This window comes from Silene latifolia, chromosome Y (assembly GCF_048544455.1).
Source record: "Silene latifolia isolate original U9 population chromosome Y, ASM4854445v1, whole genome shotgun sequence".
In the NCBI taxonomy this organism is placed as follows: Eukaryota; Viridiplantae; Streptophyta; class Magnoliopsida; order Caryophyllales; family Caryophyllaceae; genus Silene; species Silene latifolia.
In genome coordinates, this window is record NC_133538.1 from 23,832,920 (window position 1) to 23,905,008 (window position 72,089).

General features: G+C 36.7%; 3 long non-coding RNA genes across 5 annotated transcripts; all 3 read right to left on the reverse strand.

Moving 5' to 3' along the window:
- Positions 1-20,284: 20,284 nt before the first annotated feature.
- Positions 20,285-38,978, reverse strand: LOC141634156 (uncharacterized). The gene is made up of 4 exons (XR_012538905.1): positions 38,623-38,978; positions 20,981-21,060; positions 20,833-20,891; positions 20,285-20,545 (listed from the first exon to the last, which is right to left on the reverse strand). It is a non-coding gene; the product is annotated as an uncharacterized LOC141634156 (long non-coding RNA).
- A 13-nt stretch (positions 38,979-38,991) lies between these two features.
- LOC141634155 (uncharacterized) lies at positions 38,992-40,812 on the reverse strand. Of its 3 annotated transcripts, none has more exons than XR_012538903.1 (5): positions 40,624-40,812; positions 40,414-40,511; positions 40,156-40,195; positions 39,163-39,373; positions 38,992-39,050 (listed from the first exon to the last, which is right to left on the reverse strand). It is a non-coding gene; the product is annotated as an uncharacterized LOC141634155 (long non-coding RNA). The 3 variants fall into 3 exon arrangements; XR_012538902.1 differs by having other exon boundaries at positions 39,163-39,267; positions 40,624-40,806; XR_012538904.1 differs by lacking the exon at positions 40,156-40,195 and having other exon boundaries at positions 39,163-39,267; positions 40,624-40,805.
- A 22,773-nt stretch (positions 40,813-63,585) lies between these two features.
- Positions 63,586-65,890, reverse strand: LOC141633883 (uncharacterized). Its single transcript, XR_012538636.1, has 3 exons — positions 64,724-65,890; positions 64,544-64,606; positions 63,586-64,329 (listed from the first exon to the last, which is right to left on the reverse strand). It is a non-coding gene; the product is annotated as an uncharacterized LOC141633883 (long non-coding RNA).
- Positions 65,891-72,089: the final 6,199 nt, after the last annotated feature.

The window sequence follows — 72,089 nt, forward strand, 5'->3', positions numbered from 1 at the left end:
TTCTAAACAAACATGATTACAAAATCGTCCTATTGGATGCTTAAATGGACTCATTATATTTTATCAAGTATAAACTCTCCTATAATGTCTCATAAAAACCCTAATTAGGCAAACCAAAAACATATCAAAACCCTAATTAAGCAATCGAATTCGGTACATGAGTAAAAGATGAACTTAAAACCTGGAAAATGAAGTTCACAGCCGAAAATATGGGGTAAACACATAGACCAAATTGACAATCACCAAAAGGACATTCTAAAGGCAAACCCCACAACCATCAAAAATTATAAAATAGTGTGAATTAACAACACTTCATGAAAGTTTATCAGCAATAAGAGGTAGAAATAGTGTTACCTTTGAGTTTCGCCATAAGACAAACGTTAGCCAGCATGCCTGACTGTTCCGAAAGAAAACTCTAACAATTAGCAGTGCACAATCCAAAACCAAAATCAAATTAGACAACGAAGATTCAGAATCGCTTATAAGATAAGATCAGAAGGGAAAAAAACACATTAAAAAAGTAAAATAAAAGAATGAATGTGTAAATCAACAAACCTAGCGATTGATGAAGATGGTAGTTGAGAAATCATTTTGAGTGAGAGAGATGAGATGATAAACAACAAGTGATGGGAATTGAAGAAGATGAAGCTGCGATTGATGCGCGGCGAAGTGAGAAGAGGGTTTTTGAGCAAAAAGATGGAAAACAGAATGAAATGAAAGGATGAAATTGAAAGGTAGGGAAGGAAAGCAAGTTAGGTTAGAATGGATGGAGAGGATTGCAAGAGGAGAGATCAATGGCTCACATTCACTCAGCACTATTCATAGCTACAGTAAATCCCTTACAAACTTTTATATGTGTGTGTAAGGATATACTGTGCAACTCATACATGGACTTACTAAACTTTCATTGTAATTTTTTTTTATAAGGTAAGAAAACTAGATTGATCCTATAGGGTAGGACCAACCTATCTCATCCTTTCGAATGAGTGAGGTAAGTTGAAGCCACCGGCTTTCAAACCACCTCGGAAGAGTTGGACATTCATGTCCAATAGAAGCCATGAAGTCAGCAACTTTGTTGGCTTCACGAAAGCAATGTTTATTATCACTTCATCGAACAAATGAAGGTCTAATTTCACATCCTTGATAATAATAGAGATTTCCCAAGGAATTTGCCAAATACTACGGAGTGAGTTAATAACACATAAATTATCACCCTCCACAATTAACTTGGAGATTCCTAAGTCTTTAGCGGCTAAGACACCTTCTTTTACAGCGAGAGTTTCCGCAACAAGAATACAATTAGATCCACACTTTTTTGCTCCTAACCAAACGACTTTTCCATTATTATCTCTTATACAATATCCTAAGAAGCTTTATTGCCTTCTATTCTCGAACCATCAAAATTTAGCTTTAGAAAATCGTTTCTAAGTTTCTCCCACCAGATTTCTTCCTTACTAGAATCGATTCTAGTTGACTTGTCTTTTTCAGGGTTGTTGAGATCCTTATGTCTAGTCTCATTCCACATCTTAATGCTATTATTACATAAAATAATAATTTTGATGATATTGAAATGAACATTGTTAAAAATAATGTCATTTATAAAAAAACTATACAAATAAAGATAATTTTAATGAAGTCATCTTTTGGAATTAAGTCTTTGAGATAATTGAGTTTCATAAAAAAACTTTGACTTGTAATATTATCATAATTCGACAAGAAAAAGTTAAAGCTACTAATATTCATGTCTTGAATAACAGAACCAATCAAAGGACATTCGTAAAAGAAATGATCTTTGTTTTCAATATGATGGTTGCACAAAACACAATTAGGTGGGACATTAATATGACTTTTAAGAAGCCTGTCTTTCGTTGGAAGGCCATCAATACAGGCTTTCCAAAAAAAAAATTTAACTTTGGAGGAATATTCAATTTCCAAATCCAGTGAAATTCACATTTTTCAAGACTTTGATCGAACAAACCTTGTGCTAACCATGTTGTTGTTTTTGTAGAAAATTTTCCATCTACGGATAACCCCCAAAGGAGCGTATCCGGAATATCATTATGTAGCAGTGGAATGTTAGTAATCTGATTGACAATATCGTTGCTTACTAAATTGGATAATTTACAAACATCCCATTGTTTATCAGAGGTTATGAAATCTTTAACCAAAAGATTAAGTGTTAGAAAACTATGTCTCATTATTTCGACATATTCATAAATGTTTCAATTAATTTAGTCATAAAATTAATTTAGATCTTATGCATGCAAACATAAATAAGATAAGAGAAGAAATCATTGTTCTTACTATATGATTTCGGTTTTATGGGCACCAACAAGATCTCCTTCTTGTTAGTTCTTGAGCTTTCTAATAATGGATGAACATCCATGACTTCAAAATAGAAGCCCTCCAATAAGTAGCACCCAAGACTATCCCAAAATCCCACAAACTAACATGTACTAGATATTTGTAATGTGGTTTATATTAAAATCGATTACTAATACTCATATACTACTACTAGTATTATTAGTGTTTGATTTGTAGAAATTTGATTCATAAAAGTTGATTTTATAAAGAACAAGAGAGAGAAGGTTGTTGGGTTTTCATAAAAACATGAGAGAATGAATTATGGAGAAAAAAGCTCTCTATATTTCTCTCCAAAAACCGGTGGGATTAAGTGGTTATTGACCATTTTTCTTTTTCCTTTTTGTCTTCACAAGACAAATTGTATAAGCCTTTGTCCATAGTCATGTCACTATCAAGTGTCATAGACAAATGAATAAGACAAATAAATAAGACAAAACTTCTAAAATTTGCCCACCAATTTCGGTTTTGATGTGTAAAATGGAGTCCATTTTATTTTTGTCAATTGTACAATTGTATGTCATGTGACATGTGACATGTCTTATGTCATGTTTTAATTTAAAATGCATATTTAACAAATTAAATATCATTTACAAATTAAATAAATCACATTTAACAAATTGACTAGTAATTCAAAATTACTTTCTCCTAAAATGGTCATTTAAATATTAGTTAGTATAATTCACATCATCTTATAATTATAACTAACTTATCATTCTCATCTCGCGTGTTTCGCAAACACTGATTAATTTTAGTAATATAACTTCTTAAATTACTAAATAAAATCTTATTTAATCATATTATAATAAGATGTCATTTTCTCTCTTATGATAATAATTTGTTCAATTTTAAGGAATTAATTAATCTGTATCGACATACAATTGATTAACCTTTTTCAATTAAGGGAATCGTCCTTTAGGTGTGACCTCAAGGGATCAACTGATCACCACCGTCGCACGACAGTAATGTCAAACTCTAGCCAGCCAATCATTACCGATATGTGTGGACCAGTTGACTATATATTTTATGTATCATCCCTTTCGTATTCTTGATATGAGATTTAAATATGTGATCAATATGATCGACAATTGTGATCGCATTATTAGCGGGGACACTTACTCCAACAATATCCCACTTGTCCTCGACAGGTGTGCGTCACCAATTCTCTTGTCCTATTACTATCCCCCACTCAATGCAAGGTGTCTTTCGGGTCGTACTTGCAAGTGATCATATCGAGAGTGGTTTCCTCGATCTGGAGAATAACTAATTGACTGGAATTTTCTACCATAGAAACCTTCCGAGCGTGGCCACGCATTTCCACTTCATTACTCCTCGAGTGGCCCTGAGATATTATTTTAACCCTGACAAGGGGGTGGACAATTCCTATCGCACTATTCCCTTCGACTAGCCACAAGCATCATAACCCAAAATATGCCCATTTAACCCCATTTACGAAGGTTGTAGTAACATAAATCAAAGCTAATCTGAAACTGTGCCATCTTAGGCGAACAGTCTTTAGTCAAAAGAATCGACTCATTAGAATACTATAGTAACTCTCGCCACGATCAGGCTATATAAATTTGCCAGAACTCTATAAGTGGTCACTGCCCGACAAAGTGTTCCTAACAGTCTGCCTATGTGATCGACTAGTCATCTCACATGACTGTATGGCACTGAACTTGCAATCAATCACATCACACTCTAGTCACTTCGAGACGTCACCTCATACAAGTGACTATGGGCGAATACTATGTTAATCCGGGTTCACTTTAACGGGGTTCAATATCGTCATACAACCCGTTTGGATGTAACAAAGTATAATAAAAGAGTTTTAAAATAGAACTCGATCGACAAATGCGATTTTCACATATGAATAGTCAATGCCTGATTATTATTCCATATTCTATAATCTAATTTGATCTTGTATATAGTTGTTCATCTCAATTCAATTGAAATGTCATGACTCATCATGTTAAGCCTATGAGAAGGCTTTGGTTAGTAGGTTTTATCAACTTCTTGTACCTTGCTCAACCTTAATACATACTTGTTTTCCTTTGTAATGTATACATTTGCATTACAAAACTTTTTGAGTACGTGTCGAGATCCAATCAAGACATAGGCCCTCTAGCCTTAGAATAGCTCGCACTGCTTTCACAGTGTGCGGGACTCATCCTTCTTGCACATCTCATGATTGCAAGTGTACTCAATTTCCGTTGTAAATATTTCTCATTGTTTTTTATTGCCTAGAACGATTCTATAAAATCTATTTCTTAGATAACATAGCCACAATGGTATCTTAACCATCCTAATGTGTTTTGATTATGGTTTTGTCAGAAACCATGCGCAATCTCAATTGTCAATTGTCATTTGTGTAACACCCTTACACAAAATTGCTTCAAAAACACTTTGCATTACATCCTTAATGCTTCTTCAAGCACTTAAGGGTAATATTTATGGCTTACTTGGTAACTATTACTTAAATTCGATTTAAAACAATTCATCATACTCAAAGTATATGAAGTGTTATACATCATTTCCTATTTAATTGATTCGGCAGCGGAAGGAAATGGAATCAATCAAATATGTTCAATTCGATTGAACTAGTCATGAATATTATCAACATAAGACTCCTTATTTGATAACTAACAGTTCACTTGGAATTAATTTCGGATTTTCATGGCTCTAAGCCTTGTATTGAGTTGTGACTTAAACACTCTCATGTAAGTCATATGTTCATTACTTTCCAGAAGTAACTTGAATCAAACAATTTCTTTGTAAGTTGTAAGCTTTTTACTTTCTTAAAAGTAACATGGATTCATCATCTTCAACAAGTGATGAATTTAACCTCCTAGGTTTTGAAGAAACAACGTTTTACACAAAACGTCTCATGTAGCCAGGAAAGACCAGTTTCTTGCGACATAACATTCTTTGTGGCTCTTGAATAATTTCTCCCACTCTATCTTCTAGAAATAAACTTGTATTTTAGAAAGATAGCTTCACGAGCCACAATCCCGTTGTACTCGTGATTATAGTAAGGAAAAATGAGCATTTGTATCTTTTGAAAACCTACAAACATGGTACCCTACCATTTCATATCTCATATGATTCGTTTTAGATTTAGTGGAAAAATAATTTAAACAAAATGATAAAACCCCAAAGAGGATCAAGTAACTCAAAGTAACTTGATTGAAGTCTAAACCATATTGAATAGCGTTTGATTTCTTTATCCAACCACACATTATTCCATAATGCGTGCTAAGAGAGATTAATTTGTGATACTATATCACATTTCCTTTGGCTTATATCAAAGTCTTCACTTTGATAATCACATCACGACTAAATCGCGATTCTTTGAAGTCATTGAATTTCTTCAAGGATTTCTCTATTTACCTTATTAAGTAAACACATTAGCGTCAACTTAAATCGTTGGTAAAAGAAAATGATCAACCTATTTTGGATCAATGATTTATAACCTCGATCTCCTTTTCAACCAAAAAAAGGGCACGAGACATCTTGTTTTGAATACAAGATATGCATATACCATAAGATCTAATGGTTTCAAGAGTACTCGATAACTCTTTGCGTTCATCATTCCAGAATCTAAGGTTTAATCTTGGGTTACCAATTTGAGTCTTGCATCATCTTCATGATGTATCATTCTAGTTTGGTTTACAATATAATCACCTTGATAATGGGCTAGCCATACGTCAAATCATGGTGTATAGGTCACAAAAGTGAAACCTCTTTTGTATCTTAACAAGTTCATATTCTTATTTAGAGTTTATGTACTTAATAGTCATAATTAAGTATTTGATGCTAGTCGTCATATTCTAATCATCCTATGTATCGCATACAATGATGAAAACCACCATCGGTTTGTAATATTGACGAAATAGTACTAGCAAAACTTATGTTAATTGAATAAACATTTAAAGAAGAAGGTCCCATTAGATGTCCCACAACTAACTTGTTGATTCTTCAATAATTTGGGGTAGTTTCTTTTCTAGTGTCCAACATTTAAGACAATCGAAACTTTATCTGTCGGGATTGATAGGTTTAGTATTGTTATTCTCAATAACCTTACTTTTAACATTGCCTTGTATCAATTCCATTCTAATTTTACTTCTTAGAACCTTATCCTTTTCTTAACGGTTTAAGAGAATGCTTCCACTCATTTCAATGAGTCTTTGCTTAGAGAAGCAAAATTTGAATTTCAGGAAGACTACTCTTCATTCGTTCGTTTAGTCTTAAAACTTTCATTGAAGTGGTTGCAGTATTTTGGTCAATTTTGATTTCCAACAAATCTAGTTACCAAAATGATATAGCATTTCAAAGTTCTTAACTCAATTAAGCATATGAGAAACAATTCATTGTAACTAGATATGTTAGTCAAGAAACAAAAACCCTTTTGATCACGAATAACTTTTATCTATACTCTTCACAAGAGATCCTTACAATGGATAATACGAGGTTTTTAGAAGAAAATTCAAATTTGTCTTTAGTTACAATGTTTTAATGGAGATTTGAATCAAAAATCGAAATGATATCGTATATGAATTGCGGTAAAGAAATAGAACAATATCATAACGGAATAGTGGAAAACTGAACATTTATCGTTTTATTAATACTTGTAAATAACAAGTAAAGCATTTACATAGTGACCTCTACCCAACTATGATAAATGATTCCAAGATCCAAATTCATATTAACTTGGGCACGGTGTGGCCGATGAATCCCTTATCAATATAACTCGGTGGATTAACTCTTTAATCGATTCTACTTTTAGAACTCTTGGTCGATAAAATTACATTAATATTTATCTTTAGCCCGGAACACATGAGACTACGGTCACGAATACTTCCGTTGACCTCAATCCAAATTTCGAATAAATGTGTCCATGATCCAAACCCACATTAACTTGGGCACGGTGTGGCCGATGAAACCCTCATCAACATGAATTTGGTGGATAGACATTTATCACCCACTTCCCCTACGTAACAAGGTTTATACCCCGGTGTGGCCGAGTGCACACCCTCACGAAATAGGTTTTCATGGTTTCTACTTTTTGGTAAGGCTATGTCTCAATTGTTTGTTTTAGCGAGAGGTCATGTCAATTTATTATCTATCACGTTTTAAGTGAATTAAAGCGGTGAACTACGATAATTGTTATTGACACGGTCGATAAACTCGATAAAAATGATAATGCATGTTTTAGTTATGGCGATTTAGCGATGCATGCAACATATAAATAAAATGCAAAGCATAATAAAAATCCTAGTATGGCCTTCCTAAAATAGTAAATATAATTTAACTATTACAAATTTGGAAACCAACTCCTTTGGTCCCTTGAACTTCGGTCTTGGCACGCATATCAAGGCAACACCGTGTTTAATGGATCGCCTTCTCGAGTGGCACCGTCTTCAAGAATCTCCGGAATAAATAAATTACATAACAAATTACATAATTTCCTATTATACATTTATAATTAAAATAAAATAAATCTATTAAATTACAAAACGGTGATACGAGATCACAATAAATTACAACTGAATCGATATTCCCATACATTTCGGATAATATCAACTAAAAACTAAGGCCATACTAAGTGAAATTACATAAAATAAAATTATGACAATCATAAATAAAATGCAGCATTATAATATGTATGAACATGCCCAATTTTATGCTAAATCACCTTTAAAGAGCCAATATCGTATATTAATCGGTTTTTACGGATTGCGTGATTTAACCTTTTAAAAATCACAATAATTACATAAAATCATATTTATGTACTAGTTAATTACCCTAACTATCTTAGGACTCAAAATTAGTCTCCACTAACATATTGATAATAATTAACTTATATTTCTTAATATTGTTCATAAAAGGACTTAAAATTACAATATAATGCCATAAACTTCAAATAAATCATAAAAATTTCAAATAAATTTTAAATTTTAAATTTTAAACTCATGAACATTCTGAAAAAATAACATGAAACTCATAATGTTCAAAAACTTAGGTCAAAAATTTCGAAATTTATCGAGAAAAACAATGTTGCGGTTTATCGGATTTATAAATTATTACCATAAAAATATGAGAAAAATTATTTTTATCAACTTTTCAATTTTATATCTGAAATAGGTGATAAAATGCAACATGTGACGTTTTTCCTTAGTCATGAAGTATGTTTTATCAATTTTTACTAATTAAAGTCACTATTTATGTGATTTTTCATCAAAAATTCATAAATCATGCATAAAGACTTAATTATAGCCAAAAATTTTACACACATCTTGTAAAATTGCATGTGACAACATACTAAATTTATATAACCATATTTGAAATATAATTCATATTAACCTATTTTCTCATTTAAATACGATTTTATCTTGAAAAATCCATATTTCGAGCATAACAACTCATGTTATTATGAAAATTTACAGGCCATCATTAGATAATATATGTGGAAACATATCCAAAAACCACTATAAAATTCGAAGTTTAGCTAATTTTCGTACAAAAAGGACATTTTTATCATAAAAATCACATTTTAATGCCAATAATATATAAAATGAACAATAAAAATCCATAAATAAACCAAAATATCATAAATACATTTTAGGACCAGAAACTTTAAACATGAAAATTTATTTTAAATTTTATCTTCATAAAACCAAATTAATTAGTTTTGTATGTTAATCATATAACTCGGAAAAACTATGAACCGATTTGTATGCAAACAACCTAAGGCTCTTAATACCGCTTGTTAGAAATCTATGTCTCATTACTTTAACATATTCATATATGTTTCAATTAATTTAGTCATAAAATTAATTTAGATCTTATGCATGCAAACATAAATAAGATAAGAGAAGAAATCATTGTTCTTACTATATGATTTCAGTTTTATGGGCACCAACAAGATCTTCTTCTTGTTAGTTCTTGAGCTTTTCAATAATGGATAAACATCCATGACTTCAACATAGAAGCCCTCCAATAAGTAGCACCCAAGACTATCCCAAAATCCCACAAACTAACATGTACTAGATATTTGTAATGTGGTTTACCTTAAAATCGATTACTAATAATCATATACTACTACTACTAGTATTATTAGTGTTTGATTTGTACAAATTTGATTCATAAAACTTGATTTTATAAAGAACAAGAGAGAGAAGGTTGTTGGGTTTTCATAAAAACATGAGAGAATGAATTATGGAGAAAAAAACTCTCTATATTTCTCTCCAAAAACCGGTGGGATTAAGTGGTTATGGACCATTTTTCTTTTTCCTTTTTGTCTTCACAAGACAAATTGTGTAAGCCTTTGTCCATAGTCATGTCATTATCAAGTGTCATAGACAAATGAATAAGACAAGTGAATAAGACAAAACTTCTAAAATTTGCCCACCAATTTCGGTTTTGATGTGTAATATGGAGTCCATTTTATTTTTGTCAATTGTACAATTGTATGTCATGTGACATGTGACATGTCTTATGTCATGTTTTAATTTAAAATGCATATTTAACAAATTAAATATCATTTACAAATTAAATAAATCACATTTAACAAATTCACTAGTAATTCAAAATTACTTTCTCATAAAATGGTCATTTAAATACTAGTTAGTATAATTCACAACATCTTGTAATTATAACTAACTTATCATTCTCATCTCGCGTGTTTCGCAAACACCGATTAATTTTAATAATATAACTTCTTAAATTACTAAATAAAATCTTATTTAATCACATTATAATAAGATGTCATTTTCTCTCTTATGATAATAATTTGTTCAATTTTAAGGAATTAATTAATCTGTATCGACATACAATTGATTAACCTTTTTCAATTAAGGGAATCGTCCTTTAGGTGTGACCTCAAGGGATCAACTGATCACCACCGTCGCACGACAGTAATGTCAAACTCTAGCCAGCCAATCATTACCGATATGTGTGGACCAGTTGACTATATATGTTATGTATCATCCCTTTCGTATTCTTGATATGAGATTTAAATATGTGATCAATATGATCGACAATTGTGATCGCATTATTGTCGGGGACACTTACTCCAACATTAAGATCACGAGTACTCTCATCAACAATATTGCTGGTAATTGGGTGTGAAAAAACCCAGTTATCAGTCCAAAATTTAATATTGCTACCATTCCCTGCCTGCCATCTCAACCCTTTTCTAAATAGAGCCCGAAGACTCATAAGTTTATGCCATTGCCACGAAGAGACTGAATTAGGCTTATGATCAAAGAGTGAACAATTTCTCATTTATTTTTTAGTAATTACTTTTACCCATATGTTTTTCTTATCCATAAGAATTTTCCATATATAAAAGTTTCATTTGAAGAGCTTTATTAGCTGCTTCCATAGTTTTTACCCCCAGTGCACCAACCGATTTCGGTAAACAAACTTTATGCCAACCAATCAAATTAGGGAGCCCTGAGAAGGATTCTTATTCCAAAGAAAGTCTCGATTAATCTTATCTAATCTATTATGGATTGATGAAGGAAGGAGGAAGCTTTGCATTTGAAAAGTTCCCTTAGCAGCTAAATTAGCATTTACCAGAACTAGTCTACCTGTTTGCGATAAAGAATTCGCTTTCCATTTCGATAATTGAGTGCAGGAAGATTGAATAATATTTTCAAAAGTATTCTTAGTCACTCTGCTGTCAATTATTGGACATCCTAAATACTTACCTAAATGAGCTTCCTCGTTCATACGAAGAATACCCCTAAAAGATTCACGAAGAGAGCGATCAATATTTCTATTGCATTGAAAAGTAAATTTGTCAAAGTTAATAAACTGTCCAGATATCGTGCAAAATTTGTCTATAGACTTAATAGTTCTACAACTCTGATTAGAGGCTTTAGCGAAATGATAGTGTTATCCGCAAAAGTAAGAAATGGAATTTTCTCCACCCCAGCTCCAATTCTAATACCAATATCACTAGAACTAAGTTCACTATTTTTTTGTAGTGATCTTGCTAAAACTTCGGCGCACATAATAAATATGTACGGCGAAAGCGGGTCTCCCTGTCAAATACCTCGAGTGGATCTAAAGACATCTCCTGGTATTCCATTGACTAACACTGAGAAAGAAGCCGTTTTAATATATTCCATAATCCAAGAAATCCACTTAGAATTAAAACCCACACTTTCATTGTAATTAAAATAACACGTGAACAAATGTGCACGTTCGGTGAGTTTAGTGGGAAATCCACATTTGTTCAATAGAAGCTTATGAATTTTAGTTGCAAATGTTAAAACTTTTCTTCATGGAAAATTTTCAATTAGGATGCCCAAGGTTTGGCTAAAGTCCAATTTGGGTGCCTCAGGTTTGAATAATTTTAGTTTAGGTGCCTAAGGTTTAAGCACATTTTCAATTTCGGTAACCCAGGTTTTGTTATTTTTATTTAGGGTGCCTAAACTCTATGCATAGTCTCATTTTGGGTACCTTAAATCAACAATTAATTTTCTTTTATATTAAACACAAAGAAAATTATTTATATATAATTAAACTATTAGGGATAAGAAGTAAATTATCTATTCAATATATAAAACTAAGAAACTAAAAGCATCATGTCATAATTTACTTGGCTTGCTATTTATTCAATATAAAAAAACTCACTAAAAACAAAACAAATTAATTAACTTAATTAGATACCTTTTTAGTAAAACTATGTAATCTAAAGGAGTCGTTTGTTTGACCAAGGAACTTCAACTTCCTAGGAACTTGCAATTCATAGGAATTAAGTTCCATCATCTAATTCGGGTGAATTTGACAAAGTTGTTTGGTTGCCCATGTAGGAATTTCCAATGACCAAGGGGGGAGTAGGTAAGCCACTTCCTACATCATGTAGGCATTGGAAGTTCATGGGAAGTTCTAATTCCTACATTCTGCCCAAAAAATGGCAACCAAACAACCTTATTTTTTTTAAATCATGTGATTTTCTAATGCTTTTGTTTTTCAAATGGTAACCAAATGACCCCTAAAATTAGTAACAAAATAAATAAATTTTATATAACTCATCAGTTTTTATGTTAGTTGCTTGTGTTACAAAAATTGGTATATAAACCTTGCTTTTCAAAAATAAAAAAATGTAAATTTAGGTTTTTGTATTTTACTAGATAGTATTAAAGTAAAATCTAAACTATAAATAATTTTGCATAAAATTCGAACATAATTTTTTATAATAAAATTTAGATCACATTTCACTTAATATGTTCAAAAGAAAATTATTTTTTTAAACCCTCTTAACTTTTTACGAAGTTTAGGAAAGGAAAATGAGATGTGGCGACCGATGGTACCCGAATTTGGCAATACCACCCGGTTAAATTGTAAATACTTCTTATTTTCATTTGGTTAAATTAATTTTTATTGTTAAGTCTTTGCCATATTTCCTCCCACAACTTATAATAAAAAAGAATGCGGGGCCGTTTGGTTCAAAAGGTCGGAATGGATTGGAATGGAATGAGATATCATGAGGGGATGGATTTAGAACCCCATACCTGTTATTTATTGTTTGGTTCAATCTAAAATTATATGAAGGGGAAATGGAGTTAGAAACCTGAATGAAAAGGTGGGTATGGGATTCCAAGGGGTTGGGCTGGAATTAGAATCCATCACGATTCTAACTCCATTCCAAAATACTCCAACCAAACACTAGAATCACTCAACCATTTTTTTCGAATTTTAGTTGTTAAACTATAACAAATTAGTTGTTGAACTCTAAAAAATGTTGACAATGCCGAAACTTCTACATGATGGTTAGACATTATATGTTCTGTTAATTGGTTTTGGCATTGTCAACATTTTTTAGGACTTGTTTGGTTGGCATAAGGGAACTAAAGTTCCCGGGAACTTCAAATTCACATGAATTTCCAATTCATGTGAATTCCCAAAAAGTGTTTGGTTTGCATGTGGGAAGTTAATTCATGTGGGAAGTTCCAATGACCAAGGGGGGCCTTGGTGAGTGACTTCCCACATAATGGAGGAAGTAGATTCATGTGGGAAGTTCTACTTCCCATGATTTTGGCAACCAAACAACATCATGGTTTTACACTTCCTAGGAAGTTTAAAATCCCATGATTTTAATGGGCAACCAAACAAGCCCTTAGAGTTCAGCAACTAATTTGTTATAGTCCAACAACTAAAATTCGAAAAAAATGGTTGATGTCAAACCCAATTAACAGATTATATAATGTGTAACCATCCAACTTTAACTTCAATAACTTTACTAGTTTTAATCCGGTGCAAAAATTGTACGGGGTTACTTGTTAAACAATTATTATTATTAAATTATGATGGAGAAAATGTAGAAATATTGAAATTCAAATATACAAAATTATAAGTAAGAATATCAATTGACAATATTGAATATAGTAAAGACAATAACATTAATACAGTCATTATTGCATGAGACGATTTACGTGGTGAGACTGTTTCATTGTATATAAAACCAACTTACTTATTAGTATTAGATAAATAGTTTATTTGTACAAATGAACCGTCTCATGGGTGATCCGTCTTACTCGTGTCAATCTAAATAGGCTCAATAACAAACTGTTGGCTCAAAATCTAAATATGATTAAAATAAGCTTAAACAACCTCAAACTAACCCATTAAAATCCCAGTACATATCGCCAAAGACCCCATCTTCACCTAATTCTAATGCTAACCTAACATACTTCCAAAAACATACTTTACACGCCTCTTTCTCCCCTCTCTCTCTCTCTCTCTCTCTCTCTCTCTCTCTCTCTCTCTCTCTCTCTCTCTCTCTCATCAAACACACCCTCACCAGTCGCCGTCATTATATCACTCTCTGAAACTCACTCTCTCACTTCCGTCTCAACTTTTATCTCTCGTAAATCTCGTGGATTCATAGTCCCTATAATTTCTCTCTATAATCCTCATTCTTTAAACAATATATCATCTCCTTACTCGATAATGTTTACCCAATTGTCAATCTCTCTCACTATCAGCTATGTTTGTTTCATTTTTTGTTCATGTTTTTGTGATTTTTTTCTATTCAATTTCTCATATATCTGATGGTTATTTTTATTAAAGTTGATTTTTTATTTTTTATAAAATTATTAATGAATATCATAGATCTAATGAATATTGTTTTTTTAAATAAAATTACTCAATATAAGTAAATAAGTGTTTTTAAATAATATTCTTTTTACTATATTTCGTTGCCTCTATTACGTTTGAATTATTTTTTTCTTTTATTTAAAACTTAATTTCGTTAATTTTAAAAAAATTCCATATTTTGAATGTAATCTTCCTTTTTTTATGACAAAACAATAGAATATTTCTAAGAACAAAAATCAAATCTATTAAATTTAAATGACTTGGGATATTTTTTTGAAGAATATTTATCAATTAAATTCCTAAATCTTATATTTATATAAGTTTTTTATGGTTTAATGGCATGTATTTTTATATTGTGTTAAAGGATTTTTAAAGAGAATTTTTTGAAATAAATTGTTAAATTTAGCTTTCGGATTTTTTGGAAGATTTAAAACAATTTTCTTTTTAAAAAGTAATTTTTAGATGTTAAATATTTGTAATCACTTCCTTGAGATCATTTAAAAGAATTAGATTATATTAATTCAAATTAGATTAGCTTAGATTATACGGAGTATTAATACATTGATTTTATTATAAAAAAAACGTGCAAAATAAACTCAAAATCGTTTTCTTCGGAGTAATTTTTCAGATTTGAATTGGGTGGAGGAGATGAGAGGAGAGAGGGTAATTAAATGGTATATAGAACATGGTGAGTCCCATACGTTGCCAAATTTCTAAAAAATTTTAGCCAATGGGAAGCCTTGAAAAAACCTAGCTTTTATACTAGGTAGATACCTAGACACTCATATGATTGTTGTATTTTAGTTTCCAGGCTTTCTCGTTAATGTCATGCACTCTAATTTTTCACAAAATTTACTGTTACGATTTATGAAAAGAAGAATATACTAAAATAATTTAAGTGGTATAAAGTTATTAATGAAGTTTAAGAATAAATTTACATGAAACTAGATTTTATTAAGATTAAGAAAATATATTAAGGGGCTGTTTGGTTCAAAGTATGAGAATGGAATGGATTGGGATGAGAATCCAGGGTGGAATGGAGTTAGAACCCCATACCTTTTAACACTTGTTTGGTTTGATTTTGCAATGGATTGTATATGGCATTCATGGTGTTTGGTTCATATTTGGAATGGATTCAATATCCAATTTTTTTTTCTAATCATAATAGGTAGGTTTATTAAATTATAAAAAAAAGTTGTACATTTTTTTTTTCCATGAACTATAACTTACTAACGAAAAATTATAGCCAAAGAACAATCCAAATTATTCATACCAATATTAAGCGTCCAAAATGAAAATGTTGTTAAACAAAAAAACGTATGAAAAATGTTTCATGAAAAATCTGACGAGTCTAAACATCAAACAAAACAAATTAAACGTTCCCATTTCGAGGCAAGTACGGATGAATGAGGTTCATAACAAACTCTCTCTTCCATGCTTCATCAGGACTCTGGTAAAAAAGAGAGAGATCACTGGGATTAGATGCCAATTTTTGAGCAGCTAATAATGCTTCAAATCTAGTTAACCCTTGTATGCCAAGTAGCTCATTTATTAAATTTTTCTTTTGGTCTTCAAACTCTTGTTCACGAACCACGATGGCTTGTTCTTGTCGCTGAGTGGTTGATAATGCATTTGCAATGGTAGACATGTGAACATTCATTCCATTCATAAATCCGGAAAGGTTTGAAGACATATCTTTGAAAGACGTAGTCAAATCCACTACCCCTGACATCTTTCTCTTCTTTGTTTTTTGTTTCTTATAATCCGTTGAAATTTTCCCAATTTTTGTTTTCTTTGAAGACGGCTCAGTTGGACTAGATTGAGTAGGAATATAAAGTGGCTCATCATCATCAATATTGTCATCTTCGTCACTTTCATCCCTACTTAAGTCAACAGCCTCATTTTGTTGGTTATCCACCGCTTGGACGAAAGTCTCGGAATTAGTTCCAGTAGCTCGATCAGGACCATATATAATTGCCAATTTATCAAAGTGTGGAAACGGAACGTTCCATAATCCTTGAGCACTTTTGTTTTGCTACAGCAATAATGTAGAGATCAATTTAACTTGTTAAACCAAAAAAATATAAGGATTAAAGCAGGAGAGGCAGAGAAAGCGCATTACCTTGCAAAAATCTTCATATGATTGTCTTTCACACTTTATCATATATTTCTCCTCATCCCAGGAAAAACCAGAAGTGTGAAACATCTCTGTCAGCGCATTGTATTTGTCCTTGAACCATTTAATTTTTGATTCAATATGAGGAACCGCTTTTAAGCCACATCCTGGAAATTTTTTATTTAACATATCCTCTAACTTATTCTTAAACCATTATTAAAACTACCATCTGCTTTCCATTCTGGATCACTATTCAGTTCTAGTAGTTCATCAACTAGATGTTCTTCTTCCAGTTTAGTCCAAATGCGCTTATTTTTTCCCCTTCCGCTTTGAGATGCCTGCCCAAATTCCATGCTATATACAAAACAATGTCAATAAAGAAAATAAATATTAAATAAAGTTAAGCAAATGGTCATGTAGTTTCAAAACAGTAAGAAGACAACGATGAAAATTTCTACTCACACTTTCACCCTTCGGAAAAAATGGTTTCCAATTGTCCTATTTTTGAAATCATGTGCCAATGTATACAAAAACATGGCAACAATTTCCTCTAATGACATATTCCGAGTTCCACATAAATCTCCAATATCTTTAACCATCTCGCAAAGTACATAAAAAGTTCTTCGATTCACACGAAGTTCACTCTTGCAAATTATATCACTAGGCTTAGTAAGTGTATGCAAGTGTCTTTGCCTAAGATATCTTTTCTCGTCTTTACTATATCGTGGGCGCTCAATTTTATGAATAGCCACGCCAAGCATACACAATATTACATATAGCATAGTAACTATATTAATAACAACCATAATTGTCAACAGCAATTCAACATGCTTCTTCTTCCTCCTCCTTATTAAAGTTAGTTGAGAAGAAAACATTTCTCTAAAAAACCAAATAAGGCCACACTTTATACTCAATTTAAAAGTAACTTAAACAATCACATTGAACTTCTCTTAGCCATCCTAAATAATATTCACATCAGTCCGTCTCATTTGTGAGAGAGACACTATCCGTTTTTAGCTATAGACGGATAATGTCTGTCTATAATGAGAATTTGTGTATTCACATAGACCAAATCACCTAAGCTGTTAGATTCCCAATGTTCTAATATTAGGATTCAAACCCAAAACTATTACTCGTAATATGACCTGATGTTTTGCGGAAAACTTATAAAATCAAACAGTCTAACAATAATAAAGGGGATAAAGTTAACAACATATTTCAGCATAAAGTTATGGGTTATGCAAATTATGGTCAAACTGTTCTATTATGGATAGGTTTAGGTTGAAAAAAAATAGTATCCTTGCACAAAAGGCTTTCAAGGACACAATTATAAAGCTGTAAATTTACGTGGAAATATACTGTTGGCACTTCCTAGTTTCACAAAATCTCATTATAGACGGCACATATCCGTCTATAACGAAAGACGGACCAAATATAATACCACATTTTTAATAGGACAAGTAACAAGTGGGGTGGTAGAGGCAAAAAATGTCACTACTTTTAAGCTATTTGACCTGTCTTTAGCTATAGACGGACGGCACATATCCGTCTATAACTAAAGACGGACCAAATACAATACCACATTTCTAATAGGACAAACATATATCCTAGTTTATAGATATTTACGGGTGCAATCGACAGTTCACATTAACAAAGGTCAGATCATTGTAGTAGCACTTTCTCGTCTTTAGGCTGCATGCAAACTATTATAAGAACTGTGGTCCATTTCCTTATCTACAACACTGTTCGTTTGTAGCAAGAGTGATTTTGCAAATGGTCAAGGATGTAATCTTAGTAACCCATATCTGTGTGGTCGCCTATACCTTAGAAAGTTAAACTCATTTATACCTTTCTAACCAAATAAATTGAAAAAATAACAATGTGTTTTCAGTTAAACATGTTTGTATACAACAACGAGAACAATGATATTACCGTAGTATTTTCAAATTTCACATGTAAATTACAGCAATAACAATCAAGAAAACCAAAAGGCAAGCATGATGAATATTACAAGAAGTCAACAATCATCAAGAAACCAGTGTCTTTCATACAAAACGAAACATCAATTGAATCACAACGGTAAAAAAATTCAGAAAATAACATAATTCAAACCCTAAAAATCCAATATCCTAAATCATACTTCGATCATCATTAAAAAATAACATAATGAAATTGTATTGAAAGTAGAAGATGAAGATTTACGTAGAGTAGAACAATAGCAATTTGGGTTTTTTTCTTCTGTCTTAATATTAGGTTTTGTACCGGGGGGGATTGGATTTAGAAACTTGGGGAGGAGTAGAGTATGGGATTCCAAGGGGTTGGGGTGGATTGAGAATCCACTGGGTTTCTAAATCCATTCCAAATGTGGCCAACCAAACACTTAAATGACTGATATCCATTCCATTCTATACCCCCAACCAAACACCCCTTAAAATAGTTAAGTGGTAAAATCCTACCTAAATGCAATATATTTAAAGTTACATTTTTTTCTCTAAGAGTTTAGTTATATATAAATAATTTTCTATGTGTATAATAAAATAAAAGGAAACAAATTGATTTAAGGTACCCAAAATAAGACTGTGCATAAAGTTTAGGCACCCTAAATGAAACTAATGAAACCTTGAGTACGTAAACTGAAAATGTGCTTAAATTACATAAACTGAAATTACTCAAACCTCAAGCACTCAAATTGGAGTTTAACCAAACGTCAGGTACCCTAATTGTAAATTTTCCTATCTTCATTAATAAACATGAAACATCCGTGGGACCTTAGTTAACATTCTCCCAGGTAGATTAGAGAAGCATCATTATCAGATAACAATATAGATCAACATACCGTATGTAATTCGTACATCAATTAGTCTCTCTTGTGACGGAGTTTATCCGTCACAAGGTGAAGACGGGCCAAATCGATACCATATTGAGTAATGTGGATATTAGTGGGGCAATGTGTAAGTATTATTTAATTTATTGAATGTTCGAAAAGCAAAACAAAAAAAATAATAAAGAAATGGGGAGCTCCCCATATTTCGTCTCATGTCAGGCGTAATAATTCAACCTCACCTTCTCTGATCACTCTCACATCAGTAAACACCATTTTTTTCACTCTCTCTCATCACTCTCACTTTATCATCAACAATAATAGTCATTTTTCCATTAAAATCGCCATTTTATCAGTCTTTCAGCTTCGAAATCTCCGTCATCAGCTTCATCTCTTCAATAGATGAATATTCGATGGGCAAGAAACAAATGGTGAGGAGGATACCCCCGAAGAAAAATATGGAAGATATGATATTATTGCATTTGTTGAATGTTGTGTCAGATAAGATTAGGTAAAAAAATGGTGTTTATTGTTAAATGTTGTTGATGAACCGTGCATGCATGAGTAGATTTAATTAATGGAGTTGTTGAACATGGTGATTTTAATTTACTAAAGGATGGTATCGTTAATGTCACTACTACAAAAAAGGCTTAGAGAACTGTTGAAATGAGCTTTAGAGAACGCCTCCAATTCACCGTTCTCTAAAGCTTAGAGAACTCTTAGAAGAGGCGTTCTCTATTCACAATCAAAGAGAACGGTTAAAATGAGCTTTAGAGAACACCTGATAAGCGTTCTCTTTTCTTAGGAAAAGAGAACGGTTGGCTAAGCAACAGTTCTCTATCCCTCTTAGTTTTTAAAAAAAAATATTGATGATATTTGAATAAAATTAATATATTTAATTATTCTCATTAAAATCAAGTACCGATACCAATACACTTGTTTCACAATCAGAGCTCAAACAGCCAGCAAATTTGACTAAGTCCTTTTACATAACTTCAAAACATAGCACTACATGCACACATAATCTCATCTTTAATTCATGTTGTAACTTCAACCGCACATCTTGGAGCAACGTCAATTAATCCACTTGGAAGAAAGGAATAAAAGGATGAAATGTGTCAAGTGATAACCTGTCACTAATAACAAGAACAACCATACGTAAGATATGAGTAATCGAAAGGAGAATTAAAAGAGGTGGTGAGTACGATAAAGATGCAAGTATAAAAAGTTCTAAAAGGTAAAAAACTAGAGACTAGACTAGCAGGTCCAACTCAGCAATACTCACATGAAGTCAAACATGGGGAAAAAATTTCAAGCAAAGCTCTCAACATTTAGAATTAGTCTTAATAGATCAACACCAAGTAGCAAGACTAGCTAGCACTGAATTAGTGGAGTATAGAAACGACATAATGTAAAAACAGACCTTGAGGGAACATCATTGTGTATCCAGTTCCTCTCCACAAGGGTATAACGAAATATTGACTGCAGGAAATGTAAAGAAAATAAGGCGGAAATTGCAACTCCTAGAAAGTAGTAAGCTTGAATACTTGAAAAACAGTATAAGAAAATACCAATCAGCTGCTCTTTGCTCAAATAACCGATATAAATTCGCTTTCATGGTGGCACCAATATAACCTCTTCCCAAGTGATACTGATAATCAAGAAAAACCTTGTTAGGTTCCAATCACAACTACATGAACTCGGGGCAAGGAAGGAATCTGATTCTCAGTCGGATTGAAGGAAGTAGAAAAATAGAACTATAAATGAATATGCCTATTATAAAGCCCCACACACACAAGGAATAATTGATATAACTTGGTGTAACACCTCCATATCCAGAGGAGCCTTAACTAGGCCTTCCTTAGCATATAAGGGCACTACCATCTCGGTTGGCCGAGGACAGTAATAATCAAACGTCGATAAAAGAACTATTATGTTATATTACAAGTGATTTAAACCAACTGACGAAATAAAAGATACAACTCAATGACTATCCACTAATGCTATCAAATCTCGTGAAGACTCATCCCTGCCCGGACTCCAGCTACCAAAGACATCAACACCTGTTAAGACAGACTGCTCACCATAAGGGATCACGGCAGACACATAAAACAACAAGACAACCACACAAGGTCAGTACTGAGATAAGACACAACAATGCCAACAACATATAACAATACAATGCAACACAATCAGCCACCCACAATCACACCCACTCCAGTCAATCTCCGTCACCGACTGTCCACTGGACCAGCGATAACCCTGTCTCATTAATGTGCACATCCCCTTCCGTGGCGGGTTCCACGAAGGGCGAAACTAGGGCGTGAAGCCACTCCCGCAAGTGACTCTACTCAGCCGAGAACGCATCTCGAGAACCAGAGATAAACAATCAGCAATCACAACCGTATATACGCTGCCACACAGCACAATCGCAATACAACAACAACGACACAACAATCGACACACTAGACTATCTACAGAAACTGAGTAGGCGAACCTACTTTTACGCAACTGCAACCAATCCATGCCAACATATGGCATATCCAGCAATCAAGCAAAGCCTATAACCACAACACAATCACCTATTACTATCAAGCAAACCCTAATTGTAAAGGCAAGGATACAGATGATGATGACAACATACCTACAAGGAGAAACCCGGCAAAAGACCGCTACCCGACTAAAGCTATGCTCTCTTAAGGCACAAGGACCTTCAAAAGGCTTCCATGGAGGTTTTATAGTGAAGGGAAGGGAAAGGGGCGACTAGAGGATAGAAGGAATGAGGCGGAAATGATTTGCGGATTTAACAAAACGCGATTAAAAACCCTCGCTGAAAACCCGATACTCGATCGAGTACCTCACATACTCGATCGAGTGACCCTCTACTCGATCGAGTAACCACGCTACTCGATCGAGTAGCCTCTACTCTATCGAGTACCACTCATAACTCGTAACCCAAGATAGCTTTGGCACGCACCCCTAAGAACTATTCCCGCTCCCAAGGTCAGTCAACGCTGGTCAAAGGGTCCCTAAAAGGACGGGTATTACAGTCTTCCCCCGTTAAAAAGAACTTCGTCCTCGAAGTTCAACTCACCTAACTCAACGCACAAGACACGGGAAAACACGACATCACTATTCCTCGGACACAAATCACCTACTCCCCTGAAACGCCATCCCCCATGTCATCATCATCATTATCTAACGTTCCAAATATATGTATATGTATATCGGCTCTTACAAACTATCGTCTAAAACACCGACCTTGCAATGCAAACCAACACCAACAACGATCGCCCGTCATATTACGGGATTACTCCATTCACTAGTAACAACTATCAATACGAAACATATCTCATATCAACTTCATGCCGCACGACTATACCACTATGTTACTCAACAACGTAATTCTACTACGACACATTGCACCACAACTATCTCTTTACGACCATCTTTTAAACATGCTATCAACTTTCACTTCAACGTATGAATTACTCGACGAACTAAAGTAACCAAGGTAAAAGAAAACTTTGCAAATAATCAACAAGACATTATAAACGAACAACAACATAGTCTCAAAATCATCCTTTTTATTTTGCGACATTACTCTTCCCATCTAAAAAGGAACTTCGTCCCCGAAGTTCACCACCAAATTACCACTCATAGTACCTATTACTTGTATCGTGACATAAATTAAAACCATAGTATTTATTGTTGACATTACTCATATTACTCGTACAACTAGTCAATCACAACGATACATACAACCCTATTCGGACAACTAGTAACCGTCAAGCACGTATAAGCATATCATTTGAATTTGTATATATATATTGAATTCGGTGAAATATAACTTGCAGACTAAACGGATGTAAAATGAATGCCATTAGAATAATTACAACTCCACTATTCGAAGCAAAGACGCCTTTAAAACCAGGCACGACTTCCAACATATGAATTGAACAGTCCGAACATGTTACTACTCACTAATAATCATATTAAACATCAAACATGCAATTATATAACAATTAAACAATTTTAATTTTTCGAAAGTTCCTGTAACAGTGCTACTCGATCGAGTATGCAGTGGTACTCGATCGAGTGCCCTGCTACTCGATCGAGTGTCTTGGCTACTCGATCGAGTAGCCTCGAGATCAGAATGCATCAATTCGGTCATACCTGTAGCTACTCGACCGAGTATGGGGTACTCTGTCGAGTACCTACAGGTCAAATGCCTTTGGAAAACCTGTCATAAACCCATGTATATACATAATCGTCGCATAAAAGTGAGTCGGGATGACTTCCCGACCCCCAAAATCCTGCAACAAGGTCATACTAGTAAATCCGGCCTTATGTCCAAGCATACAAATCCGCAAATAAAAGTTCTAACAACCGACAACTACCAACATCCAACATCACGATCATAACTAGGATAAAGAAATAGGAGTATCACTCATGCTGCTGCTGCTGCTGCTCCTCCTCCTCCATCACCTCATCACCACCACCATCGCCTTCCGAAGTCCCCGCTCCCGATGACCCAGTACCTGCATCAACTCCCGCTCCATCTCCCGGACCTACGTGCCATGGGGTCAAACCACCGTAGGGAAAGGACTGAGGCGTCCCCCAAGCTGACTGATCCACCCCGTAAGAGTGGAAAACCCCACTATAGTCCCCAACACTACTCCACCAAACCGGATGCGGTCCCTCGGTCCCAATCCCCTGAGTGTACGCCATCTCGTGCATATTCCTGAGTGTCAAGGTAGATGACGCTATCTCTGCCAAGTAACTCGATCGCGTCTCCGGGGTGTCAAGGTAGGGGTAGCACGGAAAAGGGTGCTGCTGTGGTGGTGCTACCGGCCGTGGTCTGGTCTCAGCGGTCCTCTTTCTCACTCTACGGGGTCCTCTCCCCAACCTGGGTCTCTCCTCCCTGACCGCCGCGTTCTCCCCCTTCTTTGGCTCGGGCATCACCTCTAGAATCGTGTCATCAATGAGGTAGGTCTGCAACTGGCGGGGCACATCATTATCCTCCTCCTCCTCGTCGGAGTCAACAGCTGTCACCACCGGCTCTAACGGCTCGGTCAGTGGAAGGTGCTCAGGGGCCGGGATCCCCATCCAACTCATCCCCCACACTCTCCAGGCTAGGCTACCGTCGGCCAAAGTTCTCAACCATTTCAGGTCGAGATAGTAGTCACGGTCCATCGTGGGCACCGGTGTAGCCAGAGGAACATACTCCGAAGAAGCCTCAAAGGAGGTTAGCTTTTCAGCTAACCGAGTGGAGATCCGCCACAACTCAGGTACCGGGAAGAGGTAGTAGCCATCAAAGCAAGGCTAGTGCAGACGATGGCAGGAGCATTAAAGACCACTTTCCTGGCCCGCTCCGGGTTGAGGTAGGACATCAGAAGTAACACCTCATGGTTGTTCAGTTTACTGATATCTGGTCTATCGTAAAGGAGGTTCGAGAGAGAACGAAGGAAGATCCTCAATGTGACATGCTGAACATCATTAATCAGCATGTTGCTTGGCCAACCCAAGGTGAGAAGCAAAAAGGTCCATAGTAAGCAAGAAACTGGTATTCATCAACCGAAACTCAACGGTCTGGGCAGCTGGGTCATAACTAAAGGATCTCATAAACTCCAAGGTAAGAAAAGGGTAGGAGTATTTCCTCAGCCGGTACAAACCCGTAAAGCCCAAGGTCTCAAATATGGGAAGGACATCCGTCTCTATTCCCAAATCAGTCAGACGTGTAGTATCCACACACCTCGTTGGCCTCATTTTGCGTTTTTGCAAAGCTACAAAACGCTCTCTTCGTTTGAAATATACAAACACAATCGAAGGGTATTCCGGTACCGTGGGTACCACGGGTCCACTCCCCTCCCCAATCTCAGGCTGTGTCACCCTTCCCCGTTTACTCTGACGGGTCCCTACGTTCGGTCTCGGCATCAGTTTTAGCATATAACTTAAACAAATTTGTATAGGCATGTGAAGCACATAATTCATACATTTGAACTTTGAATGCGAAGCTAAGTACACACGTCACCAACGAATTCCCAATTTGATATGCAAACTCAGTTTATAGCCACTCATGTTCAATAGTTGTGGAAAGTTTATCATGGTGAACACACATACCCAACCAATTCTAACATCCTAGCATGATTCAATGTTACTCCATACACACTCTTAATAACATGTGAGGTACTTGTACATGCTCATAGCAAAGTAATTTAGAACATATCATCATCAACTTTCATTATTAGACACAAAACAATTCAATTAGGCTTGTCAGACGGTCTCTACAGCTGTAACAAATTTGACATATTCCCCATCAATTAACATTACCACTATCATATGAAAGTTTATCCCTTACCTAAACATTCATATTCAACACCGAATTTCAAATATAGAAGACGAATTTCAATTTGGGGCACTTTTAAGACGGAGTTTTAAGGCAACTTTTAAGGTGAAAATCATCAAAACTCATCCTTCAACATGATATGTATAATGTATAGCACTCAATTCCATCTTCTAATCAATGTAAAACAACCAAAATAAATTTTTGATTTTGTAACCCTAGAAATTTCGGCCCCCAAATTTCGTGATTTCCAATCTATTTTACAGCAATTAATCACCAACAATCAAGAAAACAAGGCATGTGAATCATATTACAACAATTAAAAGCAATAATCTATCCATATGAATCGAAAATTTCAGATTACACCTTCATTCCAACAAATTTAAAGCAATAAAAACATGTAAATAAAGGAAAGATCATACCTTGATTAAAAAGGCAAGTAAAAGAACAGAACTAACAAGTAATTAACCCAACTAGTCACCATCAATACAAGAGTATGAGAGATTTTGAGGGATTATATGAGCTTATGGGTCAAAATAAGGAAGAAGAATGAGGAGAATAAGAAAGAATAAGGGTTTTAAGAAACCGTAAGTGGCTCTGTACTGTAGCCTACTCAATCGAGTGTCTAGGGTACTCGATCGAGTGCCTTCTACTCGATGGAGTAGGCGCTATTTCGTCGAGTATCTGCAGAAAATTTCCACATCCCGACGCCATAGCTTCCTAACGAGATCGAGTGAGGTCTACTCGGCCTAGTAAGCACTCGCACTCGGTCAAGTATAGTTAAGTACATGGTCAAAACTACGAAGTAGATCTAAGATTCCTGCAAAAACAATATCGCGTCTCGATTCAAAACTAAGTTCGGAATTCGACACTAATTATCACACTCGTTCACGTATTACCATTATTACTCAAGCCTACCACATCGTCTCAACAATCAAGGCTTATGTCATACTATGCTACAACAAATTACCCAACTCGGTTTACCTGCTACCGAGTCATTCACAAGCATAATCACGTCATCATACCATACTTAACTTTATCTTACCACATTACTACTAAACTCGGGTTCATACCAACATGAAACATATAATTAAGATTAATTCATTCTTTCATATGTCATAAAAATATAATGTATACTCTACATAACAAATTAACCTATCATATTCCAAATCCAATCATAAGTAAATCATCTTACATGAATCGATTGTCATTAATGCAAATGGAAAATTTCAACCAATAAACAAGGCATATACGCATTACTATATTCTATATCTCATATTATAACTCAACAATTCTATAACTATCATCATTGTAATTATGGTAGGGTTTATGAACTCGTACATAATTACCGTTATTAACAACCTGAAGTAAATGCTAACATGATCACCTTCATATTATGGCATACATTTTCACATTTTCACATTTCCACGCATTTCTATCAAATAAACTTTTGTCACGTTTCTCATAATCATCGTATAAGCTCACTAACCATGCCAATGCTCCACTAAGCCCCATCCAAACGCAACTACTATACCCACCTCCGCGTTAGCAAAGACTCAACCTCAAATAATTCTGACACAACTAACATACACATCACATATATACACACGGACTCCACATTCCCATACCCCGTGACTGGCTTAAGTATCATGGGGCCAAGATTTTGAAATGAGGGCGCCTACTCACCCAAAATCTAGCATCAGCGGGGCTCCCATTATACATACACCAGGTTCATTTTATTAGACTCACTACGTTCATTATTTTCATTTGTTACAGGTTCTAAAATCGTCGCTCTGATACCACTTTGTAACACTCCCATATCCAGAGGAGCCTTAACTACGCCTTCCTTAGCATATAAGGCACTACCATCTCGGTTGCCCAAGGACAGTAATAATCAAACGTCGATAAAAGAACTATTATGTTATATTACAAGTGATTTAAACCAACTGACGATATAAAAGATACAACTCAATGACTATCCACTAATGCTATCAAATCTCGTGAAGACTAATCCCTGCCCGGACTCCAGCTACCAACGACATCATCACCTGTTAAGAGAGACTGCTCACCATAAGGGATCACGGCAGACACATAAAACAACAAGACAACCACACAAGGTCAGTACTGAGATAAGACACAACAATGCCAACAACATCTAACAATACAATGCAACACAATCAGCCACCCACAATCACACCCACTCCAGTCAATCTCCGTCACCGATCCCTTCCACCGACCACCGCGTGGGGACCGCAGCCGTACCCACCAAATCCCCGCTCATCATACCTAGCGATAACCCTGTCCAATTAATATGCACATCCCCTTCCGTGGCGGGTTCCACGAAGGGCGAAACTAGGGCGTGAAGCCACTCCCGCAAGTGACTCCACTCAGCCGAGAACGCGTCTCGAGAACCAGAGACAAACAATCTGCAATCACAACCGTATATACGCTGCCACACAGCACAATCGCAATACAACAACAACGACACAACAATCGACACACTAGACTATCTACAGAAATGATGTGACCATTATTTGCGCACATTTAGTCCCCTAATTGAGCCTATTTTTCATACTATTATAACATTCTATGGCCATTTTATCCGTCAAAACCTCCCTATTTGCTTTTCTATCGCATTTCATATGTTTTGTAGAAAAGGAGATAATAAGGCGGAAATTCCCGTCTTTCGTGCATATTTGGAAGCTTATTGATGATACTAGATGGACTAGTATGAAGAGGAAGCAAAGACTAAAGATCATTCCCGCAAGAATAAAACGGAAGCGAACAAAAGGGAAGAAAAGAAGAAGAATCATTGCTGAAGAACAATCCGAGCGGATTGTCTACAATCCGCCCGTCTCCTCACAACACAATCCGAGCGGATTTCCTCCAAAGACGCTCGGATTGCCCCGCCAGAATCCGCCCGGGTTTCATCGAATCCGCTCGTCTTCCATCAGCAGAATCCACCCGTCTCGACTCCAATACGCACGGATTTCTTCACAGCATAATTTCGTCTTCTCCAACCTACAAAGAGAGAAGCCCTTCCTTCGAGAAATACCGGCTCCTCCCTGCTCCATTTAAAAAGTGTAATTAATAAATTAGCCTTAGTTAACCCTAAATGCATCCACCTAATTTCCACTATAAATATCCCATTTTGTAAATTAATTAGGTGTGGTTTTTAGGAGGAAATTCTCTTAGATTAGATTAGGAGTAGATTAGAATAGATTACTCTTTAATCTTTCCACAAATTACACATTAATCTCTTCTTAATTATTGTTCAAGTTTATCGTTCAAGTTTATTGTTGGGTTATTATTGGGAGATTGACAACCTTCCATCAATCATCAAGTTCTTCTATTATTCTTTGCATTATTATTTGGATCACCTCAAGTTTGGTATAATTACTTTACTCTTTAATCTTTATTGTTCATTTCTTCATTCTATTATCATCTTTATACTTGTTGTGATGATTGACACCATTAATGACATGTTTCCCATGATGATGAGTGAGTAGTTACTTAGCTAGGATTAGTGGGTAATTAAGGGAAACTAACATGGGATTGATTCATGCTTAATCTAATATGTTCACATGATTAAATTGCTTGCTTGATGTGATGTCAACTTTATGCACATGTTATGTTTGATGAAATGTTAAGCCTATGAATCCTTGCATTTTTACCATCTCTTATCTACTCAACTTGACTTGTAAGATATAAACCAACTCGAGTCTTGTTAGACCATGCATAGAAGTTGAATAGGAGGAAAGTAAGTCGACTTGTAGGTGTTGTACAATCTAATCGATTCGGCTCCGGGACCCAACCCTTCCTATGAACCGTAAGATATAAACCAACTCGGTTCCTCCACAACATTAATTGCTTGCATCTTTGTAAACATGTTTGTATGATCAATACCATGAATTCCCTATGACCCCATGATATCCTAGCACTTTTAATCAATTGTTTACATCTTTCCTTTTATTGCTTGTTTTACTATATTATTTGCATTAGTCTAGATACAACTACAAACCCCATCAATTGTGACACTAGCATAAATTGAGATAGATAGACTTAGAACCCAAAGCACACCGTCCCATGGATCGACCTCGACTCACCGCTAACTAGTTGTATGTTGAGTATTATAAATGTGTTTGATCGGATGAGTGACGACATCACCCGGACCAAAATGGCGCCGTTGCCGGGGACGGTGCTATGTGATTAAGTTCTTACTTGTTTGTCTATTTTAATTGTGCTTTCACCTTGAGGAACTTGTTCCTCAAGGATTGTTCTTACCGTTTTTGTGTAGTTTCCATGCTTGTAGTTGTTTACTTGTCTTAGCTATGATGATGATGGCCCAAGACTTAACATATGGAGTATGTGGTAGATTCTTTGAGTATGACTATGGGTATGAGGAGTTTGAGGAGCAAGTCAATACAAACCTACCTTATTATTCATACAATGGAAATCCTAAATACTACCCCAATTTTTTCCACCAAAATCACCACAACCAATATCAACAACAACCACCCACCCAATACCCATTTCACAATGAACTTCAACTGCCACAATACAACCACTTTCACACCTACCCACAACAAAAAGATGAACCCATTCAAAACATGATTCTCCAAATGATGGGAGATCAACAAAACTTCTTCAAACAAATGCTAGAAGAGAGCCGAAAAGAAGATAATGTTCTTCAAAACATTGTTATCCAAAGAGAGGAATTCGGGATTCAAATTGCCCAATTAAAAGAATCCCAAGCAATCACTCACCACCGTTCCTTGGACATTGAGCATAAATGCGAATTTGAAGTAGTGACCTTTGACATGGAAAATGAGAAGTGGGAGGAGCCAAGTTCCTTGAGCTCTTGTGACTATGAAAGCATTGTGTTCAATGAGGAAGACATGAGGTTGAGCAATCCAAATACTCTTAACCTTTGTGAGTATGAGGGTGTGTCTTTTGATGTGAACGTTGAGGTGTTGGAAAAAGAGCTAAATGAAGCCCCCATTTATGATTCACGTGAAGATAGCAACAATGATGATGAGCCTAGAGGAGGGACTCACAATATCACCTTGCTTGAGGAGCCTATCCTTGAGGCATTTGAGATACCCTATCATGAAGAAGAACGGCCTTCCTTTATTCTTCATAAAGACCACTTGGCACCCATCATGGAGCCAATGATCATTGAAGAAGATATGATAGATCTTCTTCAAAAGGCCAAAGTTTCTTACAAGACCTACTTGGTGAAAAAGCTCAAAGAGAAAATTGCTCGTGAGGCTACTTGTGAAGATTTGGCACCCGCAATCTCAACTCCTAAGGTATCCAATCATCAAAGTCATGAAAATTCTCCTTCTACCTTGGAAGGATTGAAAAATCAAAATGTTATCATCATCACCAAAATTGAAGAAGAAGTTGGTAAGTGGAAGTCCACGGATGAAAATGAACCACACTTCATGCTTAGTGTTGCCAAGAATCATGGGTTTACCTATTTGAAGCATCGGGAAAGCTCTAACGCTAAGGAGAAGGTAAGAAAAAGAACATTTTACAAGCCTCCTTGGCCAAATTTCATATTCAAATTGAGCAACCCATACTTGTGTTTATTTGGAGCTTGTTCACAAGCTTTTGATCTTTTATTAAGAGCTTTGAGCTCTATGGACAAGAATTTCTACCATTTGAACTAGTTTGGTGGAGTCCTATCTCAAACCACCATTTGTAAGATATTTCTTGGACCCTTTTACTTTGTATAATATTGTACATTTACTTTTGCATTTAATTTCTTGCATGAGAGAGAAGAGAGAGAGTTATCTTACATGTTTCATGAGCAAATTTCAGAAAAAGATAAGGAAAAAGAGAAAATGGGTGAAGAAGGGTGCATCATTTCACGAAAAAGGAAGAAAAAGAAGGAAAAGACCAGAAGACGCCCGGATCGAGAGGAAGACGCCCGACCAAGACCCACGGGAAAGAAAAGGTTCAAACTGAAGGAGAATCCGTGCGGATTCGAGCAAATCCGCCCGTCCTGGACAATACGTCCGTCTTCTTCACGGGACGCCCGTCCCGTGTGTCATCCAGAAACAAGATTTCAAGCTGTGACAAAATCCGTGCGGATTGTTCACAATCCGCCCGTCCCGATCAAGCCGCACGTCCTAGGCACAATACGCCCGACTTTTTCCACTTCTCAGCCGAGGAAGTTTGCTGTGTTTGAATCCGTACGGATTCTAGCAAAGACGTCCGTCTTTTTCTTCGACAATCCGCCCGTCCCGACAGAAATCCGCTCGGATTGTCCTGTTCCTTCGGATTAAACGGGTTTGATCCAACCTTATCCGTTCGGATTCCCTACTTCTTCTATATAACCACCCCCTTTCTCCCTCATTTCCTCACCTTACCAAACCCTAAAACACTCATCTCAATCCTCAAAATCACCCTCCCATCCTCAAAAACACCCCCATCATCAACGTCCAAATGGCACCATTGATGAACACCAAAGCAAAGGCCAAGAAATTGGTTGAATCATTTGGGAAGAAGCACAAGGGATCAACCTCTTTAATACCGCGAGAGGTAGTGCTACCAAGGAGCTCCCAACCCTTAATGAGGGGAGGCATTGAGCAACTCAACCACTTTCAAGAGGTGCTCTTTCAATCCGACGACCACCGCCAAAAATTTGTCGAGCTACTAGGTAAGAAGTACGAACCCACTCAATTTGTAGACACTAGGGTGTTGGAAATCCTTAAGATAAGGTACCCTACCGAGATGTTCTTTAATGGCCTTGGCATCGGGAAACTTTTCCATGCCCATGAAGAGACTTACCTTAGTCTCACCCTTGAATTCTTGAGTAGCCTCCGCATTGTGGCGGATACCCACAACAATGTGCATGGAGTTTAGGTTATGCAACCTAGACCATGTTCTTTCTCTTGAGGAATTTGCCTATGTTTTCGGTCTTGAAGTACCCACCGACTATACCGAAAAGCCCGATAATTTTGGTGTGGACTTTCTTTGGAAGGCTATCTCCGGGAGGGACTTTACCCATATCAAGCATTGCTATACCTTTGCCATCCAACATCCGGTGATTCAATTCACCGAGCGCTTTGTAGCCGGTTGCATCAATGGGAGGTACGAACAAGATAGGTGTACTCTCATCGACTTAACTTTTCTTGAGTCCTATTTGAATGTTCGAGCGGTGAGGCGTTATAACTTTAATACACCACTTGAGATACTTACTAGGTTCCATGATTTAGCTCAAGGGACCACCCAACTCAAAACCTTCGTGATGGGAGGTTTAATTACCATTTTGGCCCACCACCTTTGTCCCGGGTTCAATACCCGAGGAACCTATACTCCTCTTGAGGGGAGGACTTTGATTGATGAGCACACCATCTTCCACAGTCACCGATGGTGTAACTACACTCGATATGGGAGTGTGGAGTGGCACACCAAGGGATGCACTTCAATGATCCTTGAAGGATGGAAGATACCGGGCATTGACCCAAGATTGAGTCCATACTCTCCTCCACCAAGCTACCTCCTTGATATCCAAATTCTTGATAATCCCCCTCAAAGGGAAGAGCCACACCGTCAACCACCTCGTGGAGGGCCGGGAATACCTATTCGCCCACCTTCCTACGTACCTATCCCGCCATACCCTACCCCATATACCGAATTTCGGCCGGCAATCCCCGGTACCCCGGGCATTAATGATTTGATGGCACTCATGAATAGAGTGGACCTTGGGGTGCATAAAGGGAGGGAAGACAACTACTTGGCCCTCTACCCCCAATACTATAACATGGCTCAACAAGGGTATATTGACCCCGATGGTCCTAAGCCCTCTTGGGCACAACCGGAGCTCTTGTTCCCAAATTATGGGGATCAAGCTTGGGGTCGAGGAGACGGAGGGCATTCTAGCCAAGGTGGAGGGTACTCGGGTCAAGGAGGAGGATTTGACCAAGGAGGATATTGGGGCCAAGCCCCCGGATACGATCAAGCCGGGAGCTCTCATGGTTATGGATATGACCAAGATGAGGATGACGAGTGAAAGAGGCCCACTTCACCACTTCCATTTGTATGATACCCATCTCTCCCTCTCTCTCTCTCTTTTGTATATACATTGCATTTAGTGTAGCTTTTGCATGCATTTGTATTATATTTCACATTGCATTTACATTAGTTAGTTCATAGTATAGTTGCATTGTAATATAATTCATGTAGATAGTTGCATATAGATTAGAATTCATGCATAGTTACTAATGGCCAAACCTATTCATTTCTACACTAGAAATAGTGTTTAAATCGGTTTGGGGAGGTTTGATCATAGGTGACTTAAGCATTTATCATGCATCATATATTATAGTTTAGATTGCATTCATTTGTTATATATGTCATATAGAATTGCATTTAGTTAGAGCATACATTCATTCATATCATTGCATAAATTCAAAAATCCAAAAACATGTTTTTCTTTTTCATTCCTACTCCTACATGTACATTGAGGACAATGTCCAAAATAAAGTGGGGGATGGGAATTTATATTCCAAAAATGCATAAAAATTGAAAAATTTCGAAAAATCACAAAAATATGTCTTTTAATTTCATAAAAACAAAAACCATAAAAATTTGAAAATTTGAAAAATCCAAAAACAAGTTCATTTCCTTTGTAGTGTAGTCATGTATATATTATTGTATATATTGTGTTTGTTCATCCTTGTTCACATTGATTGACTACGCCACATCCGAGACATGAGGATATTGAAGACCGCATGGTATGATCTTTCCAATCTCCTTTTTCCTCTTTATGTTAATGACTATGTGGCTTTATTTTGATTGATGCGGTAAAAACAATGTGAACTTAGGACTTGCTTTTAGTTTATATGGCATATTAGTTGGTAGAATCATTTGCATTAGGATGTATATATGCTAGTTGCATCATGGCATGTAGTTGCATGTTAGAAAAATTTTGCGAAACCGTCTACTTGGGAAGCTTGACAAGTGTATATAGGCCCTAGTAGATGCTTTTTCTTCTTAAGACTTTGCTTGTTAGAATACTTGTAAAACACCCTAGGATGTGTCATGCTAGTATCCTTTGACCCATGGATTAAGGCCTGGTCAAGAGTACCTTGTGGTGTGATAACTCCTTGGCTACCGTTTATTCCAAGGTGACCCTTGAAATCATGCATCCATCCATCATTCATCCATGTTCTACCACACATTTTGTTATCAAAGGGAATGGGCACAAAAAGAAATCAATTTGAGTTCAATGAAATGAAAAGTGAAAGAAAGTTTGCAAAATGCATCAAAAGAAAAGAGGAGCAAAAAGAGACTCCTAAAGCTTCAAAAATAAGGCACCCTCCCTACATATGGGGTGACTTTGAAAATGTTCAAAAATAAATGCAAAGAAAAGTTGAAAGTTGTCAAGTGTTGAAATGCCAAAAATCAAAAAGAAATGGCAAGAAAGTGTTCTCAAATGTTATATGCCACAAGAAATTGGGGGGAAAAACAAAAATGAAAGCAAACTCCCAAAGTGAAACTCAAATATCTATCGATCCCTTTTCCATCTTATCCATTTTTGTGCATGGTAGAGAGGGAACGACCCTTCTTCTTGTCTAGGCAAGAGGGGGAATTCCGCGATCCTCCAGTGTTTCTAACACCATAGGGAGTCTACTCTTGACAAAAGCATTTAACGATTGAGGACAAAGGTACCCTAGCTTGACACAATTTGGAGGTGATTTATTGGTATCCTTCTAGGCTTAGTAGTTTGAAGAAATTGCATCTATGAAGGAGTGTGTACCCTTGAATTGCTTCCCTTGTAGATAATTTCCGCCACTTAGATGAGGAAAGTGGCTATTCTTTTGTAGATGCATCCATTACTTGATTTTGTGTTCTTAATGATTGGATGTGTCGCCATTTTGGCAAGACCCACCTTTCCTTGCAAGAAGGCATCCTACCTCATGATTGTCTTATTGTGAGTTGAAGGGGCGGAGTGAGACCCGCTAATTGTCTCATATCGGTTATATTATTAGGCTAGTTTAAATAAAGGTCTAGTTTTTGTCACCTCTTTACTCGGGACGAGTAAAGGTTCGGTTTGGGGATATTTGATGTGACCATTATTTGCGCACATTTAGTTCCCTAATTGAGCCTATTTTGCATACTATTATAACATTCTATGGCCATTTTATCCGTCAAAACCTCCCTATTTGCTTTTCTATCGCATTTCATATGTTTTGTAGAAAAGGAGATAATAAGGCGGAAATTCCCGTCTTTCGTGCATATTTGGAAGCTTATTGATGATACTAGATGGACTAGTATGAAGAGGAAGCAAAGACTAAAGATCATTCCCGCAAGAATAAAATGGAAGCGAACAAAAGGGAAGAAAAGAAGAAGAATCATTGCTGAAGAACAATCCGAGCGGATTGTCTACAATCCGCCCGTCTCCTCACAACACAATCCGAGCGGATTTCCTCCAAAGACGCTCGGATTGCCCCGCCAGAATCCGCCCGGATTTCATCGAATTCGCTCGTCTTCCATCAGCAGAATCCGCCCGTCCCGACTCCAATACGCACGGATTTCTTCACAGCATAATTTCGTCTTCTCCAACCTACAAAGAGAGAAGCCCTTCCTTCGAGAAATACCGGCTCCTCCCTGCTCCATTTAAAAAGTGTAATTACTAAATTATCCTTAGTTAACCCTAAATGCATCCACCTAATTTCCACTATAAATATCCCATTTTGTAAATTAATTAGGTGTGGTTTTTATTAGGAAATTTTCTTAGATTAGATTAGGAGTAGATTAGAATAGATTACACTTTAATCTTTCCACAAATTACACATTAATCTCTTCTTAATTATTGTTCAAGTTTATCATTCAAGTTTATTATTGGGTAATTGAAGATTATTACGTTATTATTGGGAGATTGACAACCTTCCATCAATCATCAAGTCCTTCTATTATTCTTTGCATTATTATTTGGATCACCTCAAGTTTGGTATAATTACTTTACTCTTTAATCTTTATTGTTCATTTCTTCATTCTATTATCATGTTTATACTTGTTGTGATGATTGACACCATTAATGACATGTTTCCCATGATGATGAGTGAGTAGTTACTTAGCTAGGATTAGTGGGTAATTAAGGGAAACTAACATGAGATTGATTCATGCTTAATCTAATATGTTCACATGATTAAATTGCTTGCTTGTTGTGATGTCAACTTTATGCACATGTTATGTTTGATGAAATGCTAAGCCTATGAATCCTTGCATTTTTACCATCTCTTATCTACTCAACTTGACTTGTAAGATATAAACCAACTCGAGTTTTGTTAGACCATGCATAGAAGTTGAATAGGAGGAAAGTAAGTCGACTTGTAGGTGTTGTACAATCTAATCGATTCGGCTCCGGGACCCAACCCTTCCTACGAACTGTAAGACATAAACCAACTCGGTTCCTCCACAACATTAATTGCTTGCATCTTTGTAAACATGTTTGTATGATCAATACCATGAATCCCCTATGACCCCATGATATCCTAGCACTTTTAATCAATGGTTTACATCTTTCCTTTTATTGCTTGTTTTACTATATTATTTGCATTAGTCTAGATACAACTACAAACCCAATCAATTGTGACACTAGCATAAATTGAGATAGATAGACTTAGAACCCAAAGCACACCGTCCCATGGATCGACCTCGACTCACCGCTAACTAGTTGTATGTTGAGTATTATAAATGTGTTTGATCGGATGAGTGACGACATCACCTGGACCAAGAAACTGAGTAGGCGAACCTACCTTTACGCAACTGCAACCAATCCATGCCAACAAATGGCATATCCAACAATCAAGCAAAGCCTATAACCACAACACAATCACCTATTACTATCAAGCAAACCCTAATTGTAAAGGCAAGGATACGGATGATGATGACAACATACCTACAAGGAGAAACCCGGCAAAAGACCGCTACCCGATTCAAGCTATGCTCTCTTAAGGCACAAGGACCTTCAAAAGGCTTCCATGGAGGTTTTATGGTGAAGGGAAGGGAAAAAGGAGACTAGTGGATAGAAGAAATGAGGCGGAAATGATTTGCGGATTTAACAAAACGCGATTAAAAACCCTCGCTGAAAACCCGATACTCGATCGAGTACCTCACATACTCGATCGCGTGACCCCCTACTCGATCGAGTAACCACGCTACTCGATCGAGTAGCCTCTACTCTATCGAGTACCACTCATAAATCGTAATCCAAGATAGCTTTGGCACGCACCCCTAAGAACTATTCCCGCTCCGAAGGTCAGTCAACGCTGGTCAAAGGGTCCCTAAAAGGACGGGTATTACACTTGGTTCACAATCAGGCAATTCTTAGGAATAGGCAAAACATAGTGACATACAAATTTTTACTTCTTTAATCTCGGTGATATCAAAGATGAAAGATGTTACCGCACAGAAGAGTTGAATAAAGAGGATGGCCAAAATCAAAAGCATTCACCCAGATGAGTGACTGAGACAATATAAAACAACCTTGGGGGTAAGCTACATGCCTCAATTATACCAATGCAGAAATCCCGATAAGATCACAGTCAATCTGAAAAAAAGGCAATCAATAATAACAAGCTTATTAATTCTACACCTAATTGCCTAGCATGATTATATTTGAAAAAAAAGTACAGTAGCTGATGAGTGCCAAAACCCATTTATCAAAGATATAGAAAAGATCCACTCTGACCCAAATAGAGGAGAAGAAATAAATTTTCTGCAAATACGTTAATCAACAGTCAATTCAATCCCACACTGATATCTTCTTAAATAGGAGCAAGTATGTTGATTATGCATCCACACACATTAAACCTCCTCAAAATATGGTAAAATAGACAACTAATGCACCTGTCATGCAAGCGAGAAGGTTGGCCCTTGCCAAAACTCAAAAAGTTTTGGATACAGCCTGAATCCACCCTAGTAATTGGGTTTGGGAATCACACTCCTGCACATACAAGCAACAGGGTGATTAATCTATGAATGGGAAGGGGAATGTGGACATAATCCGCAAATTTAATTGCAAAAATATTGATAAGCGGTAAGAAACTCAACATCAGCCCCTTAAAATGTACATAGAATAATACTTGAAACATATTGTTATTAGTTTTGCAGGATATTAAATCTGACAGAAGATGACATGTTCAGATTAATTCAGCAGAAACTTGTATTCATGAAGGTTCCTCCAATACCAAATAAAGTAAAGATCAAACCACTAATCCATCTGAATATTTTTCTTCCTTATCTTGAAGATATTGCCGACCTAGAACAATGCTACTCTGAACAGCAGAAAAAGAGGAAATCGGCCTTAGTCAACAATAATTCACAGTTATGTAGAACTATGTAGGGTTAATTTAAGAATAATGAAACAAGTGAGTGAAGTGACCAAACATGCTGGCTCACGATTGCTCCAATTTGACTCCCTCGGGGACGACTATGAAAGTAGAGCTTAGATTCCTCTTCAGAAACTTTTTCAACATGTCCTTCTACTCTAACCTAAAAGCAAAAACAAAGTAGGCATGATATAATGGATAAAATTAATTCATGAAAGCAAATATTTTTAATGTAAATGAACATGTAAGATGATGGCCGAATACTACTCCTCATAACACAACACAACATTATCACCCAAAATGAGAAGTTTACAGCAACCGAGATGGAGAATAATATATAGTCGAGTACTCCCTATACCATAGCACAACATATCAATCTTATCACCCAAAAAAAAAATTTAACTTTTGGCCAAGCAAATCTACTGGCTTACTTTAATAAGCAGGACCAACTAAATTAAAGCACACATATATATATATATATATATATATATATATATATATATATATATATATATATCAAGGTTTAATAATAAGAACGAATGTAATGTACAGTAGAGAATATGGAATAAAACGTGATACGTGTGATTAGGTCCTTTGTGTTTCAATAATGCTCATAACAGAGAGAATTGGGACCAGCCTCCATCAGCCCCTAGAGTTTCAAATCACAATTTCAACAAAAAATTTGACTTTCAACAAACACGACACACACACACACACACACACACACACACACACACACACACACACACACACACACACACACACACACACACACACACACACACACACACACACACAGACACAGACACACACACCGTATATAACTTATTAACTTATCAACGAGGTTACTCGTACGACTAAAGCATAAATCAAGGAAGGCATTGAGTTTGTTTAGTATAATTATCATACTACAATTAAGTTTAGCCCAATAATCATTTTAGTTGTTCATAGAATCATAGTAAAATACAAGAGCTTCAAGGATAGTCATAGTCGTTTTAATACCAAAGAATCAAACATCTATCAGATAATAAAAATAAAAACAGAACGCTACCTTGGTTGATCTTGGTTGTGACATCCAAGGCCTCTTGAAGCTATGAAAAAATAGTGTGACACATGAGAAAAAAAATGACTGAGCCCTTGTTCATCAATTATGAAAATATGATATTGAGGTAATATCTAACACAATCAAATGATACATATAAAATCTATACAAAAAAGCCCAATAATTGCAGCACATATACAGAGTACTGAGGAGAGCACAAGGAATACGAATATATTGAATACAAGAGATGTGAAACAAGAAACAAACCTCGATTCTATCCATTTTTGTCAATTTTCCTCTTTAATGTAAAAATCCCCAATTTCTAGGGTTTACTAAAGTAAAGACCTCAAACTAGCACAACCAACCTGCAACTTTCAAAGACACAAGTTTCTCGATTAATATGTGGAATTCGAACCCTAACAAAAATAAATCCTCAAAATTTTGGAGTAATGTGAGCAAACACTATAAATCTCGGACCAGATGAAGAGGCGAAAAGTGGTGGTGCACAGTGGCAATGCGATCGACGATGTAAGACAGTTGGCGGCGGTTCTCGATAGTTGACAAAAGACGGGTGATGGAGGTTAGTGAAAGGGAAGGAGATGAGAGGAAGGATTGAAGGGGTTCAGTTAAAAAAAATGGGGGTTGTATCTTTGTTTTGCAAAGTACGGTGTATAATAGCATTATTATTATTATTTTATTATTATTATTATTATAAAGAATAAAGGAAGTTAGATGGGTTTTAATCTGGTTTTTTTTTTAATAAATGTAGAGAACGGTTAATATGGAAGTCGTTCTCTATTCTTTTTTTACATAACGCTTACCTAAGAAAAGCGTTCTCTTAATTTCTATAGAACGGTTATCTAATTTGACCGTTCTCTATTACCCGTTACTTATTCCTATTTTTGTAGTAGTGTGTATTTAAGGTCAGATCTGGTTTTGTTTAGAAATTGTCAGGGTAGGCAGTTTTGTCAGATTTGTTGAGATTAGGATTATTGAATTTGTTTTTTTTGTAAAATGAATTAATTAGACGTTTGATTGATTAGATGAGAAGAAAGGCAGAGGAAAGCAGGCGATGCAGAAGGGAAAAGAGAAGGTGAAATCAGGGGTTTCATTTAGAGAGCCGATGAAAACGGATGAAAGGGAAGAAAGTGATGGGTCAGAGGACATCTCAGAGGATACAGAAGGCACTGGTGAGGAGGGAGACAATGGTGAGGAGGGAAGCAGTGGTGAGGAAGGAGGCAGTGGTGAGGAGGAGAAGGAAGGCAGTGCTGAGAAGGAAGGCAGTGGTGATGGTGGTTTGGCAGAGGTGCTGAATAAAGTGGTGAAAATGGCCGCAGCCGCAGCTCATGGTGCAAAGAAGATGAGCAAGGAAGAGAGGAGCACGGCAGATGGTAAGCTATATATGTGACCATTTTATCTGCAAAAAGTGACTAATTTAACTGATAAATGTGACCCTGGCATGTTTTTTATCTGTAAAATGTGACCAATGTTGGTATTAGATGGTAAATTAGTAAGCTTGCTTGCATTTGTGATAACATCATAACATATCTATCAATGCCATAGTGACATTTGGAAATTGTGACCAATTTATGGAGAAATGTGACCATGTTAATGTATATGTGAAATTGTTATCTGCAAAGAGTGACCAATTTGGGTGATTTGAACTGATATTAACAGGGTAACAGCTATAATTCTCACATGGTGACATTTTTGTTATCTGTAAAATGTGACCCTGTTAATATATTTGTGAAATTATTATCTGCAAAATGTGATCAATTTAACTTATAAATCTTGCCGTAACATATTTCATATCTTTCATATCTTTAAAATGTGGCCATATATTTTGTGATGAATAAAGCTTAAGAGTCTAACATACCCTTGTGGTATGTATTTACTATGAAATGTGACCACTTTAGTGAATAATCTTTTATTTAGGATGGTAACATAATAGAACAAAGATATTGTCACCACTTTAGTGTACATTTAGTTTCTTAAAATGGTGACTTAGCTGCCTTGGTTATGGTAACATATAGACGTAGTTGAATTTGAGATGATATGTGAACACTTTAATGTAAACTCAATATCTTAAGATGGCCACATAATAAACGAAAGATCCTGTTAATGGATATGTGACATCTTTATGAGCAAAATGTGACCAATGTAACTAAGGTGATGTTTGGCCAAGCTTCAAAAGTATTTTTGTAATTGAAAAAGTAGTAGCTTGGCCAAACACGATAAATTAGAGAGTTTTAAAAGTGTTTTTGAAAAGTGAAAAACTAATTATTCACCCCCAAAAGTAGAAGTAGATATTTACTACTTCTATTTCTTCTACTTCTACTTTTTACATAAAGAACCCAAAAAACAAACAAAAGTTGTATTATAGTAGTTAGGCCAAACATATAACTTTTATGAGAAACCGCTTTTACATGAGTATGGCCAAACAACCAAACGATTTCCAAAAAGTAACTTGTGAATAAACTCCTTTTAAAAGGGAAAAACCATTTTACATAAGCAAGGCCAAACATCACCTAAGAATTGTGACCCTGTTAATGGATAAGTTGTGTTGTTTGGGTGATTTGACCTATCATTTACAGGGTAACATCTATGTTTTAACTATAGTCACATATTTGTAATATGTAAAATGTGACCACTTTAGGTAGTAGATGCACCATATATCATGTGATGAATAAAGCTTAAGTGTCTGACATATCCTTGTGGTATGTATTTACTCTGAAATATGACCACTTTAGTGTAGAATAAATATCTTAGGATGGGAACATAAGAGACCAATGATATTGTAACCAATTTAGTGAACACTCAATTTGTTAACATGGTGACATGTGACCAAGCTAACATAATAGACTTGGTAACATAATAGACTTGGTTGCATTTGTGATGATATGTGACCAATTTAGTGTACATTTAGTTTCTTAAAATGGTCACTTAGTTCCCTTTGTTATGGTAACATGTACACTTAGTTGCATTTGAGATGATATGTGAACACTTTACTGTAAACTCATTATCTTAAGATGGCCACATAATATGTGAAATTTTTATGAGCAAAATGTGACCAATTTAACTAAGATATGTGACCATGTTTGGGTGATGTGACCAATTTAACTAACATTTACAGGGTAACAACTATGTTTTAACTATGGTGACATATTTGCTATATGTAAAATATGACCACTTTGAGTAGTAGATGGACCATATATCATATGTTGAATAAAGCTTAAGAGTCTAACATATATTTGTGGTATGTATTTACTCTCAAATGTGACCACTTTAGTGTAGAATAAATATCTTAGGATGGGAACATAATAGACTCAGTCTGATTACCAGTTATTATGAAATCCTTTTATGTTAGACAATGTTTGACAAACTATAGATTTTCATGTGCAAACAGAGGCTCAGAAAATGAAAGGTGTTGGTGAAAAGTCGAAGGACAGGGAGGATGGTCAAAGCTCAAAGAGAAAGTTATCGGAAGGGGCGGTGGTTGTAAAAAGAAAAAGACAGAGAAAGGAAGGAACGTATGTTAACCACTCTTTTAAACTATGTGACCATTTTACAAAGACTGATGAACTCTTTAACGACTGTTTTCTTTAACGACTAATTAATTGTGTCCGGTTATAGGAAATTGAAGCGGGTCGAGGGACATAGATCACCAGCTACCCTACACTATGTCATCGAGCATTTATCGACAGAACAGAGGAAGGTCGTTGAAGATATAGGGTTCGGGGGGCTTCTGGAACTGAAGGCCTCTAAGTTTATTCATACGATGATTGACTGGTTGTTGGTACGTTATGATACGCATACCAGGATGATGTTACATAATAGGTTGGTCCATTTCTCAATCAGTAAACATGATGTTTACGATGTCTTTATGTTACCATGTGGGGGGGGGGGGGGGGACGTGCCACTAGTTAAAGACGATAAAGAGCTAGGGCACTCTTGGAGAGAGAGATTCGGTGTTTTGCTGAAGAATGATATCCCATTGGACAAGGTTAGAGGTGAGATGCGGCAGATGGTAGACGGTGGATTAGATTTCAAGAAAATGTTTGTGTTTTTTGCACTGGGGTCGTTCTTGGCCCCAACTGTTCACAATCGAGTTGACACGAGGTTGTTGGGGGCTGTGGAGGATGTTGAGTCCATTCCAAAAATGGACTGGTGCTCTTACGTCCTGGATCGTTTCGACCATTCTGTGGAATCATGGAAGGAGAATGACTCAAAAAGCATTGGGGGCTGCCTAATGTTCTTCCAATTAGTCTACTTTCATCGACTGATTCGGAGGGGTGAGCCTGCAAAGTGTATGATGCATGTCATTTATATGATGTTTTACACCTCATTTTACACGGGTTTCAGAGCTCATTTATGTAGTTTACGCTACTATTCTCCCCATTTCAGTCTACATTCGTGTTTTTGTACATTATTGCAGAAATGTGAAGAATCCAATGGAAATCAAGCTAAATCCGTCCTCGAGTACTTTGCATTACATTTGACGTGAAGTATTTACTCAAGAAACGAACTTGGTGCGCATTTCGAGGCCTAAAAGATAATTTTACGAAGTTTTTGAAGCCAAGTACCAACTACTTCAGTCGATCGACTGACCTCTATAGTCGATCGACCAGAGCACGATATACAGAAGCTTCTGTTCGGCGTAGTCCAGTCGATCGACCGGTCACAGTGGTCGATCGATCAAGCCGTTATTTTGACGTGAATTAATAGAGCGAGGATTAGGAAGCCCATTGTGTTTTAGGTTTTTGAGAATAAAGTTACGTGATATTTCTATATAACGTAACCTGCTCATCCAGTTTGATTCAGTTTTAGTTTATCATTGATAATTAGGGTTCTTAAGATTATTGTTCTTTCATCAAAAAAGTTTCTATTGGCATTCGGTTTTGATCTTTCCCTTACAATTCCCTTATACGGTATTCTTCTGTTCCTATATTCAGTTTCATTGCTTTAATTCGCTGATGGTTTAGGATTGCTAGGTTAGATCTCCCGAAGCCAAATTATTGTTTTATGTTAATTGTTCATTTAATTAATTTAAGTATGAATTCGAATGTCTTAATTGTTAAGTTTATTGCTGTCATTATTTCTAGTATGAGTAGCTAAATACCTTGTGCTAGGATGTAGGGAATCTGTAGAAGTAGGCGGCATTAGAATAGCATGACCTGAAATCGCGCCATGGTCGATCGACTGGGTTCCCTGGTCGATCGACTGGCCTCGTGAGTTTTACCTTCGTTTTAATTAATTTAATTGCTATGTTTGACGAATCGAGTGCACGCGACTAGTTGAATGCCTAGGAATTGACCGACCCAATAAAGATCGAAAGATTGGGAAGGGAGATAGCCTACCTAATTAAGACGACTAAATTAATAAGATCGAGAGATGAGTTAATTTAGCCTTATTAGTCCCTTTTCAGGACGAAAGTTAGTATTAGTGATATTAGGGACCTGTAGCGAGATCGAAAGATGCTACCTGTAAGAATGGACCGAGAGGACTTCTTATTTTCCCGTCTCACGCGTTTATTTTAGACCTACCTATGTAATACTCCGTATTTTAATAATAATTTATAAGAATAATTTATGTAATTTAATAATTAATTAAAAGACATTTCTAATAGTAATTATAATAAGCTGTTAATTACATAATAGATTAATAATGCAAGTTGGGAATTGGGTTTAGCTAATATTTAGCATTGGGCCGTGTGCCATTGTTGTTTGGACCGAAATCTATTAAGTTGGTACGAGTGTAATCGGGAATTAATAATAAATAATATAGGAATAATATTATATAAAGGTAATTATAATTATAATAATAATAATAAAGTTATGGCTATAATAAATTAGTAAAAATTATATGAGGAAATTATAATTGTGATAGGATTAATAGTATATGATAAATAATAATGATTTAATTATAATGACAATTCCTATACTAATTGGAATAAGGAAAGTTACATGGTTTCCTAATTGGCCTCGTATTCTCTAAATCTTACACTATAAATACCACCTCAAATCTGAGAAATAATTCACAAATTAAAAAGAACAAGCTTTAGGAGACGGAAGAGGAAGGAATTAACATAAACCAATTAATCAACTCGAGGTGATTATCCGTCTTAAATCAATTTATATTCGTTTCATGTGAGCATCTTTAAGACAACCGTATGACTTGTATAGACCGCCATAGGACACGAGATTTGGACCTAGAGCGACCTTGCACTGCAAATTTTCTGTCTTGACCATAGTTGACCGTCGTTGACCTTGTTACGGTGGCTTTTGGGGCGGTTGAAAGACGGCTGGGCAGAAGGGTTATACGGGTTGGGGTGGGTGATTGGAATGGTTATTTGACCCACTAAATGGACACGCCTTGACCTGGGGTTTGGGTGGTTGATGTTGGCGGCAAGGGGCGGTTGTGCTGGTGGTGTTTGGGTGGTCAGGGATGGTGGTTTGTGCGGTGGTGACGGGAAACAGGGGAGGAGTCATTGCAGGCGGCGGTTTTCGGGGTTTTAGGGGTTCTTTGGTGGTCCGGTAGGGTGGTTTCTGGGTGGTCTTTGTCGAGGGAGGATAAGGGAGTTGATTGGTGGTTGTAGGTGGCGGTGAAGGTGGTGTTAGGTGGTGGTTTTGGGACGGGTTTGATGGGGTGTCAGGTGGTGTTGCGGTGGGTGTCGTGTGATAGGGCGTGGGATTGTGGGTTGTTGGTGGTGGTGTAGCTGGCGGTTAAGGGTGAGTTGGGTGCGTGGGGTTGCAGGCTAGGGGTGTCGAGGCTGGGTGGTGGCTGTGGTGGCTTGTGGTGTCGGGTTTGGTGAGTTTTGTGAGGGGTGTTGGTCACGGTTTATAAACCGTGTATGGGGTGATGTGTGGTTGTTTTGTGACGGGTTTTTAATTAATTATTTTGGATAGCTCGGGTTATAATTGAATCGGGTTTTTAAGTACCGTAGACCTTTAATCATAATAATAAATAATAAATTTGAATAATAAATATAAATTTATAAATAGTAATTTGAAGTAATAAATAATTGAATTGAATTATAATATTTTGATTAGGTGACGGTTGTGAAGAATTATAATCGAATCGGATTGCTTTATTTATTGGGTTGCTTGAGCTGCGTAATTGGAATTGCTTGCCAGGTAGGATAATCTACTCAACTGATTGTGTAATTGGTGTTATTTATCATACGGTTATGATATATGGTTGATTGGCAATTTAATTTGTGATGTTATTTAATTGGATGGTTTATATACATGATTGTCGTGTTTAATTACGAGAATGGTTTATGAGAATTGGACTGCCCCAGGCTTAGTCTCTGGTGGATAACGTGAGTGGTGATTGGACTGCCCCAGGCTTAGTCTCTGGTGGATAACGTGTGTGAATAATTGGAAGGCCCCAGGCTTAGTCTCTGGTGGATAACGTGGATAGTTGATGTTGAGATGTGACATGTGAACAGTTGAGGTTGGAATATTGACAGTTGTGAGAGATTGGTTGTTTTAATATATTTTATCCTACTCAACCATTGGTTGACGTGTTTGCTTCTGTGTCAAAATAAAATTGATGCCTGCTTTAATTGATGGCATCCTGTGGTGAACCATTTAATATTTCCGGTTAAATGGGGAGCAGATTTAAATAGCAGGTTTGGAGCTAGCTGACTTGGGAGCATTGGGAAGAGAGCTCGACTGGGAACCTTAGAAGAAGTCTAGATCACATAGAACCATTTATATCACTTTATTTATTTCCGCTGCGAGTTGTAAATATTTTATACTAAGTTTTAGTTGGATAATTGGTAATAAACATGTAATCATTAAAGTTTTAATTTAAAGTACTTTGGAATTGTTGTACTTTGTTATTCACTACCTCGGGAAACCGAGATGGTAACAGTCCTATTTACTTGGGAAGGTCTAACTACAGGCTCCTGAATAAATGGGGGTGTTACAAAGTGGTATCAGAGAAAAACGATCCTCAGGCCTAACCAATGAATAATAATGAACTTAGGATGTGTCTAAATAAAATGAACCCCGGGTAGAAACTGTTAGGAGCCCCTCTTAGTGCGGTTAAGAAGCGCGCCTTAATTCGTACCATGACCCTCTCAGCTTTGAACCGGGAACCTTGAGAGACATTTCAGTGTGGGGTAGTTTAAAATGAATATAGTATATTTCCTTTAGAAATTTGTTTGTCTTGTTTGAATGACTGTTTTCGTTAATGATTGAGGATGATTTCTTTTAAGTATTGTTATGATGATGTTGATATGGGGAAGGTATGTTGGCATGTATGTGGGAGGTGTGAGTATGATTAATATGTGAAGTGTTGAAAGAATTACATGAAATTGTGAAGAATGCGATTTTGGTTGATTTCTCGAAATTTTACCCTTGATTGTTTTGGCTGCCATTTACTACTTGTTTAAAATTCTCGTATGCAAAATTTATGAGTAATATCTTTATGAGTTAGCTTTCATATGCCACTGGTCTCATATTCAAATAATATACGGTTTAGGAGAAATAAATATTTTAGTGGACAGTAGTCGAAATATTCCTGTACAGTGATGTTTTCGCGCCATGTTTTTGTAAAATTTGCCATTTAAAAACTAATTAATTATTTGTTATAATTCCAATGCCACTGTTTAGTAGACTCATGTATGTTTCTAATTTGGTAAGCCACGTTTTAAGAAAATATTTTGACAAGTTATGGTGATTTTTACAAGTTGACCTAAGTTTCTGACAAGTTGCTGTAAAATTTCTGTTTCGACCGTATAACTTGTAAAATGCATTATAAATTAATCATTTGGATTTTTGATCTGATTCTTTTCTCAATGGTTCATATACTTTCTATATTTTGATGTTATCAACTATGTGGAGTAGAATAATATGTCTAGTGATATGCGGAACGTGTTGCCCTAAGCCAATTATGCCTCTATGTTTAAGTTAGATGATGTTGATAGAGATTTGAATGAATGATAGAAACTAAAATGAACAAATAATAAATCAATGGTGAAGGAAGGGTGGGTAGTACCTCAATAGACTAGGTGACCTTCATACCAAACCAATAGTTAACATATTTATAGCATCTCCATGCATACCAAGCATGCATCTAACACCCATATGCATTCCATATAGTACAACACTAGCATGTGAATTCCGTGACCTAACTTGATTCCCTTATATTTCTTAGGATGGATCCTTATTTGCACCCAGAGAACATATTCATGTACCCAAACTCAGATTTGAACGAGCATTGCAAAGCCTTGGAATCTCAAATGGATGTTTATGGAGCTTTAGTGGATTCGAAGTACCTAAGTGACACTCATCTTAGAGCCTATACTTTGGTTAACACTTTACCTTTCTCTGGACCTTTAGGGAAAGTAAGAGAAGATTACATGACTGAGTATGATAACTACAGGATGCATGAGAATTATAGTCATTATTATGGACCTATCTATCCTTCACATCTCACCTATGATGTCGTTTTAGCCAGATTAAGATACCTAGTATATGTATGTTGGGTTGACAACCATAGTATCAACCGTGGACCTGAACAATTTGATCATGCCAGTGGGAGTAGTGATGAAGTGGGGGAGTCCTGTATGTTCCTTGGGGAAAAGGAGAGTGACACTTGTGAGGTGATAGAGATTAGCGATGATGATGATGAGGAGGAGGAGGAAGAGGTAGATATTATGTGGACTGGACCTTATGATGATGATAATGATAGACTTCAACCTCGACAGCAGAGAGCCTCAGACTATGAGATGGAAGATGATGTGATTTTTGTTAAACAAAAGTATACACCTGATCCTAAACCTAGGAAGCACAAATGGGCTCGTCTTGGGAATAGACTTAGAAGGGTCATTTGAATTAAGAAAAGTAACTAAACACTTATGCTTAGCTTTTGTGATAGTGTAATATTTATTTGGCAATGTATTCGCCAGGAGTTTAAATAAAGTTAGTTTAAGTTGTGGTTTTGCTACTTGGAAGTAAATCAAATATTTTGTTTTGTAATCAGTTAACCATTAATTAGTGTTGGAAATAAAAGTTGTTTTATATTACAATGTGTGTTTAATGTTTTATATTATAATAATGATTTGGTTGTTCCATTGTTTGATATTTCGAACTTCGAGGACGAAATTAAATTTTAAGGGGAAAGAATGTAATACTACGAATGTTTTGAGTTGTTGTTGTGATGCGATTGGTATGGATGATAATCGTAAATGGATGATGGTGTTGAATGATAATGTTGGATGATGGGAGTTGTGGGCGAACTTCGGGACGAAGTTCATTTTAAGGGGGGAAGACTGTAATACTCCGTATTTTAATAATAATTTATAAGAATAATTTATGTAATTTAATAATTAATTAAAAGACATTTCTAATAGTAATTATAATAAGCTGTTAATTACATAATAGATTAATAATGCAAGTTGGGAATTGGGTTTAGCTAATATTTAGCATTGGGCCGTGTGCCATTGTTGTTTGGACCAAAATCTATTAAGTTGGTACGAGTGTAATCGGGAATTAATAATAAATAATATGGGAATAATATTATATAAAGGTAATTATAATTATAATAATAATAATAATAAAGTTATGGCTATAATAAATTAGTAAAAATTATATGAGGAAATTATAATTGTGATAGGATTAATAGTATATGATAAATAATAATGATTTAATTATAATGACAATTCCTATACTAATTGGAATAAGGAAAGTTACATGGTTTCCTAATTGGCCTCGTATTCTCTAAATCTTACACTATAAATACCACCTCAAATCTGAGAAATAATTCACAAATTAAAAAGAACAAGCTTTAGGAGACGGAAGAGGAAGGAATTAACATAAACCAATTAATCAACTCGAGGTGATTATCCGTCTTAAATCAATTTATATTCGTTTCATGTGAGCATCTTTAAGACAACCGTATGACTTGTATAGACCGCCATAGGACACGAGATTTGGACCTAGAGCGACCTTGCACTGCAAATTTTCTGTCTTGACCATAGTTGACCGTCGTTGACCTTGTTACGGTGGCTTTTGGGGCGGTTGAAAGACGGTGGCGAGAAGGGTTATACGGGTTATACGTGTTGGGTGATTGGAATGGTTATTTGATCCACTAAATGGACACGCCTTGACCTGGGGTTTGGGTGGTTGATGTTGGCGGGGGCGGTTGTCTTGGTGGTGTTTGGGTGGTCGAGGATGGTGGTTTGTGCGGTGGTGACGGGAAACAGGGGAGGAGTTGCTGTTCTGGCCAGGCGGTTTTCGGGGGGGGGTTTAGGGGTTGTTGGTGGTCTGGGTAGGGTGGTTTCTGGGTGGTCTTTGTCGAGGGAGGATAGGGGAGTTGATTGGTGGTTGTAGGTGGTGGTGAAGGTGGTGTTAGGTGGTGGTTTTGGGACGGGTTTGATGGGGTGTCAGGTGGTGTTGCGGTGGGTGTCGTGTGATAGGGCGTGGGATTGTGGGTTGTTGGTGGTGGTGTAGATGGCGGTTAAGGGTGAGTTGGGTGCGTGGGGTTGCAGGCTAGGGGTGTCGAGGCTGGGTGGTGGCTGTGGTGGCTTGTGGTGTCGGGTTTGGTGAGTTTTGTGAGGGGTGTTGGTCACGGTTTATAAACCGTGTATGGGGTGATGTGTGGTTGTTTTGTGACGGGTTTTTAATTAATTATTTTGGGTAGCTCGGGTTATAATTGAATCGGGTTTTTAAGTACCGTAGACCTTTAATCATAATAATAAATAATAAATTTGAATAATAAATATAAATTTATAAATAGTAATTTGAAGTAATAAATAATTGAATTGAATTATAATATTTTGATTAGGTGACGGTTGTGAAGAATTATAATCGAATCGGATTGCTTTATTTATTGGGTTGCTTGAGCTGCGTAATTGGAATTGCTTGCCAGGTAGGATAATCTACTCAACTGATTGTGTAATTGGTGTTATTTATCATACGGTTATGATATATGGTTGATTGGCAATTTAATTTGTGATGTTATTTAATTGGATGGTTTATATACATGATTGTCGTGTTTAATTACGAGAATGGTTTATGAGAATTGGACTGCCCCAGGCTTAGTCTTTGGTGGATAACGTGAGTGGTGATTGGACTGCCCCAGGCTTAGTCTCTGGTGGATAACGTGTGTGAATAATTGGAAGGCCCCAGGCTTAGTCTCTGGTGGATAACGTGGATAGTTGATGTTGAGATGTGACATGTGAACAGTTGAGGTTGGAATATTGACAGTTGTGAGAGATTGGTTGTTTTAATATATTTTATCCTACTCAACCATTGGTTGACGTGTTTGCTTCTGTGTCAAAATAAAATTGATGCCTGCTTTAATTGATGGCATCCTGTGGTGAACCATTTAATATTTCCGGTTAAATGGGGAGCAGATTTAAATAGCAGGTTTGGAGCTAGCTGACTTGGGAGCATTGGGAAGAGAACTCGACTGGGAACCTTAGAAGAAGTCTAGATCACATAGAACCATTTATATCACTTTATTTATTTCCGCTGCGAGTTGTAAATATTTTATACTAAGTTTTAGTTGGATAATTGGTAATAAACATGTAATCATTAAAGTTTTAATTTAAAGTACTTTGGAATTGTTGTACTTTGTTATTCACTACCTCGGGAAACCGAGATGGTAACAGTCCTATTTACTTGGGAAGGTCTAACTACAGGCTCCTGAATAAATGGGGGTGTTACAACCTAGTATTCTGCCGCCGAAACTATAGTGAACCGACCATCTTAGCACCCTTTTTAATATTTGATTTTCATCCGTTTATTTAGTTTACTTTTCATTTATTTGCTTTAGTTATAGATCAACACAAATCAAATCCCCCTCACATTTGTTACCTTAGGCTAGAATTAGACAACTAATAATTGCATCGCCTCCCTGTTGTTCGACCCTGACTACCACTAGCTATAGTAGTAGTTTGGACTATAAATTTTATTTTTGGTGCACACAACGATAGGCATCAAATTTTGGCACTGTTGCCGGAGAGGCAATTGTTTAAAATTTTTAGTTGTCTCTATTTTTAGTCTTTCTCTTAGTTTAAGGGACATCTGTTCCTTAAACTATTCTCATATTCTACCTGTAGTTTCTTCTTATGCGCAGGTCACAGGGTGGTGAATTACTACCGTTCAATCCTGAGATTGAGAAGACTTTGCGTGAGTTGAGACGATCATCTAGAGTATTGATGACAGAGGAAGAGCTGAGTACTCTGTCTAGTTACTACGAGAACGAGTTGTTTGAGGAGGATCCACCTTCGTCACCTATTTCTACTTCTTCAGCAGAGACTGTCACATCTCCAGACATGGCTGAAGAAGCGAGTATAGCCAGTCACTCTGAGGCGACAGCTGAGAATCTCTATAAGGGATTCGCATTACCAGGGACGGACAAAAAATTCGAGCCGAAACCGTCCTATATCAACTTGGTTGAGAGAAACCAATTTGGGGGAGCTGCAAATGAAGATGCAGCCAAACATATGGAGACATTCATTGACTATTGCTGTTCCATACCCCCACCAACCGGTGTGACCCAAGACCAGGTGAAGGAGACTATGTTCATATTCTCTCTTCGTGATGCTGCAAGGGAGTGGTAGCGAGACCTGGATCGAGCTGCTAACGGGATTACTGATTGGCTGGCCTCAGCATTTTACAAGAAATATTTCTCCGCCTCGAAGACCAATGCCATTAGAGCTCAGATCATGAGCTTTAAACAGGGTCCTGATGAGAATTTTCATGAGGCATGGGTCCGTTTCAAGAAGCTGGTGCGAACTATTCCGCACCATGGGTTTGAGAAATGGAGCCTATGCAATCAATTTTATAATGGGCTTTATGATGATCAGAGGGCTATCCTGGATGCGGCAGCTAATGGTAGATTCCAGGAGAATATTGGAGAAACTAAGGGGTGGAAAATTATTGATGATTTGGCCACCCATAAAGCTGAGTATGGGAATTCCAGGGGAAATCAAAGGAGAAGTGTTGAATCCCCTTCTGTAGCTGCATTAGAAGCTCTCACGGCGATATTTGATAAGTACAAGTTGGGAGGAGCTTCAAAAGGAGGGATCTATCATGTGAATGCTGTTTCAGACGGTCCTTTCGTCTGCAAGAGATGTGGAGGAGAAGGACATGTTTCAGATAACTGAAGCATTTTCTATGAGTCTTGTGCTTCTTTTCAACATTATAGGCAGACAAACACTTATTTTGAGCCGAATGTCCATCCAAACATGAGTTAGAGTAGCCAAAATGTCCTAAATTCGACTCCACCTCCGCAGCAGCAGCATCAGAATTATGTGCCCCCTCATAAGCAGCAGCGGCTATATCAAAAGCCTCTGTATGTTCCACAGCAGCAGCAACAGTCCCAAGGTTCTGAATTTGCCGAGTTGAAAAATTTGTTGCTGAAAGAGTCTTAAGCTAGAGAGGCCGGGATGAAAATGTTGGAGAGCCAAATCGCTCAATTGGCTAGCAAAAGTGCAACTAGAGCTCCGGGGCATTTACCGTCACAGACGGATCAAAAGGAGACCCTTAATGCTATCACTTTGAGGAGTGGGTCTACCCTTGATGGGCCCGCTATGGTCGAGGAAGCTACTGGAAAAGATGAGGCGGAACCAAGTAAAAAGAAGGCTGTAACGAATAATATCAAGAAAAAGACGATCAGCAGGTATGATAGTCGATCGACTGACATACCCAGTCGATCGACCACTCCGCAAAGTTAAACAGCTTTTGTTCCTGTAGAAGTCAGTCGATCGACTGACAGCGCAGCTGATGGTGTTTCTTTTCGTCCTCCAATGCCAAATAACTTGAGGGACCACTTGTTTCGGGGTACGACTACTCCAAAAATAATGAGGTCAAATCCAAATGCTGATGGGTCAGTCCCGGTTCCAAAGTATGACCCGATGACGTTTAATGGTTCATTTTTGAGACGGTCTGAAGAAGGGTCAAGCTACAACAAAGAGACGGCAGTGGATTTTCAGCCTAAATCCACCGATGCCGGCATGAGAGACCTAGAGGAGAGGGCTAAGTTGCTTCTTTCAGCCCCTTATCCAGAGAGATTAGTGCCGACGAAGGAACAGGTATCATTTAACAAATTTGAAAATGTTATTCGTAGCTTAAATGTACAAGTTCCTTTTCTCGAGTTAGTTAATCAAGTGCCTGCTTACATGAAATTCATGAAGCAACTGTTGTCTAAAAAGAAGTCACTTAAAACTGTGCAATCTGTCGCATTAACTGAGGAGTCATGTTCCTATTTGACCCACACTGCACCTCATAAGCTAGAAGACCCAAGAAGCTTTTCAGTCCCATGTAGTATTGGCACCTTTACTATTGATAAGGCCTTGTGTGACCTAGGAGCCAGTATTAGTGTCATGCCTTTGAGTCTTGCTAGGAAGTTGAAATTGACTAGGTTTGCAGTTACCAACATGACAGTACAGATGGCTGACCGATCTGCGGTCCAGCCTATAGGAGTCTTAGAGGACATTCCTGTGCAAATAGAAAAGTTCTTTTTCCCTGTTGACTTCGTTGTACTAGATATGCCCGAGGATGCCCACATTCCTATCATATTGGGTAGACCATTTCTGCACACTGCTGGTGCAGTTATAGATGTTAGCTCAGGGACTTTGACCTTCAAAGTAGGGAAACATTCCATTGTGTTTGCCCAGACAGCTAAGAAGAAAGATCCTATGTGGCCTGTCACTTGTAATACCAAAAGAAATCCTATTTTGTGCTTCCTAATATGCCTGCCTCTATGCCTGTTTCTGCTATAACACCTCCGCCCCCAGATTGGGAGCAAATTGGAGAAAGATTCTTCTGTTTTGGATATTGCAGGAGCTGGTTTGGGGAAGGAAGAACCGCATGTTGCTCCAGCTGTGAGGGAGGCAATCGTTCAAAGAGGCGGCCTAGGATGTCTTAGCTATGGCACTGATGAGGAGCCTGATGAAGAGCCAGTCAAAGTGACGGAGTCCGATTTGGATTCTGATGAGCCGGATGAAGTTATTGATTGGGAAGATGTTGAAGCTGTTGATCCATTAAGTTCTGCGGATGCTGGAGTTGAGAAGAGTGCAGCTGAAAAGATGAGCACTGTAGAGGCTATTTCTTGTAGCCAGAAGCCGAGCAAGTGGGCCATTCCATGGCCATTTTTGATCAACTATTAGTTGATTAAGACTTTTTCAAAAACCATTCGTTTTATTGCTTTTGTTAAACTTTCTTTTTATTGCTTTTGTGTGCGCGAGACTTCGCATTTTAATAAGTTTGCTTAGGATTTTATACACTTTAGACAGTTACTTTGAGTTCTGCGCAATTTTGGGCGCGTTATTATGTGCATTTACAGGTTTATAGACCACATTAGCTCAAGTCATTGAGCTAATTTGAAGAAATCAGAAAGTTACAGCAGGTTTTCCAGTAGATCGACTAGCCAGTATGGTCGATCGACTGAGCTGCAACTTCCAGAAGCTTCTGTTTCTGTTCACTCTGGTCGATCGACTGAGTGATGTGGTCGATCGACCGCCCAGCACTGCTGTACCTATTTTCGATCATTCCCCTGCTGAGTTTGGTCGATTTGCGGAGTTGAGGGAGTCTTTTCTCCACTATATTCTCCGACTCATTTCTGTTTTCTTCCGTTTCTTTATTTTACACATTATTTTGCGTTTCAATAACTGTTTTCTCGGATTTATGCGTGGTACTTTTGCTTCTTTTCAGGTACTTTATGGTAGCACTACTAGCTACTGAAACCTCCTAGCTCACGCTGGTTTGGGGAGGTTTCCTTTTTGCTGCGCTTAAAGTCTTGTGAGTTCCGAGTCCTTACCTCATGTTTTGTTTAGTTAATTTAACGCAAATTCCCGTTTTCCTTTTATTTCACTATATGATTTTGCACAATAGGGACATTGTGTGATTTGGTTTGGGGAAGGGTTTTCCGTTTCATTTTATTTGCTTGCATTCACGTTTACATTTTTGTTTTGCATTGTTGTTTATTTTCTCTTATATATACAGAAATTCAAAACAATTGAAAAATTTCAAAAATTTCAAAAAAAATGCACGTTTATTTTAGCATATAGGTCGAGTCGGAACAGTAGTATTTCAATGAAGACATTGCATTTTCAGCTGTTTATGCCTGAGCCTTGATAATTGACATGTTATTAGTAGAATCATATGCATAATCTACGAGTTTTCGTTAAATTTCCTGCTGAACTTTAGACTTGACTTAGATTTTTGGCAAACTACATCATTTTCTGAGTTTTAGAGCTTATAACTGGTGACATTCATGACCAGTTTATCTAGGATTGTGAGTAGTACTCCTTATGAGACATGTTACATAAATATGCATAAATATGAACTTAATCTGCTTAATACCTCTATGCATTCGGTTTGTGGTTTGTTGACACATGTGGAAGAGGTCACCCATTTATTCATTTTGCCCATAAGCTCCACACTGCCAAAAATAGTCTTTTTGTCCCATTACTATATCCTACACTTAGCCTGCCCTTTTCAAGCTAGTAGTTTAGTTTTTGGGATTGTTACTCCGTTTTTGGTGGCATATGCTCATTTTGAGATGTTGTTGGGAAGATGAAAAAGGAAGGAAAGAAAGAAAGAAAAAAAATAAAATTGAAAAAAAAAGAAATGATTCGAAAAAAAAGAAAAAAAAACGCATGCTGTACTGTATAATCCGGTCGATCGACTGCCCATCTTGGTCGATCGACCGAAGCCCGAGAAGAAAAGAAAATCAAATCGCATAATTCAAAGTCTTTATTAAATGGCGATTTTTGCTCCCATGTTGCATTCATATCTTATGGGGAGTTGATTAATTATAGGGATGGTGAGATTTGTTCTTGCTATTAGCACCGTTTTCGATTGGAAGTTTGAGCAAGAAGTTGGATGTTATAATTTGGTTCCCTTAGTTACTAGCTTGGCTTTTAACTCTGTTTTTATCCAAATTTATCTTAGCCTCTTCTTACCCATTACCTCACATATCCATATTTACCTCGGCATGTGTCATGGTCATCTGTTTGGTTGGAATGCATATGTACGGTTGTAGAGATTATTTTCATATTATATTGCAGGCATGTTCTTATAGGTCGTAGTTAGGTGAGTGTCCTTACAACACGAATTCTTTCTATCTTATATATTATTTACCTGTGCTCATGAGTGATTCGAGCGACCCGTGAGAGTCCGTTTCGATAAGTCTCTATAGTTTACGGTTCAGCAGGCTTTTAACGACTTCATAACTCGTTTGCATGATTCATATTGCTAATTGATTGTTAGTTGTAGCATTAAATTGGTATAGGCTATTCGGTTTGCATTTCGCTCTGAGATTGAACTCGTTCCACTAGGTTTTAGGATCGAGTCTTGTTCTTGCTTGGGGACAAGCAAGGGTTTGGTTTGGGGAAGTTTGATGCGTGTCATTTATATGATGTTTTACACCTCATTTTACATGCGTTTCAGACCTCATTTATGTAGTTTACGCTACTATTCTCCCCATTTCCGTCTACTTTCGTGTTTTTGTACATTATTGCAGAAATGTGAAGAATCCAGTGGAAATCAAGCTAAATCCGTCCTCAAGTACTTTGCATTACATTTGACGTGAAGTATTTACTCAAGAAACGAACTTGGTGCGCATTTCGAGGCCTGAAAGATAATTTTACGAAGTTTTTGAAGCCAAGTACCAGCTACTTCAGTCGATCGACTGACCTCTATAGTCGATCGACCAGAGCACGACATACAGAAGCTTCTGTTCAGCGCAGTCCAGTCGATCGACCGGTCACAGTGGTCGATCGACCAAGCCGTTATTTTGACGTGAATTAATAGAGCGAGGATTAGGAAGCCCATTATGTTTTAGGTTTTTGAGAATAAAGTTTTGTGATATTTCTATATAACGTAACCTGCTCATCCAGTTTGATTCAGTTTTAGTTTATCATTGATAATTAGGGTTCTTAAGATTATTGTTCTTTCATCAATAAAGTTTCTATTGGCATTCGGTTTTGATCTTTCCTTTAAAATTCCCTTATACGGTATTCTTCTGTTCCTATATTCAGTTTCATTGCTTTAATTCGCTGATGGTTTAGGATTGCTAGGTTAGATCTCCCGAAGCCAAATTATTGTTTTATGTTAATTGTTCATTTAATTAATTTAAGTATGAATTCGAATGTTTTAATTGTTAAGTTTATTGCTGTCATTATTTCTAGTATGAGTAGCTAAATACCTTGTGCTAGGATGTAGGGAATCTGTAGAAGTAGGCGGCATTAGAATAGCATGACCTGAAATCGCGCCATGGTCGATCGACTGGGTTCCCTGGTCGATCGACTGGCCTCGCGAGTTTTACCTTCGTTTTAATTAATTTAATTGCTATGTTTGACGAATCGAGTGCACGCGACTAGTTGAATGCCTAGGAATTGACCGACCCAATAAAGATCGAAAGATAGGGAAGGGAGATAGCCTACCTAATGAAGACGACTAAATTAATAAGATCGAGAGATGAGTTAATTTAGCCTTTTTAGTCACTTTTCAGGACGAAAGTTAGTATTAGTGATATTAGGGACCTGTAGCGAGATCGAAAGATGCTACCTGTAAGAATGGACCGAGAGGACTTCTTATTTTCCCGTCTCACGTGTTTGTTTTAGACCTACCTAGTATTCTGCCGCCGAAACTATAGTGAACCGACTATCTTAGCACCCTTTTTAATATTTGATTTTCATCCGTTTATTTAGTTTACTTTTCATTTATTTGCTTTAGTTATAGATCAACACAAATCAAATCCCCCTCACATTTGTTACCTTAGGCTAGAATTAGACAACTAATAATTGCATCGCCTCCCTGTGGTTCGACCCTGCCTGCCACTAGCTATAGTAGTAGTTTGGACTATAAATTTTATTTTTGGTGCACACAACGACAGGCATCAGTGTACACTACCATTGATAAGACATTGGACATATGAGGATCTGAAGCAGCGAGTGAAAGAGGAATGCAAAGCTTTCACTGTCCATATGGGCTTTGGTATAGGGGTGTGGGATCTGAGGACGTATCCGGTGTCCCTTTATCTGGAGAAGTCATTCTACAAAGTTACGGTTGAAAGGAATGATCCTGAAGTGGGAAGGGATGCTCCTAAAGTGGGAGCAACAGTGGAGGAAGGAGGTCGTCCGGCCGAGGACAATGACATTAAAGTTGATAAGGGATGTAGGACTGTGACTTTGCCACTACCAGATGACCTGCCTACAGATGAGGATCTCAAGCGCCTATATATAATGACGTACGTACCATCACTTGTCTATCCTTCAAAATTATAGTCACATTTAGACTAAAGTTAGTTACATTCTTATTGTCTGTTCACATGTGACCATGTAAGCTGTGAAATATTGGTGTTTGTTGACAACTTTAACTGGTGACATTCTGGCTTAACGTAGTAACATTTGTAGATGTAAGCATCCTAGGTGTGATATGTAGGTCTGTTAAAATGTGAAATAATATGTATGTAGGTGTTGTAGTTTGAAATATGACTTAATTATTTTGTCTGTATGACATTTAAAATGGTAACAATCTTATGGACTGTTAAAATGTGACCATCTTTAGTGTGATATGTAGGTGTTGTAGAATGAAATATGACTTAACTGTTGTCTATGTATGACACTTAAAATGGTGACTAACTGCCTTAAGATGGTTACATTGTCATTGAATGTTATAATGTGACCATGGCTTTTATGATATGTCAACTAGTTAGTCTGAAATGTGAGAGCATGTTTTGTGATGTGTATTTAAAACTAAAACAAGGGTCACAATTTCACTAACAATGATTACATTCTTATGGTCTGTTCACATGTAACCATGTAAGCTGCAATATGTAGGTGTCTGTTGACAACTAAAAATGGTGACATTCTGACTTAAGGTAGTAATATTTTTTAAAGTGACCATCATAGCAGTGATATGTAGGTCTGTTAAAATGTGAAATTATATGTATATGTAATGGGCATTAAATTAGTGTGTTCAGGTTAGTGCAATATCCTTCTAATCTAAAGTTATCCATGTTTAGGCGCGTGTACTGAAATGGTACCAGTCAAAGAGGAACCAACATTTTGTGTCACGCTTACATCGTCAAATGGCAGAAGAAATGAGGGCGGATCCTCCCCTGTCTCCGCAGGTGCGGCAACAGCAGGACGCAATGGTTGGAGAAGCGGGTGAAGCACAAGAAGAGACCTTGACACAGAAATTGGATAGTGACCCCGTGTTCTATGCCGAATTCATTGCCATGCTTGACCAGGTGGACGCGGCTTTGGAGAACGTGGTTCTCCCACCCTCATTTGACTTGGGGATAGATGACATTGGACGAACACCAGCCCGCTCATACGAGCTCAGATACACTCGGGCTAGAGTTGTCAACCAGGAGGCCCCGTTTCAAATTGCCCTAAGGATGTCCTAGTCCCCCAAACCGTCCTAATCAAAAGCCTGGCGGTAAGAAGAAGTGAAGTAGTTGCAGCGGTCGTTAAAAAGAACTGACATTAACTGATAATGTTGTAGTATTTTGGGACACCACTTTTGGTCCTTCCCTGCAGTGAAGGGAATGTTAAATAGTCCTTTTGTTACACACTTATTTGTAGACTATTGGGGTATGTATTACCAGTACTGTAGTTACCCTTCGCATTGTGATATGTGTGAACAAACATGGTCACAATGTTGTAGTAAAGTAGTAACATTTTGATGCTGACCATAAAAGTCAGCAAGTTATAAACAACGGCTGTTATCATGTTAAGTTCAACTCTCAACGGTTAAACATAGGTACATGTCTCGATAGGATGGTCACATTTCCAACAATGACATATGTCAGCAATTATAGTCATTGATGTTCCCATGTTAATAGTTCAGTGACCATGTTAAATAATGGTAACATCCAACGCTAAATAGCCATCATGTAGATCAACAAAAGACCATTTTTAAAAGGTGGGAAAGGAAACAAAAAAAAATGACTATAAATATTTGAGTATGAAAAATATATATTGAAAATGTGATATCTCAAATATTTAGTCTCAAATGTGAGAGCATGTTGTGTGGTGTGTATTTAAAACTAAAAGAAGGGTTACAATTTGCCTAAAGATGGTTACATTCTTATGGTTTGTTCACATGTGACCATGTTAGCTATGATATGTAGGTGTATGTTGACAACTTAAAAATGGTGACATTCATACTTAAGGTAGAAAATTTTTTTAAAGTGAGCATCATAGCGGTGATATGTAGGTCTGTTAAAATATGAAATTATATTTATGTGTAATGGGCATTACATTAGAGATTTCAGGTTAGTAAAATGTCACCTTCTCTTTTACAAATGTGACCACGTAGTAGCATCTTAATATTGAAATATATATGAACAGGTAAGAGGAATAACCCATATTTTCATTGTCATTGAATGTTATAATGTGACCATGGCTTTCATGATATGTCAACTAGTTAGTCTGAAATGTGAGAACATGTTTTGTGATGTGTATTTAAAACTAAAACAAGGGTCACAATTTCACTAAAGATGATTACATTCTTATGTTCTGTTCACATGTAACCATGTAACCGCCAATATGTAGGTGTCTGTTGACAACTAAAAATGGTGACATTCTAACTTAAGGCAGTAACATTTTTGAAAGTGACCATCATAGCAGTGATATGTAGGTCTCTTAAAATGTGAAATTATATGTATATGTAATGGGCATTAAATTAGTGTTTTCAGGTCGAAAAACACATGTCCACACACTACTACAAAAACAGACAAAGAGGATGGTTAAAAACTGTCCTTAAATCCAAAAAAAACTGTCTTTAATTGAGCCGTCCTCGTTGCCTAAGAGGACGGTTGAAATAAAGTCAAACCGTCCTCTTTTGCTTTTCAAATGAGGACGGTTGTGATTTTGGACCGTCTTCTTTGCATTTACAAAGAGGACGGTTTTGTGTCTCAACCGTCTTCTTTTGGACACATGGCGCATATAATTTTTGCGCCAACTTCATTACGCTTGGTCAAGGAACCGTCTTCTATACATTTTTTTTTTCAAATATCAATCTAGCGCGAAATTATAAATATAGCCCGCCCATTTTTTTGGGCACAAATCCATGCTTTTTGACAAAAATAGATTTTTGAAATAAAAATCGTTTCATTCATAGCCTATACGACAATAGTCGTATAGCTTAAATTTATCCTGCTACATTTCAGAAAATCCAACAAATCTTACATTTATACACTAAATCTAACCAAACAAAATCGAATCGATTTAATACAAGCACTAACACAAGTTTTTCCATCCACACACCATTACTCAAGCTATCTAGATAACATCCAAGCGTTCAGCCGCCTAAATACTTTAAGCATTGTACTTGTGCCTTAAACTGCAATGCATATGTTGCCCAAATGTCCCGCACCTCATCAATTTGCTCAACTGAGTATATCTTTGGGGCTTTAACATACAAAATAACCAAAAAACACAATTACAATTTTTTACATATCAACGGGTGTAATTTATATAAATGAAGTAAATATTGAAACCAAAGAAACAAGTTAAAGGACGTAAACTTGGAATAATATTAGTATATCGTCCTCGGCAGACATAATATCTACATAAGACGCTCCCAAAGGGTTGCGTAGGACACTAAAATTGAAATCATGTCAACTACAACTTATAAAAAATGAACCCACAACAATAAAACATAGACTATATAATTTAGGAGATGAAAATACTATTAGTTGAAGCGGTAACTTCATTATTTTTCATTCAAACAGTTCAACAAACTTTATTAGCTTGGTTTGATACAGGGGTGATGGTGGGAGGGCAGCTTAAGTAGTTAGTACTGACCGTTTTACAAGAAGGGTCATAGCAACAGTTTAAGCAACATAAAAAAGATCTAAGTAGTTAAGCATGAAAAAAGTCATGAAACTTTGTGCAAGCACAAAAAACTACCATAACGAACGAAAACAAGTAAGGTTACTGCTTTCCACTTGAGGGAAATACGCTCACAAATTAAAACAATAGCATACATCAGAGGACACAACAACAGTCAAATTGAGCAATCATTGTAATGGAAGTACTAATAGATTAATTATGCTGGAGCAGGAAAAAAATGAATTACACCTCTGGTGCTGCTAAGACCGAAGGAGCAACAAACGGTGGTTACGGCGGCAATAGAGACAGTTTTGTGAATTCCATCGCCTATATGGAGGTGGTGATCGATGGATCTCACCCACAATCCGGGTCTCCTGCAATTTCCCATAAAGATATCATCTCATTAACACAAATTGCAAAAGATAGCACAAAATTAAATACCAAACATAAAAACTGATGACAATAATAACTTAACGATAAAAGAGAACATTTAATCAATCTCAATTATATACAATGAGACATATAAAAATCAAGGATACGCATTCTAACATGAATATTTTTCCTATGAACATTTAGTCATCGACATACCTTCAAGGTCAAAATTATATCTGCAAGACCATTTTGGGTAGAAGATTTCACAACAGCAACAACCTGGAAAACCAACTCACCGTGAAAACATTGTAGTCAAAGTAGTCAATAATCTACCACAACCATAATATAATTGATGATATCATCATTAGGTGAACAATAAATCTAGTTAAAACTCACCTGATATGGTATGGCATCATAGTATTTATCTCTTATCAGTGAGATTGTGAGAACATGGCACCTATTCAGCAAATTAATTCAACAAAATATAAAAGCATAAGACAACTATCGCATTGTTGGTTAAAAATTAAGTACTTCTTGAGCAACATACGGTTTACTAGCTTAGGATCTGTGCAAAATTGCACGGGCATGCATAATGGATATATAGATAATCTTTTACAATTCTCTAGCTACAACATTATATTTATTTGAATGAATAACATCTAACGGACCGTTTAGAGTACATATGCTATAACAATTAACACTCACCAACCCTTGCAGGATCAAATAGAAACTTTCATGGGCAATTAACACTTTCATGGACTATTTCCTTAACTTTTAACAACATCATGGCAGTACCCGACCCCTATTTACTCTTGGTCAAGTTTGTTCCTCGATTCCTCGCCTTCATAGATCATCCTCTACATTGGCATCGAGTAAAAACTTTTCACTTGTCATGCCTTCCCAATTTCCATTAATAAAGACTTCCACAGTTCCATTGCTACAAATAACCAAACTTATCAAAATAAAAAGAAAATGAGATTGGTATGTGCCAAAGACATTTCAAAACCAAAGTTATTTGACAATACAATCGTAAAGGCAATATATTACTTATAGAGTTACAATAAACTTATACTCTATACTACATGATTTATACGCAATACTCTCAGGTAGGACACATAATCAAATAAACATTTAACAATATCAAGGATAAAAGTTTGCGGGCATGGCGTTAATTACTCGAAATTCTGAGTACACAACAATTGGTACAAACACTGTTACAATTGTCTAATAGAAAAAAAACGAAATGAAGAGCATTTATACTCTTCACACATTGATTGGAGCTCGTCTAGTAATAGATAGCTTTTAACTCCCTTCATTTCCACTACTTTAATATGGACCTCACAACCTATAATAATCATATATATTTCGTACAAATCATACGTAAATAATGATGTATTTACATCACATTCAAATGGGATAAATATGGCATAATGCCAACTTCATTCTATGTATAAATTTTTAGTAGAAAACCCAATGGAGACACTAAAAGAAAACTTTGTATTCACCATTATTTGAAAATGTTTCATAGAAAGTAAGGAGTAACTTTTTAGTGTGATGAAAATGAAATATCCATTCTTTTTTTAGGGATGTTCCTGGGGCTGTGTTGTTTTCCAATTTGGGGTGTCCATTTTTTTTTTGATTTTGGTTCTGAATTTTCAAGTGTTTTATCCATTCTTTTTTTAACTATGCTTTACAAATTCCCACTTTGTGTATTTTTTTTTTGTGCTGCTAACACTATAGGGATATTCCTTGGGCTGTTCTCTTTTTCAATTTACCCTGCACAATTTTTTTTTTATTTAGGTCCTGGATTTCTAGCTTTTTTTTCATTTCTTAATTTTATCGTGCTTTTAAAATGCTCGCTTTAGGGTTTTTTTCAGGGTTATTTAATAGAAATACTCTAAACTATTATGGTACTTCTCAAAATACTCCAAACTTTGAATTAACTAGCTATATACCCAACTATTACACCCCTCCACTTTTAATAGAATAGAATTTAGAAGAAACTACATGCTCTACAGGTTTTATTCATTCATTTACTTTTATTTTTAAATATACCGTTTTTTTCTTTCTTCTTTTAAAAGCCATTACCTTAAAATCTTAAACTGATATACCAACCTTCGATCTTTTCTAAAACGCCATTAAAGGCATTACAATACAAACTCAATTACCTTTATATTTCCAACATGCCTTTCATCTTCAAACCGATTATTAGTTTATTACTCCATTTAAGTACATTTCTTCTCAAAGTCTACCCCAATTTCAACTCACCACCAGTCCACCACCATGGAAGAAAAGGAAGAAATCAGAAATTGTCAGGTTTCAAAATTGGGGATTTTCTGAGTTTTTTTTAGTAGCTAAAATATTGACATTATGTGAATAAATTAAAGGCTAAAGAATCCGTATATCAAAATTTTGGTTTGTTTATCGAAGTAGAGAAGCAGCCAACAGGTATATTGATGAAAGAGTTGGATATTGGTTTTACAAAAACGTCTGTTTTGGTGAATAATGTTCTTACTGCTTAAATGGCCCAACAGTGTCTTCTACCATAAAGATTAATTTAACTAACTAGTCTTCAGATAGATTTTTACATTAAAAAGAAATTATGATCATAGAAATCAAGTTGAATTTGCTTCTTCAATAAGTTTGGAGCTCCAAATGTGTGTGAATCTTCAATTATCCGTACTAATTCCAATTTGGATAATGTTGGTCGAATTGAGGAAAAACATTGTTTCTTTTTAATTAATTTTTATTTTAGGTTATATAGTTAAATAATTGGTTTGTAATTGTAATTGTGGGATTAACTAATTTTTTTTTAATGGGTGAAGAAGGATAAAGTTGTTAAAAAGGGAAAAAAATGCAGGTTTATCTTCTTATTGGAAAAGGTAGAAGATGAAGTTGGGTATAATGAGAAAAGTGGGTCCTACATTAAGTTTTACCTGTTGCTTTAGGTAAAAAAACGGACAATTCTATTACCAGCGGAGGGATGTAATTGTTGGGTATATTCTCAGTTAAATTAAAGTTTAGAATATTTTGAGAAGCAGCCTAATAGTTTTGAGTATTCCTATTAAATAACCCTTTTTTTTATTGATGTTGGCACTATAGGGACGTCCATGGGGCTGTGCTATTTCCTGAGTTGGTATGTACAATCTTGTGATTTTGTTCCTGGTTCTGATTTAACATTTAGGTTACTATGCTATTCCAGGTCGGTGTGTACAATGTGTATTCATTTCTTATTTGTATTTTGTTTTTATATTTTACGCTTTGGGGGTTTTAAAATTGCGGGGGGCGCTATAGGGACATTCCTAGGGCTGTGCTCTTTTCCGATTTAGTGTGTACGATTTTTATGTCTTCCTCCTGATTTTTATCTGAATTTGAGGTGATTTGGTCTTTTAAGACATTGTTTAGATTTTGTCTTTTAAGATGCTGTTTACGTTGCGAGTTTTTTCATTCTTTACACGGGGTTGTTTAGATTGCTGTTGGCACTATGGGGTTGTTCCTAGGACTAGGCTTATTTCAAATGTAGCTAGGGGCAACTTGTTCGATTTTTTGTCTTAGATTATATTTATTTCAAATTTCTTTAGATGTTATTTAGGTCTGTATAATATCGTCATGTTCCAGTGGTGTCTCTGCTATTTAGGGTTTTGTTTCTCGCACTACGTCGTCGTTTTAATTTGTTGATTTATTTTTTAAAATTTCTTACTCGCTTAATGTTTACCCTTTGCAAATTAGAATGCTCGGCTGCTGCTGCTCGGAGTTGTGGGGTTCTCTGCCTTGGTAAGTCTCAGGTTTCATTCTCTATTTTGCCCTTTTTTTTTTTTTTTTCGTGGTCTTTTGCCCATCGTTTAGATTCAGTCCTTGCTGATTCTTGCTTTTGGTCGTTTAGGAAACCGCTAGCACTATAGGCAAATTCCTGGATCTAGGTTCTTTTCTGATTAATGTTGCTTTTCCTAGGACTGGGCTATTTTCCAAACTAATGTGTCCGTTTTATTCTCTTCGCCAAAATATATATAAAAAAAAAAAACAAACCTGCTTACTTTTGGTGTATCCACTATTTAGGAATTTGAAATTTAGTTCACGTCGTTTTTTTGTTCCATTTTAAAATAACTCGCTGAATGTTTTGCCATAGCAAATTGGATTGCTCCACTGCAACGCGGGGAGCTGGAAATCCTTTTGCTAATCTTTTTATGTTAAGGTTGGTTATGCTATCGTTATGTTGTCGAGTATGTTTTAGCGACCACCAGCTCTGTTCATTTTGCAATCTCTTTCACTTGTACCTATCCCCCCCTTGATATTTCTCAATCTATTACTCCACATTCTGCTATATCCTAATCTATCTAAATCAAAATAATTACTAAATATGTAATAGTCGAATAATTTGGGGCCCATAAAAGGACCTAGGGACACGTGAGAGGACCCACATATACTCGGAAGTAAAGGATGACCCCTTCCACGAGACCAAGTAAGACCTAAACTAGAACTAGTAGACTTTCAGTGGACCGAGTAGAACCTCTAGCGGATCAAGTGAGTGGCACTCGTTCAAGTAAAGAGTATACTCGACCGAGTGAGTGTCACTCGGTCGAGTGAACCGGTCACTCGGTCGAGTGGCACGATGCTGTACCCGAGAAATGATATTTCGGGATTTCATCTTATCCAAACCCTTATCCTCTTCATTCTTCTTGTCCTTACTTTTTACTCTAAAACACTCTCCCCTCTCTCTAAATGCTCCTTAAACCTTCCCCTTCGCCTTCAAACTTGGATTGATGATGGAACACCTCTTCTAATCCCCGATCTACCTTTGTAAGTCAAAATCTCACCTCTTCTCCTTTGTCTTATGTTAATCTCAAGTTAAGGTTTACTAAAAGAGATAATTAGTATTGAACTTATGTAGTATGAGTAATTAGTGACCAATAATAAAGGGTTTCATATTATGATAGTATAGAATGCAGGTGATAGTGTTGTGTAAGTGTTTAGGGTGAGACGGTTTTATGAGACGGAGTCGAGTCGGAACCAAGTTGCTTGTGAAGAATGCAAAAAGGTAGGTTATCCTACTCGGTTTCAATATTGTATATGCATATTTATGTGTCTTTCCTTGCTAGTACATCCATGAGTCGGTTGATATGTCATGTGGGTATTCGAGGGGTTATTATTCATAATATGTGGGATTGAATTCATGAATTAGTCATATGTTTAATGTTGTTCTTCCATTTGTCATGTATGGTTGTGATTGTGTTGTGTTGGAGGCCTTTGGTGGTGGTACTTGATTATTAAGGAGACGTAAGACGGTTGGGAAACCGTCTTGCGCTCAGGTCACCTCTTGAAGCTTCCCACTCCAAGGGGGGTGTGCACATTAATGGCTTAAATTACGGAGGGACTCGTGTGGTTGAGGCAGGACGTCTGACAGGGGATCCGGTTGGCTTCCGGACCCGGTACGTCTGGGCGTGTCTCGGTACCTTGTGTGAGGTGTGGTGTCGTGGGCATGCCCCTTGCACCGGTGATTGTGGGTACGTCTGGGCGTGTCCTGGTACTGGTATGGTGATTGCATATTCGAGTCGCATTCGTATAATTACTATGTCGCATCTTTATTTATCGAGTCGAGTCTTATGTTTATGTATTGAAATTGACGTTTGTGTGTCTTTGTAAATGTCACCTATTTCCCGGTGGCCTGTGTCGATCCATATGATATTTCCGATCATATGGGGAGCAGTTGTTTACAGATTAGCTTTAGTAGCACGCGGGAGACGGGGCGAGCCTTGGTGACATTCGAGTCGAGAGTAGTTGACAAGAATAACATAGTAGTCATGAGTTGTTTATATCTTTTATTATTCATTCATTGTTGTGTAATCCACTAAATACTTTATTTATATTAATTGTTTAATTGCAACTCCGATTTCACCGACTCGGGACACCGAGATGGTAACATCTTCTAATTACCTTGGCCGGGTAAGAAGGGGGTGTTACATAGTGGTATACTTGTATCAGAGCTTCGATTTTGGAACCTAAACAAATAAACGAAAAATGAACCTAGGTGTGTCTAATAAAATAAACCCGACACGAGTGCAATAGGAGATCGGTTTTGGATGAGTGGGCGCCCTCATATCAAAACTAGTGCCTATTGCCTCGGTTGGCCACTACGTGGGTGGTTACGAGTAAGGGTGAACGATATAGACAATGTTGTGTGACTACATGAATGATGTGGTTCTCGATAGACTATTGCATGTTATGAGCTTTCACATGTGCGTGGTAAGATACAAAAAATTGGATGAATAGATTTACAAGTCTGACACCTTTTGAAAGATGATCCTTCCATTCCCTTGATTCATATCGTGTGTTTATCTAATGCTTAGTAGTGCTACCACTAGCGTATAATTTGTGATGATTTTGGTAGAGTATGTTCGAGTATGGAAGTAGTAGGTAAGAAACGGCGATTTTGATGTCGCGAGCTAACTCGGGACAGGTCACCGATAGACGGTGGACTCCCGAACCTCAGATTATCTTGCAGGAAATCCATCGATAGGGCTTTATTGAGAATTTTGACCCAACAGAACTACTTGACCGAGTGCGAGTACCAACTCGATCGAGTAAGCAATGACTCGACCAAGTGGACCCTTGACTCGATCGAGTGAACCCAAATCCAGGAGGTGATACATTCTGGAAAAAACCGTCACTCGGTCGAGTGGTCCTTCTGCACGACCGAGTAGCGTTGTTCTCGACCGAGTACACTCGGCACTCGACCGAGTGGGTTCACACGGGTTGGGCTACTCGACTAAAAGCCTGTATCTCCTCTACTTTTCATTCTTATCTTCATATCTTCATATATTCATCTCTTTCCTCACCAAAAATTCCCCAAAAACCTTCATTGTTGCTCCATTTTGCTTGGGATTCATTCTATTACTCCACTTTTCTCACCTAGTTGCATTAATTTGTCAAGGTAATCGTATTCATCCTCTTCCATCTTTTCCCCAATTTGGGTTTTCTTTAGATCTATTCTTAAATCATGTGAGTTTTGTTAATTAGTTACCCATTTTACTTAATTCATGATATTATTAAACTTTTTACACCATTATTGTTGATAAAAAAAAAAATAAAAAAATCAAAATTTTGGGATGAAATTTTGTCCACCATTGATAAACTCGAAAATGGTGTTCTTGAGTCAATAATGGGAATTTGGTGCTTGTTGTTGTGTCTAATTGGACAACAAAGGCTTAACCATTTGTAGACACCTCGTTTCTGCACCTCCCGCAAACCACCCGGTGATGATTGGGCCGCATGTTTGATACGCGGAACGATTTGTGACAGTTCGTAAGATTGTCGTCAAGTGATTGCTCAAATATTAAATGTCGACCTCTTAGTTGTCATCTGCGTCCGATACGGTCGTTTTGCGATAATTAGAGTACATTCGAGTCCGGGTCAAAAACCGTCTCCATTTTCTGATAACTGTTAAATCCCGAGTCAGAATATTCTGGAATGTTCCGGATATTTCTATTCCATATTTCATAAGTTTTATCTTTTGGCAAATAATATCCCGTAATATTCATAAGATAATCGAATTATTTCCGTCCTACCATAACTCAAACGCGAAATATTTCTTCAAATAGGAGGAAACCTCCTGGGAATAGACGCGAGTCTTTGCGCCTCTTCCAAGAGACGCAGTGGCTTCTTTGCGCCTTTTCCCATGCCCTTCTTTGCATGTCTTACGTATCTTTTTCATATCTTTCCGAGATTCACTTCCAAAGAGTCTCCGAAACCCTAATTCTCTCCGTGT